At 41.7% G+C, this 72,089-nt stretch overlaps 3 protein-coding genes across 3 annotated transcripts in view; 1 reads left to right on the forward strand and 2 right to left on the reverse strand.

The window, feature by feature from the left end:
• Positions 1 to 2,588, forward strand: part of nr1h5 (nuclear receptor subfamily 1, group H, member 5) — a 13,906-nt gene extending 11,318 nt beyond the window's left edge. The window contains exons 7-11 of the mRNA XM_056423654.1: positions 117 to 213; positions 472 to 588; positions 948 to 1,037; positions 1,165 to 1,278; positions 1,539 to 2,588. Coding sequence (XP_056279629.1) covers positions 117 to 213; positions 472 to 588; positions 948 to 1,037; positions 1,165 to 1,278; positions 1,539 to 1,741 — 621 coding nt within the window. The 3' untranslated portion in view covers positions 1,742 to 2,588. The remainder of the gene's footprint in view (positions 1 to 116; positions 214 to 471; positions 589 to 947; positions 1,038 to 1,164; positions 1,279 to 1,538) is intronic.
• Positions 2,589 to 4,870: 2,282 nt separating this feature from the next.
• Positions 4,871 to 16,628, reverse strand: brpf3b (bromodomain and PHD finger containing, 3b). Its single transcript, XM_056423303.1, has 13 exons — positions 16,299 to 16,628; positions 13,707 to 15,263; positions 13,397 to 13,559; positions 13,105 to 13,236; positions 12,039 to 12,167; positions 11,124 to 11,436; positions 9,666 to 9,956; positions 8,401 to 8,997; positions 7,387 to 7,468; positions 7,213 to 7,301; positions 6,952 to 7,046; positions 6,551 to 6,705; positions 4,871 to 6,040 (listed from the first exon to the last, which is right to left on the reverse strand). Exons 2-13 carry the CDS (start codon positions 15,239 to 15,241, stop codon positions 5,857 to 5,859), a joined length of 3,765 nt encoding a protein of 1,254 aa, XP_056279278.1. The 5' UTR covers positions 15,242 to 15,263; positions 16,299 to 16,628; the 3' UTR covers positions 4,871 to 5,856.
• A 1,319-nt stretch (positions 16,629 to 17,947) lies between these two features.
• mapk13 (mitogen-activated protein kinase 13) lies at positions 17,948 to 30,429 on the reverse strand. Its single transcript, XM_056422991.1, has 12 exons — positions 30,177 to 30,429; positions 28,276 to 28,399; positions 26,640 to 26,698; positions 24,616 to 24,721; positions 24,036 to 24,065; positions 23,187 to 23,234; positions 22,290 to 22,404; positions 21,604 to 21,675; positions 20,476 to 20,555; positions 19,096 to 19,174; positions 18,782 to 18,955; positions 17,948 to 18,315 (listed from the first exon to the last, which is right to left on the reverse strand). The coding sequence occupies exons 1-12, from the start codon at positions 30,287 to 30,289 to the stop codon at positions 18,230 to 18,232; spliced, it is 1,086 nt and encodes a 361-aa protein (XP_056278966.1). The 5' UTR covers positions 30,290 to 30,429; the 3' UTR covers positions 17,948 to 18,229.
• Positions 30,430 to 72,089: the final 41,660 nt, after the last annotated feature.

A 72,089-nucleotide genomic window follows, 5' to 3' on the forward strand; every position in this document is an offset into this window, starting at 1 on the left:
AGGAAATTTGCTCTCAAAACCTTTTTTGATTGTTTGCGGAATAAAGACACAAATCTACCTTCATCTCATTGCCCCTTGATGGTTGCTTGTGTGTGTGTGTGTGTGTGTGTGCTCAGTTGCTTGAGTGGTCGTGTGCAGAAGAAGGGGGGGGCGTGTCCGACGCCGCGTCGTCACAACTGCAACGGCTGCTCCAGTTTGCCAGGATGGTGCCGGGTGAGCTTTGACCTTCAGATGACCTGTAAACAGGAGATCAAAGAGAGGGGACTCAGATGGTTTATCCCCGTTAAGGGGTGCGTGATAACGCCACGTTTAAAATAAAGACTTACTGGCACACTTCCCTTGTGGAGTTTTGTGTTGAAGTCACACGAGGGAGTAAAAACATGTAAATACAAAATAGAACTTCATCAAATTCCATCGAGCTGTCACTCAAATGTCACGCTATGAAAACGAATAACGAGTTCCCCCCCGCAGGGTTCGACCTCCTGGACTTTCCCGACCAGAACTCTCTCTTGTCCATCTCATCGCTGGAGGTCATGTTCCTGCTCTCAGCACAGCAGTTCTCCCACAACCCAACGAGCCCCAGTCCAGGTGAAAACACACACACACACACACACACACACACACACACACACACACACACACACGCACACGCAAAGGCACACGCAAAGGCACACGCACAGGCACATGTACACACACGCACACATTGCATTACATGTCATTAAGCTTACAATTATGTTACATTTATACACTGTTCACACACACACACACATTACATGTCATTTATCTGATGCCTTTAGCCAAAGCGACTTACAATCATGTTACATTCATACACCGTTCACACACACACACGCATGTATGCACACACACACACACACACACACAGAATTCACACTAGCATTCTAGTTCAGTTTGATACTATGAATAATACCTGTTTCATCTCACATCAGCCCTGCAGATGTTCAGCATGTCATCACACAACTGGTTGAGAAATGTAGCGTCAAAGGAAAACATCCACAGTGGGATGATGATCAATTCAGGTGAGTCCAGATGTGCACTCCGAGATGTTGTATGTTCAAGGAATATATATATATATATATATATATATATATATATATATATATAAAGATTGAACCATTCTCTATTTCTATTTGCCGGTGTGAACAGGTGGAAGTGAGGATCTCTTCGGGCCGGTGCTCAACTTCTTCCACAGCATGGCGATGCTGCGAGTGACGGAGGCCGAATACGCGTTGCTCACGGCAACAGCTCTGCTCTGCTCAGGTACCGCCCGGCAGTCTGGATTCCACTGTAAATTAGTACGAACACATCTGGAGCTCCTCGGCAGGATGATGTGGGGTCAAACGACTTCAAGTGGTTTGGTTCTGTAACTTACCTGCTCTGTAGCCGGGGAGGGGGTGGGGTGGGGGGGGGGATGGAGGCCCTGGCCAGTATAACAGGTGCGTGGCTGTCACATGTAGGTCTCTCCCCCCAATCACTAAAGGATCTCTCTGTCGTCCCCCCCCCCTCTCCCCGTTCTGCAGACCGTGCGTCCCTACAGGCTGCCAGCTGCGTTGAGAGAATGCAGGAGCTGATCCTGGACCTGCTGTCCAGGGTGTGTGGGGCCCAGGCCGGAGCTGCGCGAGGGGGCCCTCAGCGCTTCGGTCGCCTGCTGGGCCGCCTGACAGAGCTGCGGACGCTTCGCCACAACTACCTCCTGCTGACGCAGCGGCATCTCGGACACTGACGGAGGAACCGCCACGGTTCTGGTGTTTGGAACCGCCACGGTTCTGGTGTTTGAATTGAAGGACTAGAAGTATTTTCACCTGATAATCAGACTGTGATGGACTCTTTGGGGTCACACACACACACACACACACACACACACACAATTTTAGCTCATGATGGGACTGAAATGTGTTTGTAGTTTGTCTGGACAAGAGATATTTTATTAGCCTTTTTTTTATATAACTGTTGTATAAAGCTAACATTTATAATTAACGGTACTTTTCACTGTGTTGAATATTGTTAGAATAAAAATAAAACACCAACTGTGTGTGAGCTGGAGTTCACCAGTGGAAGAGGTCAGGGCCTTAATGGACATCACTTATATATTTCTCAAGTGATTATTGTAAATTATTACTTGAATGCAAATTTCTATTATTTTTGATTTAAAAAGCAACAACATAAAACTGCACTGAGGTTCCCGACCATTTATTTCTCAAAATGTAGAAATGCTATTGAGACTAAATATGTTGTAAAAATATACAGGTAGTGCAAGCTTAAGGTATATTTTCTCATTTAATAATTATGGAGCTCTCGACAATAAAGTGGATATCCAACAGTGAGCGATGGCGGTCGGTCTTGTGTGAAATACAAACGCAAACTTATCTGTTCAAATGTCGGCTGCACGTTTTTAATACCCCACTCCATTCGTTTGAAATACCATTTAATATTCTATTGTCCAAAAAGAGTTGAAAGAGATAACCAAAAATAAATTCAGATATAAAGAACAATTGGCTCAATGTGATGTATGCTCTGAATGTATACCCCAAAAATATGAAATGTCACTTAAAAAAAAGACTATGACTTTTTTTCGACATAATTTCTATGACTCCCATCAGGTGGACAAATTCAGACGGCAACATTGATCATTTATCGTTTCAATGCACTTTTCATGGGGACGTTATGTCCTCATCCTGTCACTGGTCTAACCTAGTTAACTCTGCTATTTATATATACAGGACTGTCTCAGAAAATTAGAATATTGTGATGAAGTTCTTTATTTTCTGTAATGCAATGAAAAAAACAAAAATGTCATGCATTCTGGATTCATTACAAATCAACTGAAATATTGCAAGCCTTTTATTCTTTTAATATTGCTGATTATGGCTTACAGCTTAAGAAAACTCAAATATCCTATCTCTAAATATTAGAATATCATGAAAAAGTATACTAGTAGGGTATTAAACAAATCACTTGAATTGTCTAATTAACTCGAAACACCTGCAAGGGTTTCCTGAGCCTTGACAAACACTCAGCTGTTATAAATCTTTTTTTTAACTTGGTCTGAGGAAATATTAAAATTTTATGATAGGATTTTAGAGTTTTCTTAAGCTGTAAGCCATAATCAGCAATATTAAAAGAATAAAAGGCTTGCAATATTTCAGTTGATTTGTAATGAATCCAGAATGCATGACATTTTTGTTTTTTTAATTGCATTACAGAAAATAAAGAACTTTATCACAATATTCTAATTTTCTGAGACAGTCCTGTATATATATAAATTATTTATATATTTGGTTTTATATATAATAAATGTATATATATGTACAGTATAGTTGATTATGTATATATATTGTATACAAATATAATATATATATATTCGGTTATATATACTATATAAATATATAAATTAATATGATATATATATTTGGTTAAATATATTATATATATATATATAATATGTATGTGGTTATATATATATTATACATAATATATACATTTGGCTTTATATATAATATATAAATTAATATAATATATATCATATATAAATATATATTATATATATACATTAGGTTATATATATATTATACATTATATATAAATTAATATATGATATATATTATACATAATATATATATATACTGTATATTTGGCTATATACAGGACTGTCTCAGAAAATTAGAATATTGTGATAAAGTTCTTTATTTTCTGTAATGCAATTAAAAAAACAAAAATGTCATGCATTCTGGATTCATTACAAATCAACTGAAATATTGCAAGCCTTTTATTCTTTTAATATTGCTGATTATGGCTTACAGCTTAAGAAAACTCTAAAATCCTATCTCATAAAATTTTAATATTTCCTCAGACCAAGTAAAAAAGATGTATAACAGCTGAGTGTTTGTCAAGGCTCAGGAAACCCTTGCAGGTGTTTGAGTTAATTAGACAATTCAAGTGATTTGTTTAATACCCTACTAGTATACTTTTTCATGATATTCTAATATTTAGAGATAGGATATTTGAGTTTTCTTAAGCTGTAAGCCATAATCAGCAATAAATCAGAATAAAAGGCTTGCAATATTTCAGTTGATTTGTAATGAATCCAGAATGCATGACATTTGTTTTTTTAATTGCATTACAGAAAATAAAGAACTTCATCACAATATTCTAATTTTCTGAGACAGTCCTGTATATCATATTATACATAATGTGATCTGAGATGGACTGGCGACCTGTCCAGGGTGTACCCTGCCTTCGCCCAATGTCAGCTGGGATCGGCTCCAGCGCCCCATATGAGGATAAGCGGTATGGATAATGGGTGGATGTATATATAATATATAAATTAATATAATATATATATTATATACATGATACATAATGTATACATTTTGTTTATATATTATAAATATATATATTATACATTATATATAAATGAATATATGTATATTATACATAATATATCAATTAATATATATAGGTGGTTCATGACCGGTCGAATCAGACTGAGGCAGCAGAAAAAAACGTCCCTTGTGAGGGTGTAGCTCGGCCTGAGATGGGGAGAGGAGTTCCGAGCTGCTCCTTTGGGACGAAAAGGAGCAGCTGAGGTGGTTCGGGCATCGGATCAGGAGGCCTCCTTTAGTGGTATTCTGGGCACGTCCAACTGGTGAGGGGCCTCGGGGTCGACCCGCAACACGCTGGGGAGACGATACATCTCGTCTGGGCCGGGGAATGCTTCAGGTGTGTTCACGGAGCCCAGACGCTACCGGCTGAGACAGAGAACCAACCGTCTCCGTCTGCCGGTGGGCGCCTCCTCGGGCCGGAGCTCAACTTCTCCTGAATGCACCCCCCAGCTTTAAAAAGAAAAACTGTAAAGTATCCCAAAAGATTTTTAATAGAGCATTGATTTTTTCCCAAAATGTGGAAACACTTGTTTTGACAAAAATATTTGGTTAGCAGGTAAAATATGTATGTATTACAAGCTTATAAAAGGTGTATTTTTCCATTTGATAAAATGTGACTCTTGACAATAAATAGGAGATTCTGTGGGTCAACAGTGAGCCATGGCGGTTGGAAAAATTACCACCAAACCAAACGTGAACTTTATCTGCTAAATATGTCATCTGCAAGTTCTTTTTTTTTAAAAGGTCATTTAAATAACACCGGCTTTCACCAATATAACTTTATTTCTATAGTTCTGTATCCCATAAATAAATTATTTCTCTCTGTATCAAAAAGAGAATTCAAATATAAAGAATTGGCTCATTGAATTGTAAGTTCTGAATGCACGCACGCACACACACATGACATCAAAGACAAGTCAAGTACACAGCAGCAAGTCAGGAATTATTTCATCTTCACAAATATACACAGCCTCGCTTAGCCCCTTGAGGGTTGATTGAAATATGCATTTTTTTTTAAACGGCAACATTAAATGACACTGGGTTTTGATAATAAACATATGTACACAAAGTGTGCCGTTATAATATACAAGAGTCTTTGTAAAAGATTAAAATGCAAAAAAGCTATGGTATAAAAGATGGCAGCGATCCATTCGTACGTCGAATCTCTTTTCGGACAGTTTGATTCCGCGGCAGTAGCGTTAACATTTGATCCAGACACACCGGTTCACATCCAGTCAGCGTGGACCTCGACACATCCCTCTGAACGTGGGATTTAATGCTCACCGACCGCACCGTGTAACTTTATCGAGAGCTCAGACACTAGTGGTTTAGGAAGGTACTACAGTCCAGGACTCAGTTATTATTCCACTGGCTGTAGGACCACCTGCAGCTTTAAGACCAAAACAGAGATGCATAGTTGACAGTGGGGGGGGGGGGGGGGGCTCGCCAGCGCCCTCTACAGGTAGTTGGAGGCGACAAAGCCGTGGCTGTGGCTGACTCGGCTCTGGTGGATCATGGCGCGGTCGTACGCCACCTGGACAGACTTGCGGACGCTGGACTTGCGACCCTCCATGATGCGCAGCTTGTCCGCCGTGTCGTCGACACCCAAGGCGGTCACTTTGTCCCGTGGGAGCCACTGCCTGCAGTTCCAGAGACACAGACACTGCTTAGAACCATTTGCATCAATAAATAATTATATATATATATATTCACATACTTCATTCATCCCCAAGGGGAAATGTAAAGAAAAAGGCAAAAAATAATGAGCGTTGTCTTATATTCCGTAGCAGCTTGACCTCATGGTATGTATGTATATATTATATATATATATATAAAAATATATATTATATATATAAAATGTTACAATACATATATATAAAAATATATAAAATATAAATAATATATATCTATTTATATATTAAAATATATATATATATAAAATATAAATAATATTGTGTAATATATATATTAAAATATATAAAATATAAATAATAGTGTATAATATATATCTATATATATAAAATATAAATAATATTGTGTAATATATATATATATATAATATAAATAATATTGTATAATATATACACACACACGCATATACATACATACATATATACAAACACGCATACATATAGGCGTGTGCCCCTCACCATGTCCGCTTGTTGTCAAAGAAGAGCACCAGGTAGAGCCTCTCATTGGCCTCCTCCTGCCTCTGCTCCCCCAGACAGAGCACCTCTTTGGGCGGGACAGGGATGGGGACCCCGTTGTGCAGCATGCCCTCCTCTGGCATCTCCGGGTCGATGATCTGGAACCAACAGTCAAGAAGATCCGTCAGGTCCGTTTCTAGTGCTGCTCCCTCTCACGCGCCTCTGGTCCCAGGAAGCTCCTCATTCAGATCCAGATGTGGTTTTACATCACGCTGAAACTCGCTCACTCGAATCTAGTGAGTTTGGTGAAAACTGCCGACAAGTATCCAAAGGGAGCTACGCCATCTGTTGACGGCTCGTATGAGATGACGCGTCGTGAACGTTTAAAAAGAATACGGGCTTACCAGAGCAGGGAAGGAGGGATATCCCCGACACTTGGCCCACACGAGCGCTAGGGCCTCCAGCGCCGTCCCGTCCACAGACATTAGACGTCCGATGCCTGCAAAACAGAAACAGGTGGTGACACGGTTTCCAATGAGGAAGTCAGTGCTGCGTTTTGAACTGCAAAATGTCCCCGACGCCGAGAGAAAAGAGGATACTGACGGTACACAGCGGAACGAAACTCGGCTGATGAAATAAACACGCGTTTAACAAAACAATCATACCAGCATAATCAGAGTCTCCATTGACGATCTCCAGAAAGGGAACTTTGGAAAGAGCTGGTTTCCCGAGGCTTCGTTTGGGCGGCGAGCTCCTGGAAGACAACAGTGTCACCGTCAACGTGTCGCCACGCGTGAACACATCGCAACCAAAACAACCACGGCTGCACCGCGTCTTACATTTCTTTGTGCAGGACCGGACACGGGCTGTATCCGGAGTCGGACCCGCCGTCTTTGTGCTTGTCGAAGCCGTTGGTCAGGCCTGAAAAGCAAAAAATGAGAACAATCTCAGAAGACGCAAATTTTTAGAAATAATATTGTTTCCCAAGTTTAAGTGTCAGGTACTTTATGTTTGTTTGTTGGCGACCTAAATTGCCCTTTAAATAAATAAAAAAGTTGATATTTACCTTTGCATTGAAAATGCGGAAGGTTATGTTTTGATCGGCGTGTATTTATTTATTTGTATGCGTGTTATTCGCGAAACAAAAAAAGTTTTAAACCGAATCGCATGAAATTTGGTGGGATGATTGGTTATTATCCGGGGACCATTTGATTAGATTTTGGGATCGATCGGGTCAAAGGCCAAGGTCAAGGATAGGTCAAAATCTTCTTTTTACCATAGCACGGTCAATTGTTATCCAATTGGCATGCAACTAATGCCAACATGTTCATAATTCAATGCCCAATCTTGTGATATGCGCTCTACCGAGTGCCCGTTCTAGTTCTTATATGTTTTACACAATGAAAAACAGCCTGGGGTCAAATTGTACAGGACATTGAAAACCTATCATGTGAATTTTACATTTTCCCAGTTGTCCAATACATTTTGAAAAGTCATGAAATATGAAAAGAAAATGATGTCAATCATTTTTTAGAGACGTTAAACCTTGAATGGGGTCAAATTGACCCCAAAGGTAATAGGAGGGTTGAAAACAAGTGCTGATCCGTGATCAGTGAACAGTATTGACTCCTCACAATAAAGAATGAGAAGAAGGGGATGCTAACATGATGGATACAAAAAAATATATGGATAAAGACAAATTGAAGACAGCTCTTCTATGGATTTAAAGCACGATTATATTTCCCCCATGTGGACACATCCCACTGATGGTCTTCTGTGCCACAGGTCGTCAGTTCTCAGGCTCAGTGTAGAGCATCGTGAACTAATGTAAGCAACAACATAAAGCCTCTCACCACTTTCCAGTGTATGATGTGGCATCTTGTCCAGCTCACTGTCTGAGCACATGTATCGACTGGGGGTCCACTGATCATTGAGGGTGGGGGGTCCGGGACTTTTCTGCGGGGTCTTAGACGGAGTGGATAAAGGTGTCGAGGACGGGGTGCTGGCTGCGGAGCTGGGTGCCGTCGGGGCGTCGCCGGAACCGTTGTCCTGCTGCTCCTTTCCGCTCAGCAAAGGTTTGTCCCTCTCTCTGAACAGCTTGGCTCCATTCTTCGCCTTTTTGAACAATACGGAGGTCCGTCGTCCAACTCCCCCGGGGGTGGGCCGCGGGGGGCCGAGCTCCGACAGGCCGTTGGCCACCGCCTGTCCTTCGCTGTGCAAAATGGGGGGCGGCGGCGGCGGCTCCCGTGCTTTAGTGCAATTCATGTTCTCCGCGCTGAGGTCCGGGAGGTCGCCGTCCATCTTCAGGCGCTTGCAGACCCAGCTGGGGGACCGGGGCGCCCCTGTGATTGGCCGCAGCGTGGGAGGTTCCAGGGGGGCGTCGGCGTGTCGCGGAGGAGGGGCCGGCCCGGTCAGCTCCAGTGTCGGGGGCGAAGTGGATTTGAGTTCATCTGGAAGAGAGAGAGAGAAAGTTTTATTTAATTTTCCGTCAGCATGCATTTCAAGTGAATGTCCATTGAGCATGTCGTGTGATGCGGCGGTGTCGTATTCACACTGGAATATGCTGTGTCACTTCAGAATGGTCCCATCTCACTCAGTTTAACCGGCTCAAAGGGAGTTGAGGTATTCTAGAGTTACGGAGGACCTTACAGAGACGAGTGAATCGATAACTTTGCTCTCACAACTGGACGCCAGCAACATGACAGTATCTTTAGGACTCAGCTGGTCACCTCTGCGGTAGCAAGAGCCTGGACTAGCCTGGAGTCAGACGTGGGATGACATGGCATGACTGTACGTGGCCAATGGAGAGTGGTGAGTCCATGAGAGTGATGCAGAGAAGAGGTGCAGACACAGAGTGCACTGGGAGAGAGGAGTTGTGAGGCAGCCATGGCTAACGAGACTCTGTGGGACCCTACTTACTAGACTGGAGACAGTGGGGTGGTTGGGGTTGGTGCGTGGGGGGGGACCCTGGCTCAATTACCTGAGGACAATGTTCCGTTAGCTCATGTTCACAACTGGTCTCATTGAAAATAAAGAGGCTTTCAGAAAAAGAAAAAGAAAAAAGGTTCATGCAGGCAATGTCACACTGTTTTAAACGTCAAGTGCTTTCATCCCCCACCTTTGTCCGAGGTCGACAGGCCGCGGTCGGCCTTGGCACCTTTGTCGTCATCTTCCTCCTCTTCCTCCTCGTCGTCGTCGTCATTCAGGTGTCCGTTGTGGAGGCTGGAGCGGTGGTGCTGGCCCTGCCTGTAGCGGATGCTGTTGATCTCGCGGCGAAGCAGGCGGATGCGTCGGGTCCGGGCGCCGCTGCATCGCATGGAGGAGACAAAGTCCATCTTCTCCAACAGCTCCTTCAGCTGCTCCTCCACCGTCATGTGGAGCCGGTTGTCTGGATCCAGCACACTGTCAACTGGACGCAAGGCGGAGGGGTCAGGCCGAGGCGGACGGGCATGTTCCACGAAAGTACAAAAAAACATTGGAGTTTGATACTGATATGTTTTTAACTGACAGATTAGCTGAAGAGCAACTAATGCGCCGCACAAACGAGAAATTAGATCCCGTCTTTCTTCTAAAAAAAAAGAAAAGAAAAAAAAGAGAGCAGAGCCCAGTCAAATTTATTGATCATGAACCAACTCAGAACCGCCAGAGGTCGAGTCTGTCAGCACTTCAGTTTGCCCTGTACTCTGTCCACAGACACACTATACTGCAGTTTATTGAGCTACCTAGTTACATCATCAGTATGAGGTGGCTTAACTAGCAACACAATAGTGGATAGAAGAGTCAGAGAAACTCAAACACAGATCCAAAACTAATTCTGAAATGATGACCCAGTTGAATATATAATGGCCCTCCCTCTCCTGCCAAATATCATACCTCATTCAAATCCATCACTTCCCAGAAGATAGTGTCAGAATCCACGATACACAAACGAGAGCATTATGCAAAGTAAGGCATGCAACCACCTCATTAACTGGTGGTGGCCACACTATTCTGCCGTGTCGCTGATTTTTAGACATATTCAGAGAAAAAGAAAAGCATCCGCATCCCATATTTAGACAAACTGGAGACATTTCTGGAGACGTGTCATTTGGTTCTAAGAAAAGCTACTCAGTGTGCGTCTGGAAGTTATTCCGAAGTGTTTTATAAGATTTTGAGCGAAGATGGATGGGTTAAATGAGACTTGGATTCAAATTTATGTTAAATCCAAGTCTTTAGAATTTGAAAACGGATGTTTTGGGATATAGACCCCCCCCCCCCGGTTTGCTTCAATTCATCAAGATGTTTCATCTTTTTATTATTTATAATTTCTATTTAGGTACTCCCAAATATAACTCCCTTTTATTCATGTCCATAATAAAGAATAGCACATCTATTTCCATTGCATTTAATCAAATTTGAGAGGCGGTGTATTAACGTATCATCGTTGAGTAGGAATAATAAAAAAGTATTGGTAAAAGGTTTCTTAAAAATAGTACAGAAACATTTACTCATAAGAAGGTTACACACAGACCCGTATCTAGAGTAAAACAGATGCGTGTGGTCACATTTCCTGTCGCGTACCCCCGTTTTGACTTACCGTCCTCCCAGGTGCAGCTGTAAAAGTCTCGTTTCTGCGGCGACTCCGAGAGGTGCATGCCAGTGCTCAGGTCCAGGCCGGTGTTGGTGGCTTGGCGTTGCGAATGGCGCAGCACGGCGCCCCCCAAGTCTCTCAGACGCAGCGCCAACCGGTGGAAGACCGTGTCCTTGTCGTTGTAGAGGAGGCAGTTGGACACCATCAGGTTGAAGTCGGTCTCCAGGTCAGCCACCGAGTGGTAGACGTGACCCTCCAGCTTCGCGCGCATCGTGGAGAAGTCCATGGGCTGGCTGATGAACTCCAGGTAGTCGGGGACCTGAGGGCCAGACAACAGAACTCTAAAAGTTCATGGAGGACCAGACACATATAGGCAATTCAAACGCAAACAAACTGGACGGATAGAAAAAAAGTTATATATAGGGGGGGGGGGGGGGGGACTCTGACAGCTTAGATGGACATGAACCTCTTTCAGTTAAATGATCACTGAAAAAGATTACAAGCTTTAAGAAAATTTGGTTCTTTGACACAAAGTAAAAAGGTACCTAGAAACTTTGGGGGCTGTTAACTCTAACCCGATCATTTTGGGATCAAGTGAATTGGTGAATTCAGTAACTATGAAGCCTGTTTTCTAAATAATTGCAACGATGTCACGTTCAGAATTTTGCTACACCCCTGATTTGCCCCTCAGACTTGCCTCTACGTCGACCTATAGGGTATTTACATTTACTTTCAAGATTCCCAAGATCGACTCAAGGGACACCGAGAATATCATTTAAATACGATCAAAAGTGTGTGTGTGTGGGAAGGGGGGGGGGGGGAGACCCTTCTGGCACCAACAGGCACCACTTAACGACTCTATACAACCCGGTTGCAAACATCTGGTCTCTGAAGTGGGGTTGTAACAGTGAAGTCTCGCACCTCTTTGATGTCGACCGGCTCTTCAAAGATCTGGGCCGTGTCCTTCTCCTGTAGTTGGTCCAGAGTGGAGCGGAGCAGCACCAACACTGGGGTCAACTTCATCTCCAGAACCTCCTGGTGAACTTTGACCTGCAGTCGTCAGAGGATGTTCATGTGACGTCAACACACACATTTCAGAAAGAAACATTTTGCAGACTTCCGAGAGGCCAAAGGGAAGAGGAGCCGCGGGGAAACGACACTGGTGAGCGGAAATGTTACCTAACCGTGTTTTTCAAAAGAAACTTCATCAAATCCAAAGATTTCTATAAAAGATATCCTCGGCCAACCAGACTATTTTGCAAATTCAGAAGATTTTAACATCCACAGGCAGTCCAGCTCATCATCTGTATAATTGATGGCCGTTTCTTTAGAAAGGGGTATCTGTCCCCCCCCCCCCGACCACCATCTGCCACAAAGCTCCGTCCATTCATAGCAGCCACCTGTTGGTGTTGTTTTACCACTCAGTTATAGTAAAGGGATTGTATCACGTATAAAAGAGAAACACATACTCTCTATAGGACAGGCAAAGAAAAGTGTGACTACAATTTGAAAGACCTATCATTTATATTCTTTGGATCCTCAACACTTCAGATTGGAAAGACTGCATTCTGTAGAACCTACAAAATTAACCCAAAATAATTTAGCTAATTGATTAATCAGTGAGTCATTTCTTTTATGAATTTCGTCTTTTTAAAATAAAAATCTTTTATTTCGGCTTCTTAAAGGTGAACATTCTGGGCTCGCTTTACACCTCACGACAGTAAATAGAATACGTTTGAGTTGTGGACTAAACAAGATATTGTGAGCTTTGGGAAATACTGAGCATTTTTATTTTAAAGATCAAAAGACAAATTGATTGTGAAAAAAAATGACTTACAGAATAATCAACAATGATAATAACCGTAGTCGTCTGTACATTGATCTTCATAATATCAAAAGGGTAAAGGAAGAAGTTTAAAGCTTGACAGTGAAATGCAGTAAGTCGCCACTCTTTGTAAGCATGCGAGATGCGTCCCGCGTACATCACCTGCTCTCGTTTGAGTTTCTCCCTCTTGCGGATGAGCTCCACCAAAAGCCGCACTTTCTCCAGACCATGCCGCAGCTTCTGCCAATATCTCAGCGCTTCTCTTGCGGCAGAAACCTTCTCGTCCACCTCGGGCTACAAAGTACAAAACATCTTTCAATGGGTCAGCACTCAATTGAGGCAATCGATAATTTCTTCAAATCGTTTGGGAGACAGCGGCTAAATAACTTCACAAAATGTGTTCTCACCAGAAAACACCACGAGTCAAAGAGCTAAGACTGGAACGGTTTCTTACCCAGACCGGTTCGGTAGTCCTTTGGATATGGACGCTAGAGAGCAGATGCCGGACCAGCGGCACGCCGTTCCTCGACTGACGCTTCAGTAACCAGTAATTATGCAGCCGATGTATGAACGGTTTTTTTCTCTGAAAGAGGATTCCTTTGCAGATGATGTTCAGCCTGTACAACGGAGATAGATGCAGGCTGGTCTCAACGGAACTAACATTGGTCCAGGAATTTCCACCTGACATTGTACACTTATTTATATTGGTAAAAACATACAGACGCGCAGCATTTTATTACATTCAAAATGAAAGACGGTCTAACCTGCTTGTGGGTATCTGAGGCACTGTCACTTGTGGTGAAGCGGTGTGTTGTTCTGTCGACTCGGAGCCCTTCTTCCCTTTCTTTTTATCCGACTTGGCATCGTCTTCAGACTTCCGGCCTTTTTTCGGTGTTCTCGGGCCCTCTGTGTAGGCGCTCCGCCCTCTGCTCGCCCTCCCTCTGCTGCCCACCACTCGCCCTTCACCGTCATCTGAAACGGCCTCTTGTCCCGGTGGCGAATGGGCCTCGCAGAACGCCGTCTTTTTAACAGAGAACGTCGTCCCGTTGACGGTCGTCTCTCGCACGGGATCGATCTTCATGAACAGGCCGGCGCGCTGAGCACACGTGACGTGGAACGCGGTGTAACAGTTGGCCTTGTGGCACTGGATCGATGCGCCGCGGCCCTTCTGCTTGCACAGGTAGCAAGTCAGTTTCCAGCGTGCCGGCGGGATGTTCGTGACCCCTTCCACTGGTTCCAGAAACACTGTGTTGGCGAAGCAGACCTCCGGGATCCAGATGGCACAGACCACATGTGCCCAGAGGCCGTCGCTCGTTTGTTTGAAAGCGCCGCCGCGGTTCGGACATAGGACACAGTCGACTGGCTTCTGAGGGGACTGAAGGCAGCAGCGGCACAGCCACTGGCCCTCGGGGATGTAGGGGACCCCGTAACACTCCTGATGGACGGCCAGGTTGCAGGAGTCGCAGAAGAGGATGACATTGCTGTTGAGGCACTCGTCATCCAGGCACACGCAGCAGAAGGCATCGTCGTCAATAGCGCTCTGAGAGGGCGCCCGGCTGCGGGCTTCCCGGTACGCCTCCTCCTCCATCCGGTCGACCAGCAGCTCAAAGTAGTCTGGCGTGACCGCCGAGTAACCCTCTGTCGTCCGGCCGGCATTGACCATCTCCAGCCAGGCGGTGTCCTCGTCATCCATGTCGTATTCAGCCTCATCTTCCTGCTCCTCGGCTAACCGCTCAATGTAACGGTAATACGCCGTGGGCAGAGGAGGCGCCTCGACCGGCGTGAAGGTCTCCAACACGTGGAACTTAGGTTCAGGTAGGGTCATGTGCTGATGGTGTGATTCGTTAAACTTTTCAGGGGATGGTGGGTGAGAATTGGGGCAGTGGTTCTTGGAAGGCGGTGGCGACTTGACAGAGGGGCATTTAGAGTCTTTCCTGCGGCCCCGGGGTGTGATGGGTTTGCGAACCGTTTTGGTGCTGCTGGTGGGAGGTGATGTCTGCTCACTGTTCTCCTTGTTGCTGTTACACTCAATAATGTCCTGAGCCATCATCTCATCCTCAGTAATGACCGCCAAGGGTTCCAGAATAGAAATGCGATGAAGCCTACCATCCAGTTCCACCTCGACCACCTTCTGGGCCTGGGAGTAAGACAGGGTTTCTCTGCTTGGAGACGCTTTGAGGCTGTAAGGGGATAGGGATCGATGGCGGGCACCTCTACGCCCGCCGGCCGTCCCATTGGACTTCCTGACATCAGCTCCATCCCCTGTGGCCACCTGGCTTTTTCGACGTGGCTTCCTCATAGACCACGTCACACTTGACCTCCTGTTGTGACGACAAGGAAATACAATAATATAAGAAATTATTCTTGTAGAGTGTAAATAATAATAAATATACACAAGCATAATACTTTTTTGGTCATAGAGTGAATTGTTAAAATGTTATGCCATATAATACCACTCTTGCGATCGTATTTTGTTGATATTGTTGGCTTATGTTATCTTGATTGTGTAGTAATCTTCTATTCTTATCTAGCAAGCATTGGACAGCCTAATGTCTTCTCAATCTAATTCCTTTACTGTAACAATGCAATAAAACTAAGGTCTTAAGATGCTTTATTTAGTCAGTCAGTGCATCCCTGTCTGTGCACTGCATTTAAATGCAGTGTTATTTGGCAGGTCACCATCACCTGTGGTGTTAACATTCCTACACACAGCTCAGCTCGCCAAACTATAATTTACTCAACCTAATGAGGTAAATGCGTTCACCAATGTACTGACAGCTGACGTAACCAACTGTGAGAATGACGGTGACTCCACACGGTCAATAAACACACGGTCAGAAAAACGACATTATCTCTCGATTATATGGCAACTACTATCAGTGCGAGCCGACAGCCAATCAGCTTCCAGTACGGCGTGACTGATCCACTCCAGAACCAATCAGCTTCGAGGAAACCAGCTCAGTGCCCTTATTTCAGGAGTAAAATGTCAGCCATATTTACAGTTTTAAACACAACTAAAAGCTTTTCTTCGGATTCAATATAATGTATAGTTCTGTAAGTGAATGTTAAAGAGGTGCTTCACGTTCTACTCTTGTCAAACGGGATGAGAAAGGCCCAGCGTCGTGACAGTACTTTTATTCTGACATAAAAGTATAGTTAGCTAACTTAGTTAACGTTACAGATATCACGAGCTAACCTGCTAACTTAAAAAGATAGGCAGAACTAACTTCAGCTGCCTTCTTATATTTAAACGTTGACAAGGTGCAGAACATGTTGCCATATTAATAATTCATAAAAAGTAATGAGTCGCTCTATAATTAAAAAAAACAGTACGAAGCAAACTTAAGTCATCTTACCTATTATGACAACTGACTTGACACAGGTAGCTCGACAGCCGACAGTCTGGAGCCGCTTCTCCAGCAATGGTTGCCTGCAGCAATGGTTGCCTACAGTAATGGTTGCCGAGTCAGCCGCGTTACTTGCTGTACTCTCGAAGCTAACAGCTAACTACCAGCCAGCTACAGTTTTCTGGCACAGCCGGTATATTTCTCTATTTTATACCGCTTCCGTTTTTTTTTTACAAGGCGTTTGGAAGGCAAACAGTCAACCCCGAAGGTTTACTGAGAACACGAGGAATATTGTTGCATTAATAAGCCGAGAAACAGCTTATTGTCGATTAAATGTTGTAGAAGGAGGAATACTAGCATCCTCCGGCTAGCTGGCACTTTGGAGTCCTGAGAATGTGCTAAATCGATACTAGCCCGAGAAAAAAAACATAGAACTTCCGGATACGCGTTTCAAAATAAATTGTTTTCAACGCGTCACATTTAATACGACTCAGAAATAAATTGTATTTTTCCCTCCTCTATCAACATGTCCTGTTGTAACACTTTTTATTGATGTGTTTGATCTATTCCATACACTTACAGGGAATATCGCCTTCAGTGTTTGTTGATTTCAGCGGTCTGGTTTGTCTTTAAATGAGAACATCCTGAATAGACTTACAAGTCGTATATTTCCTCCTGGGGCATTCTTAAATAACTTAATTGAAAGAATGGTTCGCTTGGTTTTCAGTTTTGATAAATCATAAAGCCATGCAAAATTAGTTGTCATTCTTCTTATGTTTACGTACTTATGTATTGTTTTATTTTGACGACGAATTTACTCACTTCCGCTATTACAGTAGCCTGTGGACTAACGTTACCTTGACAGCAGCAGTTTGATACGTTTAACACGCCCCATTGACGTCATCACGTCGTGATTTTCGCGCGCAAGCTACTCAACAGGGCCAATGACAACAACCTGCATTGATCTTAGTACAGCTTTATGCGTTCTAAATGTGTCATTTTTAATCCAATTCAGCCAATTTTAACTTTAAACTACACGTGGAGTGGAAACTGTACACCTATTAGTCACCCCATGTGCACTAAACATGTGTGCTCACATTTTGCTCATGAAATGTTTTTATTCTTTCAATTTACACACATGCACACCCTCACCTACTCAAGTGCAAATAGATGGCACAATGAATTAAAAACAGAAAAAACTTATAGCAGCCTCTAAATGTAGCAGCTCAGTCAAGTACATTTTCAAAGGCTGCTAAGATCCACAAGAGTTGGGGCGTAAAAAGTTATGATCTATACAGCATATCAATCAGACTTTAAAGTTGTGAAGTATGGAACCACAAAGTGATACAAGCAGAGACATGAATAAATCAACTAGTTACTTTTAGCGTCACGGTCACAGATTGCAGCGGACACTTGATACAGATGAGACATTCACACAGTAAGTGCTATTCTGTTGTGGTTTTCATGGCATTCACTGGCAAATCTTAAGACTTTTTCCCTTGATGATAATTTCATTTAAATTTGATGATATAAAGATTACATTTTTACCTCAAGATTGCATTTCCTGACAAGAGATTCTATTTGACTATGTGTTAAGTCAGATTTTTTCTTGGGCAGCAACATTTGCTATTTGCTGCAGAAACAGAACTTTGCACAAATCTCGTCTGATTGTTTAATTGAAAAACCACATTACAGTAAATGTTACAGTAAACTCTGTGATTCTTGTCCACAACGCATTTGCAAGACACTATACGGATAGGGAAAGTGTAACATGAAGAGCAATCCATACTTAGGGAACAATTGCACAAAAGAATTTTTTTGACGGAAACATTCCTCACAGTCCAAGATAAAAGAAACAGAGCGAATCCATGGTTGGAATATACAAGGGCACCATTGGCAATATGCTGCGGAGGTCGGGGTATCGGTAGTCATCCATCGGGTCACGGACACATAGTCAGGTCGTTTTTCCTCTTAGAGTCCCGTCGTGGGAACGGCACAAATCTTCTCACCTCTCTAAAACATAACCCTTTGGGCAGAAGGGGCAACACACATTTGTTTTCTGCTTATGTTGCTTTTCCACAACTCCAATAATAATTCCAAAAAAAGCCATTAAAGGTGCATTACATCGTAACATTAATTATTAATTACCGCATTTACAGAAGCCCTGCAACACGATGTCTGTGTAGTTATAAGTCATTCAACATGGCCAACATGGTAAACACTTGGCCACTTCAACCATTTGAAAAGAATGATAAGTTCCAATGTTTGCTGTGTCCACTATGAGAAAACCTGATTACTTCTGTTTCAAGATTTATTATACAACCACACAGGAATTGTTTTTAGAAAGTCTAACTTTTCGAAAAAGGTTGTAAAAGGTGACCATAGATGATACTATGACATATAGTTTCTGTCAGATCTATACACTATAGAGATACATGACTCAAATCCAAAAACATTCATTATATTACGACTTTTTGTGTTTTTTTGCTTACGTTTCCACTCATCCAGGCTCAATGTGGCGTTGTCATAGCGGTCATCGTATGGTTCAGGCTCAGGTGAGTCGTCCAGGTCTCTTAGTCTGTCGAAATACGGGTGCTCCAGAGCCAGTTCTGCTGTGGGTCTCTCGTCTCCGTCTAGAACCAGCATCTTCTCCAGCAGGTCGATACCTGCAAACGGTCAGCGGTACAAAAAAAGAATGAACCGGAGTAAAAGACTGTGCTTGTACTAAATGTGTCTCAAGTGTGATAACAAGGTCAAATCTCTGTGGACTGGTCGAGCTCAAGAAAAAGGCTGTTGCTTCACTCACCCTTTGCACTGGCTCTGGGGAACATTGTTGAGAAGTCTTTTCTGGGATAGCGAGGAAGGGCCGTAATGTAATTTTTGGCCTGTGTTTAAAGATAAAATACAAATTAAATTAGGCATCAAAATAAAAAATTTGACCAGATATAATGCAAATCAAAGTTATTTCATTGTCCTCTCTGTTCATGACCTAGAGATTACATTAATTACCACTGATACAAAAAACTGTGGGTAGCACGCTATAACCTAAACACACACACAAGTTGAAATACATTATGGACCAATTTGGTTCTGTGCTTTGTGCGTTGCTAAAAGGAAATACATTAAACTGACAGTAACACTGAGCTAAAGTCTTTCTAGGTAAGAGATACATTTTTTCAGATTGGTGCAAATGGCACTGCATTCCATATGTGTGTTTTATTTTAATGTGATACTAATAGACACCAACTTGCCACCGTTTTTTAATGGAACAAAAACATTACTGAATAGGTAAATAACTTTGATCAAATTAATATTTCTTTAAATAACTGTATTTTCCATCCCTCCTTCCTTCTCGGTGCTTTTCATCTAGTGCCACCCTCAGGACAAAGTTCACATTTGTACTGAATCTTGGATGGACATAAATAATATTGCAACCTCTGAGTGTCCACTGGCGGTACTTGTTCATATTATTTTCACGAGTTTCAGTGAAGGATTTAGTGCACCGTGATCCAAATAATTTTGGGGAGGTAAGGCATTTTCACTTCCACCAAACAATTAATACTTGGCATTAATCTATTTTGTCAGCTTTAAAAGGTCATGAACACGAGCAGCATATCAGTTGTATATATACAGGACTGTCTCAGAAAATTAGAATATTTTGATAAAGTTCTTTATTTTCTGTAATGCAATTAAAAAAACAAAAATGTCATGCATTCTGGATTCATTACAAATCAACTGAAATATTGCATGCCTTTTATTCTTTTAATATTGCTGATTATGGCTTACAGCTTAAGAAAACTCAAATATCCTATCTCTAAATATTAGAATATCATGAAAAAGTATACTAGTAGGGTATTAAACAAATCACTTGAATTGTCTAATTAACTCGAAACACCTGCAAGGGTTTCCTGAGCCTTGACAAACACTCAGCTGTTATAAATCTTTTTTTTACTTGGTCTGAGGAAATATTAAAATTTTATGAGATAGGATTTTAGAGTTTTCTTAAGCTGTAAGCCATAATCAGCAATATAAAAAAAATAAAAGGCTTGCAATATTTCAGTTGATTTGTAATGAATCCAGAATGCATGACATTTTTGTTTTTTTAATTGCATTACAGAAAATAAAGAACTTTATCAAAATATTCTAATTTTCTGAGACAGTCCTGTATATATATGTATAGACCTACCTCTTGGCTGTCCAGCTTCTGTATGAACTCTGGTCCAGGTACTCCAGTCACTTTCATGATCTGAGTCAGCTGGTCCATGTCTGGTTACGGTAACAATCAAGGATTTTGTTTTGTTTTTTAAACTTGGTTTGTTCTGGTGGTTCAATAAGAAAGTGGAAAGTAGGGTTTCCATGCAGGGCCATAAAACAGATTAATAAAGGGAACTCAAAAAGCCACAAGTGACAGCTTTATTTGCGACTAGATGCTATAAATCAGGGGTTCCCAAACTTTTTAGGCCACGCACCACCTTCTACATCCCGACCGGGTTCACGCACCCCCAATCCCCCACACTTTTTTTTTTTTTGCTCCGAGAAGAGTTGTTGACGGGGGGGGGGTGAAGCAGCGAAATTTGTAGACATAAAAACACTCTCAGACAGAAGCTTGTTGTTACGTGCGCCTGCTGCCAGTCTGACTCCGCTGTTTTGGGTGAATGACGTCACGTGCAACCTGGAGGTGTTAACCACTTGTGTGCCAAATCTTTTTTTTTTTTTTTTTGGAAATTAACATTCGGGGCTAATTAAAAAACATACGGGGCTTTAGCCCCGGGTTTTTTAGCCGAGGGACGCCACTGAGTCTCACGCTCAATGCGTGACACTTGAGAGCCCTGAGAATGTTTAATATTAATTATTACACCATTAGACCGCCATTACATTTTTCCTCTCGCGCACCCCCTAGAGACAGCTCGCGCACCCCCAGGGGTGCGCGCACCACACTTTGGGAATCCCTGCTATAAATAATCAAAGTGCCTGAAGTGCAAAAAAGGGACATAAAAAGTGAATCTAAAGTATGTAATATAGTGCAGCAGCAGCAGCTGCATTGACTGCTGCCTGAGGAAACGTGTTTTTGCTGCATGTAATAAATATTGTGATTACCTTTTGTGTTCCATTCCGCACCTGATTTATCGTGCCTCTCACAGAACTGTCCCTTTCGAATAAAATGGCTTTTATTATTACATTGATTTAATGAAGTTCCATTAAAACTTTGATGCAATGTCATTTAGGAAATGGTTTGTACATTTCCGTTTTTCTACACACTGAAACATATTCATTATCTTTACGCAGGCTTCGAATGGCCCGGTGGAAAGGATACAATCTCTCCCTTTGAAAAGGGTTTTTCCGTTGATCATTTCTGCCATGATGCAGCCCACAGACCAGATGTCCACTGGAAGAAACAAAGAAGAAGAAAACACGAGTGAGAAACCCAGAAAGCAAAACATGTCACAGAGTGATTTAACTTCAGCTCGGTACAGTGCAAATGGGGAAGGTGGCATTTATATGCCAGAGCAAAGTTCCTCTTTACTAGTGTGCTGTTTATGTTGGGGAATACTTGTCGAGTGACACAATCCCACGGAGGGTATGAACCTGCTAGAGTTGCTCTCTGTGCTACATCCAATTCTGGAGCTGCCATTTTTACAGAGTGAAAAACCCCACTGCCTCCTAAAGAAGCATACATACATCTTGAGAAAGTCAGTTGAATTGCAGTGACAGCACATCTTTGTCATGCTAGCAGATTAAGTGGGAGAAGAAAAAAAACCCAGTATAGCCGAAATGAAACCAGTGAAACTTTAAGTGCGTGTCACGCACGAACGGAGGGATTAAAAAACTAAAAAACCTGCTGAGTCATAAAGTCTCGTACAAGCATCTGCTGAAGAAAGAAACCCTCGTAACTGGAGATGTTTTCACATGGGAGACAGTGACGGCACCGACCGGCCAACTTAGTACTGAGACGACAGCGAGGTCAGGGGTCAGAATGTGTAACGGCGACGATTGTCTTGCCAGTCTGGGTGTAGTGCCTCCAGTTCAGAATGACCTCAGGTGCCCGGTACCAACGGGTCACCACATAGCCGGTCATCTCAGCGTCGGTACCGCGAGCCAGCCCGAAGTCCAGGATCTGCACCGGCAGCAAAGACAGGAATCACAACCAGGAACTTGAACCCTGGACACGACAGATGTAAAGCTAACTGATTTTTTTTTAATCCTCTCAATTTTACATGTTCAATTCAGTTTATTTGATATAGCCCATCATCAGAAATTAAGTGCTTTACAATCTGTACACATACGGATGTACACATGTGCATTCAAATTTGAGTAAAAAAAAAAGAAGAAGCATCTTTTTTGTCACATTTGCTCAAAATGAAAGTAGTACATGAGATAAATAATCTGTAAAAAAAAAAAAAAAAGCAGGTTCCTCATCCTCCTTTTAGTTTTCCGAAATGGCATTTGCAAGATTCTACTGTGCCCTGAAAAACATATTCTAGTGTGCCTTTTACCTGTAATATGAGGTAACTTGTGACCAGACCAAAAACTAAGCAAACTGGGATTATTTATCCCCATGTGCTTTTGCCAGGATATTGTTGTGTTCATAAAAGATAACAACTGCAGCTTTAATGAACATATAGACTCATATCGGTCATACTGGTTCCAATATTTTAAGATATTCTCATCCATCAAAAGCAATATCTTAAAACATATTTCCTGACATTCCGATCAGAATCATCTGCCTAGTAACAAAAACGTTTTGGTAAATTTCTATCCTGTTCCCTATGTGTTTCTTTTTGTTATTTAATACTATCTACTATCTGATCTCTTCTCTTTGTACCTGCTGATTCCTATTACTTTGTTGCTCCCAATCATATCAGGTTAGTCATGTTTGTAATGCTTTGAAATACGAACCTTCAGTTCACAGTCCTGGTTTACAGCCAAGTTTCCGGGCTTTAGATCCTGTAAAAGAAAAGGAGCCGAGTGTTAGTTACTTATTACACATCGTGATTAACAGCAAATGAACTTTTCTGTGCTGTGCAGTATCAACACTGCTTGTAGTTCCTGAGGTTTATCGTGACTCAGGGATTCGAATGGCGAGACTCGACTGTGTGCCGCTCATTCGACTCACTGACGCATTTCTGCAGGGTCAGCCATAAAATACTGTGACACAATGTGTGATAAGTGTGGCACTCTTATTGAGTGTTGATAACACCTTAACTGTGCGGCGAGTACGAGAGGAATGGCAGGCCAACGCCGACGGAATTGTGCGATTGATCATATTTTTGTCATTTTTGCAGCTCATCCACAACACACAGATGTTAACAAATCTGTGAGGATCAAAACTGAAATGAGTGTGTTTGTAAATCTACTATTAGGAGACATGAATGTGCTGTATTGATCTAACATTACTTTCCCCAGACAACACCCACCCACTTGGCAGTAGTGAAGGGTGTGGCCTAACATCTCTAGACTTGCAGTCAAACATCAGCGAGTGAACTCATCCTACCTGTTGGGGCAGGGTTTGATCTGACTCAATAACAATGATGACTCCAATCAACATTCCCATGGATTTAGTACCGCAAACATGTGCATGTGTGCCATCTGAGCCCCAAATTATCTCCCAAACAGACCACTGCACATGTTACAATTTCTTAATAATAGCCCTCATCGCAGACCAAAACATTCTCTCAGGATAAACCATTTATTTATATATACAGAATATGCCTTATCCTAAATATCTACATTGACATTTGTGCTTACCCTGTGGATGATTCCGGCCTTGTGAATGTACTGCAGGAGGAGGGAGACAGAGCGGGAAGCAGGCGCTTTTATTGCAGTAACATCCAAAATGCATGGTATCTGGCATTTAATTATACATATATATATTTATATATGGTATATTGTGTGTTTTTATAATACCTGTTTACATTGTAGTTATATTACTAGACATATTTGCACTTTTTGTTCACCTGACAACTGTCTATTATAGCTTAAATGTATTATTACACTTTATATATAGTATATAGTATATAGTTTATCTTAGTGCATACCATTGTTTTTTCCATTTTTAAATAGTTTTCAGTACCTCTCTATTCTTTAACTGTTAGATACAAAAGGTCTCCCTGCTCCCTTCATTATGCGTGTGTGTGCAAGTGCAGACAATTCTCCAAACAAATTGGAGCATATGTTTAAAACAGGATGAATCCGGCATGAATCTGTGCGCCGCGATTACTTTGGAACGCATTCAGGTTCAAGTTTTTGATGAGTCACCAAAAACGTTGACCCAATCTTCTCACGATGCTCGCCGATAACAGCGTACGTTTCTGAAAGGTCGACTCACCCTGAGTCCACAGAGCATCTGGTAGACGAGAAACCGGACTTTGTCTTCCGTGAGATGACCTCGCACCTTCGACAGGTCAGTGAACATGTAAGGCATGACCAAGTAACTGGGAAAAAGAGATTAGGTCGAGTGAGCAAGGGGAATGAATGGAAAGACATGGGCAGTATAGTTACCTCTTATGAAAATGCCAAACATTAAACAAGCTTCAATCAGTCAAGATCACGAAGAATACCCAAGAAAAGGCTTTTCCTTTGCTGCGTGCTGTTTCTTTCTCCACGCCCTGTTAATGCTGTAATCCTGGAGTTTTTACATGTTGATTAAGGAGCTTTGGTGCTTTGTGTATGTTTAGATAACACTTACGTTTATACAACCTTCACTATATTCAATTCAGGCTGGTTCCATAAAAGAGGAGCTTCAAAACTGAAGGCTCTGGCACCCATCCTAGTTTTTAAGACGCTAGGAACCACAAGTAGAGTGGGGCAATATGGTACTACAAACTCCTTAAGATATGATGGAGCATCACCAATCAAGGCTTTGTAGGTTAGGAGATGAATTATAAATGTGATTCTTGATGTTACGGGGAGCCAGTGCAGAGCAGCTATTACAGGAGTAATGTGATGTATTTTCTTAGTTTTAGTGAGAACACGAGCTGCAGCATTCTGGATTAACGGGAGGGACCTAAGAGACTTATTAGAGCAGCCTGATAATAAGGAGTTGCAGTAATCTAGTCTAGCAGTAACAAATGTGTGAAACAGTTTTTCTGCAACATTTTGAGACAAGATGTGCCAGATTTTTAAATGCTACATAGATGGAACAATGCAGTCCTTGAGATTTGCTTTACGTGGGAGTTAAAGGACAAGTCCTGATCAAAGATAACGCTGAGATTCTTTACAGTGGTGTTGGATGCTAGGGCAATGCCGTCTACAGAAACCACATCACCAGATAATTGATCTCTGAGGTGCTCAGGGCCGAGTAAAATAACGTCAGTTTTGTTTGAGTTTAACATCAAGAAGTTGCAGGTCATCCATGTTTTTATGTCTTTAAGACATGCTTGAATTTTACTGAGTTGGTTGGTCTCCTCTGGTTTGATCGATAGATATAATCGAGTACCATCTGCATAACAATGAAAGTTTATGGAGTGTTTCCTGATAATATTGCCCAAAGGAAGCATGTAATAGGTAAATAAAATTGGTCCAAGCACAGAACCTTGTGGAACTCCGTGATTAACGTTGGTGGTTATCGAGGCGTCATCGTTTACAAATACAAACTGAGATCGATCTGATAAATAGGATTTAAACCAACTCAGTGCGGTGCCTGAAATGCCAATCGACTGCTCCAGTCTCTGTAACAGGATGTCATGGTCAATGGTGTCGAATGCAGCACTAAGGTCTAACAAGACCAGGACAGAGAGGAGTCCTTTATCTGCTGCCATTAAGAGGTCATTTGTAATTTTCACCAGTGCTCTCTCGGTGCTGTGGTGTTTTCTAAATCCTGACTAAAACTTCTCAAATAAACTATTATGATGTAGGAAGTCACATAACTGATTTGCGACCACTTCCTCAAGGATCTTAGAGAGGAAGGGGAGGTTAGAGAACGGTCTGTAGTTAGCCAACACCTCTGGATCCAGAGAGGGCTTCTTCAGGAGAGGTTTGATGACAGCTACTTTGAAGGAATGCAGTACATGGCCTGTTATCAAAGACAAATTAATAATATCTAATAAAGAGCTGCCAATTAAAGGTACAACGTCTTTTAGCAGCCTCGTCGGGATGGGGTCCAAGAGACAGGTAGACGGTATAGAAGTAGAATACCGAAGCTATACTCTCTAATTGCAGTATCTTCCTAATTTGCGCCTGCAAAAGTCGAAGTTCAACGTATTCATTTTATCAGCACACTAAATGTAGTCATTTATAATCAAATCAATCTAAAGATATTCTGTCTTTTGCTTCATACGTCTCCACAGTTTTTTGTCCAAAGCCCCTAAAAGGCTGAAAAGAGGCTTTGCTAATGAGAGAAAAGATACTCACAAGTCCTGGATCTCGTCGAGGGTCATGGCAGGTGAAAACACATTGAGTAGTCCTATCACCTGGTTGGGATGAAACATGAGATGTGAGGAGCTGAAGTATTTACAGGATGTCATTGCATCAAAAATGCAACAATTATAACGCTATTTAAAGTGTCAAGACGAGCTCGGGAGACGAGCCGGGGAGACGAGCCGGGGAGACGAGATGGGGAGAAGAGATGGGGAGACGAGACGGTGAGACGAGACGGGAAGACGAGACGGGGAGACGAGCCGGGGAGACGAGATGGTGAGACGAGACGGGAAGACGAGATGGGGAGACGAGACGGTGAGACGAGATGGGAAGACGAGACGGGGAGACGAGATGGGGAGACGAGATGGGGAGGCAGGCGGGAGGCGAGATGGGAAGACGAGGCAGGGAGACGAGATGGGGAGGCGAGATGGGAAGACGAGATGGGGAGACGAGGCGGTGAGGCAGGCAGGAAGACGAGATGGGAGACGAGCCGGGAGACGAGGCGGTGAGGACGAGACGGAAGACAGCAGGGAGGCAGATGGGGAGACGAGATGGGGAGACGAGACGGTGAGACGAGATGGGAAGACGAGATGGGGAGACGAGATGGGAAGACGAGATGGGGAGACGAGACGGGAAGACGAGATGGGGAGACGAGATGGGAAGACGAGATGGGGAGACGAGATGGGAAGACGAGATGGGGAGACGAGACGGTGAGACGAGATGGGAAGACGAGATGGGGAGACGAGATGGGGAGACGAGATGGGGAGACGAGACGGTGAGACGAGATGGGAAGACGAGACGGGGAGACGAGATGGGAAGACGAGATGGGGAGACGAGACGGTGAGACGAGACGGGAAGACGAGATGGGAAGACGAGATGGGGAGACGAGCCGGGGAGACGAGATGGGAAGACGAGATGGGGAGACGAGATGGGGAGACGAGATGGGGAGACGAGCCGGGGAGACGAGAAGGGGAGACGAGATGGGGAGAAGATCTTCTGGAGACAAGCGGCGCCGAACAGGAGGTAATTGAAAAGACTCATCTCTCTTATTCTGCTCTGAGAAGGCTGGCGGCCCGAGGGAGGGAGTCTTTAGTTAGAATATGACCCCGTCCCTTTCCCCTCTACACCTCTTTATTAAAAGACCCTTTCTTTTGTTTCGTACCACCTGCCTCTCGAGTCTCCCGTTTTAATGGAAAACGTTGCCTCCTCGACCCCTTGGTTGCCACACACCCTTGTGCTCTTGAAAACGCATGCCATCAATATTATGTAGTCATATTATTTTATAAATATTCATCTTGTATTCTCTAATTTTGTGCAATGTTAATAGTATTTAGGTGAAGGCTTCAAATAAGCAGTGGGTTATCAGTTGTTGTCTCTACGGTTGCATAATTCAATTCCATCAATCCATTATCTGTAGCCACTTATCCTGTTCAGGGTCACAGGGTCACTTCAGCCAACCCCAGCTGACTTTGGGGTGAATACAGGGTCCACACTGGACTGGTGCAAATAAACTTAACCCTACATTTTCTCCTCGATTAGAAATTCTTAGTCATCAAAGGGCTGAAATCGTAAGGATTGACTCTTGAAAGGCCCAAAAAAAAAAAGAGAGAGTCAGGTTTATTCTTCTCACGTTTTCATGCTTCATGTGTTTGAGCAGGCGGAGCTCTCTGTAGGCCCTCTTGGCGAAGATCTCTGACTGGAAGGGCCTGTGGAGCTTCTTGATGGCCACTTTTTCTTCACCATGCATCGCGGAGCTGCATTGAATAATTGAGAAGAAGAAAAAAAAATCATGAGCTTTGCACTCAAGAGTCTGCCTTCCCGTATCACTGTGATTTCCCTCTTTTGAAGTCAGAGGAGCGGCATGGAAATGACAGGACGGTCTATTTTGAGATTTCACTCCCGCGAAGGAGGCAAACGATTTCCTGCAACAGCAGAATTGTCTCGGACGGAGGTCCGGAGTGGTTGTTGTTTTTTATTGAGCATGAACACGTAAATGTTTGGCTACCGGCGATACGCACAGTATGTCTGCAGTGATCCCACATTGTGGGAGGACAGGCTTGTTCGGCTATTTGGAGGCACATCCACCAACACGCATGACAACGCTGCCGCCCCAACGTCGGATATGAACGCCAGTTTAACGCGCAGCGGCTCATCCTTTGCCAGACGAGCCTCCGCAGTAGATACAGTGCATCTCACACGTACAGTAGTTGTGAAACTGCTACGTTTCTGTTTATTAATTTGTTCTTTTCCTCCGTGTTTTCAAGTGCCTTAAAATTGCAGATAATGGTGGTGACTTGATCCGAGTTCTTCAGACGGTGCTTCTTTTTAAAGGTCAGACATTTTCAGCTTTAAAAGACCATCACTCCCACGCTAATGCTTGAAACCCTGGTAACAGCAACTGGCGCATGATATGCAGCTCTAACAACAGAAGCACCAGAAGTCCACTATGGTGGATCTTTAACCTTTTTTGAGTTTTTATATAACCTATAAACCTACATATAACACATGTATTGCTTAATGGGATCAATAACAGCGCAGAGACCGATTGTGGCCTCACAGCAATAATGCAGTGCTTTCTGTATGAGCTCAAATGTCGCAGTACAAATAATTAATAGAAGTAAACACTTGATGGTGATTTTAAATCCTGGCTACGACCCAGAGTGTAGGCTATGGATCCAAGTGTCTTTGTAGCACGATAGATCACTCATAAATCACAATGCACATACAATCACAAATACAATGTAAAACAATTATATCACCAAACTGCAGCATCAGTTGACCCACACACTAAACACTGCCTGTAACATACAGTAGCCTACCTGTACATCAATAATGTTGAGTGATGAAAACAACATGTGTGTGTCCCCAAGGCCTTTGACACCTGTATTTATGTGCATCCCTGACATGTTATTTATTACTGTGCTATGCTTTTTACTACGTGTAAACAAACGATATGCAATATGTGTATATATATATATACACATATTGCATATGTGTGTGTGTTTGTGCGTGAGTCTGAGCATATATATGTGGTGTACAAATGCGCGTGCGTAGGTGTCATCCAACATGCATGTCATCTGCTTCTGTGGCCTCCCTCCCTCAACGTGACCCTGTACCTTTTACCTTTTGCGTGTCACTGCACGAAGAAATTAAAGTGGAAAGTAGCCATCTTTAATATTGACGTTTCCAAAACATACATATCCTCTGTTATTGAACCGATACATATACGTTTGAAAATGTCGCGTCACGCGCTCCGGGCTGAGGGTGCGCGACAAAAGTATCGGGCTTTATAACTTAGTAACGAATCGACAGTGTGTGTGTGTGTGTGCGCGTGTGTGTTTGTGTGTGTGTGGGCTAACGCTCACTCACGACAGGGTGGAAACCCCGGGGCCCACAGCGCACTCGTGCGCAGTCCGTTTCAACTACGACACGCACACGCACGCACACACGCACACACGCACACACACGCGCACACACACACACACACACACGCGCGCACACTTCCCACCGCGTAAGGTAGACGACACTCACCACACCGTGCCGTACGCCCCGGTCCCTATCTGTTTAAGCCGTGTGTATTTCTCCGGGACCTCCCACACCGTGCTGTTGATCTCCTCGCGGTAGAAATGTGCTCGAGCCTCCATAATGAAGGGAATGAGGCGAAAGCTTGGGGCAGAAAGAAAAAAAGTTATCCTCCTTCCTCTTGTAAAGCTGTCACTTGTTCGGGAGGTAAAGCAACAACACTGCTCAAAGCGCGAGACAAGACCATTTACAACCTGCAGCTCAGTTCCGTGATGGGTTTTCAAAATAATGCCCGTTGGGAGTTTGCTGTGTGGGAGTAAAAAAAGCATTAAAGTAATATGCATCCTGTAAAAACTGATTATACTCATCTCTTATGACGAAGTATGATTATATTTTCATTCTGCTTTTGCCTTCATTCATAATTAATACATTATATAAAAAAATGACGTCTAAAGAAAACGTTACCGAGACTAATTCATTCTGGAAACACGGCATTTAGTGTGTCATATTGTTTTGACTTTCTTGTTTTTAAAGATATTTATTGGATTATTTTCTCCATCGAAATTTAACTTTTATTTTGAATGACAAATCATTGAATTTCCGGTCTAAATTTCCTATTTGTTCAGTCAGTGCGCTCCCGTCACTACAGTCGACAAGCAGTCCGGAGGACGACTCAACATGTCGCCTCATGTTTTCTTCCCTTTGCACTAAATAATAAAAACAGCAACCAACAAACCTTTTCACTGTGTGGAAACAACCAGATGCTTGCTTGCTGAAACATGACTCGATTCGCTCTCACCCACACGCATAGTAGGTGTTACTTGTTATGAATAATTACAGTACATTGCCAGAAGCTTATGAATCATGGCAGCTTGCAGCAGGATAGTCATACTCAAAGACATGGATTCATAAAAACATGTAAACTGAGCCTTGAAATTTTTGCTTTTCATAAAAATGTACTTTCTCGTCAATTAATACATTATCTATAAGTAATATAACATTTATTTTGACAATCAAACACTTGAAATGATGAAGGCACTTGCAAATGACACGGTAGTACAACATGTAAACCATACATTGGTTTTTCATTTTTACCTCTTTACTTAAGATTGAATTAAAAATCTTTTTTTTCCTTTACAAAATGTACCAAAACACCTGAACTTGGGTAGATAATGACAAGAATAATTGTTAAATACATTTAAATCATACCCTCTAAAATAAAAAGGCAATCTGGTTTGAATTGTCATCAAACACTATTACTAAGCTTGTTTACAAGGTATAGGTATATAACACATTGTACAAAAATAAAAAGTAAAACTCACAGAAATATACAGCTTTCACTGGAGTGATAATAAAAAATCTTTTTTTAAAGGAGGTTTTTGTATCCAAAAGAAGTTCCCCCTCGGGAGCCTGTAAAGCCAGAAAATCAACACTGAAGTCGACGCAGGGATCAAGATACACAACTGGGAGCTGCTCTGTTGGCACTCAAAACACAAGTGACCGTGTGAATCCAATGTTTTCATCTTAATGGGTATCCTGGCTCTCATCAGAACTACACTTCTCACGAACTCCCACTGAATTTCAGTTTGTTTGTTTTTGTTGATGCGTGTTCTCCATAAACTCAATGCTATTTTAACTAAACCTCATGTGTGTACATGTGTACAGAGGGTAGTCTTATACTTCTAAATCTTTGATTAGTTATACATGTGTCATACTGGGTGTTACGTCCCCTGACTTAGAAAGCCCTCATCCAGGAAGAGGGTGGAGTTATTTCTTTCAGGTCTGGCATGCCTGGAGCAACACCACCTGAGAGGCATTACATAATCAGTGGGCGGGACATATGTACACCCCAAGATCAAGTGTTTCTCTCTGTTAAAAAAGAAGAAGAAGAAGAAGAAGAAGAAGTGTTTCTCTCTCTCTTCACCTCTGAGCTGTGACCATTCTGTGGCACGGTGCCTAAGTGTAGGCCACCATTTGTGTATTTTTGGGTCAAGCTGTGTAGCGGTTCTCTGCCATTTTTGTTGTGTCTGTTTTTTCTTGTTTTGTGGTGAGACAGTGAGCTCAGTGTTGTTTTTCATTTCACTACGGTAGTTCAGTGTGTCCTTTTATTTTCTAGTTAGCTTTGGGGTTTTGTTTTATTGTGTTGGCCTTAGAGACCCTGACACCTTTTTGCTTCTGTTTTAGTTTATCTTTGTTAAGCCTTAACTCTGCTAATAAATATTCCTCATTTGCTTAAGTATTTCACCTTATTGTTCGCCTCCTTTGTTCCCCCCGTAGCTGCATCCCTTATTTGTATGTTACGGCCTGTGCACCTCTAGGCAACCGAGAGACGCCGTATCACTGGGATTACTAGAATACCCCAGAAAACACATATTTGGAATATGAACTAGTTCACGTGCGTTTTGATGCACGCAGGTTTATATAAATAGATTAAAAGATAACCTTTGAGATGAATTTGTATTTCCTGCATGTCTTATGTTGGATGACAATTCAACAGGAGAGTGTAATGCTGCGTTCCCAACACAAACATAAAGGTGCAAAGATGGTGCATATAACATCTTGTACACATATTACACAGTGGTATTCATCTTTAATGCCTGCTTGGAAGTCAACGCATGCAGCTCTCATATTTTTTGGAGCAGCCTTTTAAATTAAAAAGGGATTGGGTGTGAAATGTGTAATATTCTTCCCGTAGAGGCACAAAATAACCATAATATATATATCTGCGGGGGTTGAAAGGGATTATGGATCAATACCAATGACTCAGCCATTACTCGGCCAGCTGCTGAACTCGTGGCTTTTAAAGCCCACTTTCCTTCCTGTGCTCTATATTTGGAGAGGAAATGGTGTTTCAAGACCCGCCTTTGGTCAAGTGATTAGCAAAGTAAACGAAAAGGAGGTTAAAAATGTAACATCCAAACATTCCCTCATTCTGTCGCCCGAAGGTTGACTGCATACGCACTAAGCTTTTTACTAGCACTTACACACTCAAGCGTAAGGGACTTTTTTTCATTATAGGGGGCAGATGTAATGTTTCCTTCTGTACACATGACATCTATTGCATCTGTCCATCCTGGAGAGGGATCCTCCTCTGTTGCTCTCCGGAAGGTTTCTTCACTTTTTTTTCCTGTGAAAGGGTTTTTTCTATTTTTTGGGAGTTTTTCCTGATCCGATGTGAGGTCAAAGGTCAGGGATGTCGTAGATTGTAAAGACATCTGAGACAAATTTGTGATAATGGGCTATACAAAATAAAATAAACTGAGATGGAGCCACTGAAAATCTTGGGGTGGCAAGCCCAAACCAAAAGTTGAATAACAGAATTTCAGGAATTTGATCATGCTGTTTTAGTATATAGTTGATAACGATGATAATATGAGATTAAGGACTTGATTCAATTTTCTAGTATATAGGCTAGTAAATTGATAACGATGTCCTTATGAGAGTTATAGGAATCACATGCTGTGCTTTGGTTTCATATTTGACAGTTAGTTATACAAATGATTTTCATAGTAACACATCAAGGTGGCTCAGGCCCCCCTTGCATCACGTAGTTGGACACATTTTTTATTGTGTTTAATTATGTACAACATTTGACAGCAGTTCCTTCAGCATGAAAAAAGCATCTGACTCTTTTCCATTTATTTTCTGTTCCACTTTAACCTCGACCTATGGCTGCCCACAGGTGGAGTTGTATTAAATGAAAAATACAAACATGATTTCTTTTAAAAGAGGAATTTAAGATTTAAAATCGAGTTTTCGTGGGCTTCTGCTTTTCATTTCTTTTTGCAGGAGATGTTTCTCCTACTTCATTGAGCACTGATGGTCCCCGTCAGTGGAGGGTGTAGTTATTGGGGAAGATGAAGTTGTGGTCATGCTAAATCTCTGTCTTCTGGGGATGAGGAAAGAGCCTGAAGTAGGAAAAGGACCACGAAGAAAGTCAGAATGATGAAGAGATGGATGAGCGGTCTGACTGGTTTGTTTGGTCGGCTTTAGATTATTCTGAGACAAAGAGGAGCTGTAAGAGACACTCTCTACCTCCATCTGCCTGATGGATCATGGAGGTCTGGATCGTGGTCCATGCCGACTACCAACTATTCATACACTCTGTCATATTCATTGAATGCGTTGTAACTCTGTCATGATTCATTCTGACACATGACATCCATCTGTCCATTCTGGAGAGGGATCCTCCTCTGTTGCTCTCCTGAAGGTTTCTTCCCTTTTCCCCTGTGAAAGATTTTCTTTTTTTGGGGAGAGTTTGTCCTTATCCGATGTGAGGTCAAAGGTCAGGGATGTCGTATGTGTACAGATTGTAAAGCCCTCTGAGGCAAATTTCTAATTTGTGATATTGGGTTTTACAAAATAGACAATTGAATATATATATATAGAGAGAGAGATAACCACCCGAATACTTAATTTTAAAGAATTCCTTTCTTCCTTCCTCCCTTGCCACCGTGACTGCCTTCATTCCTTCCTAAGAATTCTTAACTAAGAATGTTAACTAAGAATTCTTAACTTCTTAGTTAACATTCTTAGTTAAGAATTCCTAACTAAGAATGTTGACTAAGAATTTTAACTAAGACTTCTTAACTAAGAATGTTAACTAAGAATTTTAACTAACAATTCTTAACTGAGAATACGAGCAGATCTGAGTTCTGAACCCAAGACCTTTTGTGTGTTGCTTTAACCACTGGGCCACAGTACAGTACAGCTACAGTCATTTAAAAATCAATAGGCCTCAGAGGCTTTTCAGTTCATAAAACACATTAATGCGGTGTGTAACCTCCTTGCATGCGGTTTATGAAGAGCTCCCTCCCGTTAAGTAACATTTAAAAGAATAATCCACTAATGGCTGCAGCCAATGATCTTCAAAGGACAATTTAGCACCTGGCATCGGCTACATTGAATAGTCTCACTGTAAAAGGAACCACATTAGTACAAAGTTTCCTTTATCTTGTCACCTTGACCACAAACTAGAGAGCTTAAAGTATGTATACTGTCCCGCCGGTCTTCTCTGGAGCATGTATCCATTTGGTTTATTGAACCCACTCTACCGCTGACAATTGATGCATTATGGGTGTGTCTGCATACCTCATTGTTCTATGCAATTACTTAACACGCTACCTGCAGGCTAATATTTCTAAAATTGAGAAATGCAATTTGACAGACATTTGCGGTCCATCTACTGTTGCCAATATTGATCATAAATCCATTTGCTCTTTGCCAGTTATTTGCGTTTTGTCAATCTCCTTTGGTCATTTCCGAAAATAGTTTTTTAAAAATCAAGCGCTCGAAGAGGGCCTCCGTCAATCCGTCTGGGTAAATGTCAGCAAAATGCCATTTTCTGAAATATCTTTGGAGTCTTTTAGAGATGAAAAACAAAGGTTTTTGATTCCCGTCCAGTGAGGGAAGTACATCAGCTCCTAGCACGAAAGTTAGAGAGCAGATGTGTCAGTTTGCTGAAAAAACAAACAATTACCCATCATTTAGTGATAAAAGAGTTGTTTAAATGGAGACAATTGACTTTCTCATGCCATGTCGGAGCAAAATGGACTCAGTTCAACAATGAGGACACACCGACGGTCCTCCAGACAGTGATTGAAAAAAACAGTTTACACCATGTCACATTTACGTTACGTTTAAACGATGAAATGATCCCATTTTCAGAAAACACAGCATCACATATTCTTTAAACCTGCTCAGTATGCCACATGTGCATATTTGCTGGAATGGATCTAAATAGTCCACAAGATGGAGCTAAAGTCTAGCAGAGTGCCACAGGACGAGCTGAATGGCGCATTCATCAGATCAGTGACCAAATGCAACTTGAGCTATAGGTGTGTGTGTGTGCTGTTTAAATCAACTGCTTAGAAAAAAAAGTAGGCTACAATTTAAGTCAGATTTGGGATTTTCATTGAGTAAAATCTTATAGTGGGAATCCATAAATCCATTTTTTTCTTTTTGTATTTGTATTTGTATTTTGATCTAGGAGCTTCTCTCTCTGCTAATGCCAAGCACATTTGTTTATTCATGACAAATCCCAGATGTTAAATGCATCGCTGCCTAAGTGCAGGGTTATTCTGAGAACAGATCTTCTAGACACTGACGATAAAGAAGAGCAAATGCAACAACAACAAAAGCTTTCATCGACTGAATCCTTCCTTTGCTTCCGTAATTGTCAACTGAAACAAAAAAAAGACTGAATGGGAAAGTAGCGGATGACACATTTATTCATGTGAACTTGTCACACAGCATTATTTCAAAAGTAAAAGCCTCTGAGCGGTACATTGCATCAGCTTCCTTCACACTGCATAGATTGGCAGACAATAAAATAACATGGCACGTCCTCTATTCTTGCTTGTGATGCAGATACGCTGGCGTGACTGCCGGCTGTATATCTGTGACTCAAGGCAAAGTCAGACTCACGCGTACCTATACTGTACATCACTGCAAACGGAGATGGGCAGGACAGTCGCGCAGACACACGCTCTGAGCTTGTGTGTCTCTTCTTTTCCGCCGCATCGTTTGGGCTTTCAACCCATCTGCCAAAAAATCCTCTCGAGCAAAATCTGACTTGACATTTTACAAACACTGAATCAGCAGAGAAAGAAGTCGTTGGCGTGCACGTAGACGAGCACCGCCAGAGAGGAAAGAGAGAAGGAAAGGATCACGGAGGTCTGGATCGTGGAATATGCCGACTACCAACCATGCCATGGCCCTGTTGATGCTCCGCCCACTCCTCCTCTCTACCTCCATCTGCCTGATGGATCACGGAGGTCTGGATCGTGGTCCATGCCTACTACCAACTATTCATACACTCTGTCATATTCATTGAATGGGTTTTAACTATAATGTGTCCTACTGGTCACATGACATCGATTGCACCTGTCCATCCTGGAGAGGGATCCTCCTCTGTTGCTCTCCTGAAGGTTTCTTCCCTTTTTCCCCCCGTGAAGGTTTGTTTGGGAGTTTTTCCTGATCCGATGTGAGGTTCTGGCACTTTGAGGCAAATTTTTAATTTGTGAGAATGGGCTATACAAAATAAACTGTATTGAATTGAAAAAGAGTGGTGGAAAAGAGTGGTGTTGGGGGGGGGGGGGCAGCTTGTTTCACAAAAAGGAAATAGGTTGAGGAAGACATCCCCCCCCCCCCCCTCCCAGTGCCACTGGAGCACGCGATGGCTTCGACCTAATGAGTCTTTACATGGTAATTAAAGGTTCCCGGCAGAATGGTGCTCTCTGTCGTTCTGTACCGAAGAACAATTAATTATTAGTATCAATCAATGATGTTATCTGTGGGTGTTCCTTGGTTAAGAAGGGAGACGGGCATGACAGTGGCATTTAGCAGTGATTAATGAAGTGACCTTCCCTACAGCTTTGGCTGAGATCTAGAAGGAAACAAATCTATTCCATTTCAAAGTGACCTCCGCGGGGTGATGGCTGGTTGGAACACACTCGTACACCCTGCATCCAAATTGCAAGAAGAAGAAGACGAAAAAGACTGAGACGGTGACTCGGCATTTGCGAAACCCGCCGAGGAAGTCACTTCCGAGGTTCGTCGCCGTTTTCCAGTCAGTCCTTCACATGTGACTGAAGATCTTGCAGCGAAGTTTCGTGAACTGATATTATTCGTCAAAGCTGGAGCGCCACCATGCAAATGTGACGGTGGAACAAGTGGTGATGATAATGATATTAATTGGTGCCCAAAGACGTCTCCAAAGAAATTTCCATATTTTGTCCCATGGGCGTCAGTTGGTAGAGCGTGGCATGAACATTTTTATATTGGTACCATTCCCACTAGAACAGGACAAGCCAAGCATGGAGGCTATATTCATTCCTCTCACTGGAGAACGAGAGAGAAGAACGGCGTTTTCCACATGGGAAGGTTCACAGAGCAGGCGTGGAACTTATTTGCAAAAGACAATGTCCACGGCAGTTCAATTACTTTACACCCTACTTATAGATAAGGACACTGTAAATAAAGACACGCGGGATAATTTCGAACATGCGCCGTGTTCGGTATCTTTGTTTCATGGAAAATAAATAGCAATTTCATTTGATTACATTTAGTCTCATATCTATACACATGTAGATGATGTAATTGTTGTACATGGTGAGAGCTTTTTCTGGCACAAAACAGGGACACAGGGGTGACAGAGTTTTACATTTTAAGACCATTTCTTGGATTACGACACTCTTGAATTCTACAGCAGGAGCCATTTGGAGAAAATGTATGGATATTCAATGCTTTTATGTCATGCTATTTTATGCTTTTTGAACTGTACAAAGATTCAAGGATCATCTTTGTGGTTTAGAAGAAGATGAGATATAGGAGAATACGGGACAAGTAGCTGGGTTTAATGGCCCTCATAAACATCAGAAGAACCACAGCTGGCTACGACATGGAGATAATGACTAATGTCACTCATAAATGAACAAATAATGTAAAACCAACACAAATGCCAATCCCATTGGGTGTAAATAATAAGAATAATGATTTCTGAATTCCATTTAGCTGCTTCAGTTCCAGGGTCCTGGGATTGTACATGCTGGTTCTGGTGTCACTGGGTAATAACTTACTGGCACACTTGAAAAGAACAAAGCCATCATTAATGCTATTATAACACCTTCTGTTCCTACTTTGACTAATCAACATGTCTGCTGTGAAAACACCTCCATAAAACTCGATGAAATATTGAGCATATAAGGTTGGCTTAACATAATCCTTCACGTGAACGTCCCCTCTCTGGAGCCAGTGTGTGGTTTGTCCGTTGTGGGCTCCTGTAGAAACCGGGCGGGGCCACACAGAGGACCTGCTGTCGATGGCAGGGGTAGGCAATGATTGTTCCCAGAGGGCCACATGAGGAACAGAAAATATTGTGGAGGGCCGGGCCAATAGCTTGAAGTCATTTATGTTTAACATTAATTGTATTTCTTTGTAAAAAGCGGTGTATTGCATTGTTTTGACAAGCTGTGACTGGTTCTTAACCTTAATGGAGGTACTGAACCCTGAAAGCATCAGTGCATTAGCCGAACCCTTTCGGAATTGGAAAATAAAATGTGATTTCTTCGAAACATAGGTATATATTTTATTAGTGGACAAAATGAAATTCCCTGCAGCACAGATATCAAATGTGGCGTGATCGGCTGCAGCCAATGAGGGCCAAGCGGAGCGTAACGTCACGAGTAATACGAGTGGGCAGAATTTATTTTGTGTAACAGTTTTACGAAGCAACTACTGTAAATATTTGGAATACAATGCTGCGTTCATACCTTCCCAACGCTTCACTCTTTACTCGCACGACTATTTGTTGTTTCTTTGCTTCATTCGCGCCTTAGAGGGGGTGTGGCTTATCTACGTGGCTTGACTCCATGGAAAAAGTTATAATTTCTGCCATTCACCACGGAAGAAATAACCACTATTTCTACGTTATACTTGTTGTCGACATCCCATATACATCGGAACATCTAACACCCTCATGATTAGGTTCATAACATTAATATCATATATATATATATATAAATAAATAAATAAATAAATATATAAATATATATTAATATATATACATATATATATAAATAAATATATATATTTATACACATCACCCGTAGGCTCACACAGCTTGGTGACTTTCACCGACTACGTCTAAATATCTGCTTCCAGCGCAACTAGTAGCAGCAGCAGTTAGAATCACCAACGGCACGACGTCAGTGATGACGGGCAGAGCATCTCAACGCTGATTGGCTTTCGCAACTCAGCGTCGGGTACGCTTTACGCTTCGTTCAATTTACGTCTGCGCATCGACATTGCAACTCATTTGGTGTGAACGCAGCAGAACACGGCAAAGAAAAATGGTGTGTTGCCAAAATGTCGGCAGACAATCTTTTGACGACCGACAAAAACGGCGCGACATTGCTAAGTGTGAACCTGTGTGAGTCTTCACTCCGGCCGAACCCCTGAGAGTGACTCGCCGAGCCCCTGGGGTTCGATCGAAACCAGGTTAACAACTACTGGGTTAGAGTAAATGTTAGGATTATTAAATTATGAAAAAGTGAGATTGCCTTGCAAGAAATGTCATTTATTCAATCAATTATTTTAAGAAAACAATGGTACACAAGTCACAAATGGTAAAAAAAAAAAAAAAAAATCATAGAATCTAAGGTAATGAAGAAACAATACTTTTTTTGTTGAACAAAAACACAAGTTATAAATATTGCGTTTGATAGATCCCCCAAAATGCTGGCCCTTTAAAACACAACATCTGCACGCAGATGCCTATTTCCAATCTTGCAGACACAAAGAAAATATTTGGCTAAATGCTGCATAATTGTCTGGTTTGAGCCAACAATGAAGCACATTGTGGTTTCATCACAGCTTTTTTTCTGACTTGGAATGGAAATCAGTTTTAAATCTCCGTGAGTTCATCACTATAAGTGATCCGTTTCATATCGCACGCTGACATCTGATCCATTCTTAACGTGTAAAGCATTGATTCGTGCAGCTTTAAGTCTTCCACTTGAGATGATTTAAGTTTAGACTTGGCCATGTGGAGACAGCTGTCATGGGGGGGGGGGGGTCCATCGTCATACAAACATCTACGATGATCAGGACTCGGATCATGAGCATTACGCAATCCCCAAAATGTGTCCACACCATCCAGACGGCCACCTGGCTCCTCTCCTTCCTGTCTGACCCGGCGCCGGGTCGGCTCAGAAGAGGAAAACACCTTCGTTATAATAACTCTCCCCGAGCACTGCAGATGTTGCACTCGTATTCGTCACAGATTAACATTTGGTGACAGATGGGTAACACACACACACGGGCACACAAACAATGCCAGCCATATAGCTACCACGCCAGTGCTCATCTAAACAGAGATTATCATCCTGTATGTGGCTGGTGCGCTGCCCAGTTGATGACAGCTCCTCATACAGCGAGTCCCCCGAGGTGCAACTCTACCGAGCCTCAGAGGCATGCGTGTCATCGTGCCGTGTTTCATCTCACCCACTCATCAATGCTGCTCGCTGGCCAGCACACGACAGACCCCGGCTTCACCACTGTGTGTCTGCCGGCCGCTTCGGTAGCAAAGCAGGCCAATTCTGATGGTATACAGGGTATGTGATTGCTGCATTGGAGCGTACGGTGATAACCGGCCTATAGGAGGCTGTTAATGGGGTGACCCTCAGCATAATGACCCAACTCCGGCATTATAAAGTATTCAGGACATTGACTTTTCATTCAGGAGTGAGAGACTGAGGGGAAAAGAGATAATAATGAGCGTTAGCGAGGGCAGTGTATTCCTTTGAGACAATGATGGCACCAATAGTGTCAGAGATTAGAGGGGGGCATGTGAGTAAGAGGATATAATAAGACAGTGGTTCATGTCTGCAATAGTGTCTCTGTCTCTATATATTCAAAGTGGCTTAAGTGGCAATCTTATTGCCGCAACAGTGGAACAACATGGCGTTGTTCGACTATCAGGGAGGAAAGAGCAGCGACTGGTGATCAATAAAATGTTACAATCTACCCTAAATCGCCCCGGTAGTCAATGAAGTGAAGCTGGAATGGAGATAAGATTGTCTTCTTCACTAAACTCCTATCAGGAAAAGCAGCTGTGGAATTTTGGATAAACTGTAATCTGGTTATAATCTGCTTTTCTTAATGAAGTGAAGCACGGATTGCAGTTTTAGCGGCGAGTCGGAGACAGAAAATCCCTCGTGTTATAAAGATAGAGAAAACACAGAATCAGGATAAGACTTGAAGCAGTGTCGGCGTCACGCAGGGATAAATGTGCACATGCAATAACAGCCAGTGTCAGAAGGAGAACTCAATTATCTTAAAGTATAATTACAGTATTTCACAATTTTCACATTTATTCAGATGACAATTTGAAATCCAAACCACTTTATTTGGAAGTAAAAATTTGAAGTCAAATAGATGAATTGTAATAATATCTTCACGGCCATTTTTTGTTTTTATCAGGAAGACGATACTCTTGCATGCTTAAGGGTTGGCGTTCAGTTCTCAGACATCTGTCATTCAACTCTCGATCATAATTTACTTTACGGCAAAAACACAATCCCACACACACATTTCAAGTGTAATTAATTATTCTAAAAAAGACAAACCGATTTTTAAATTTTTTTTAACATCTTTTCTTCCTTTCTTTTTTTCTGTTTTACTTTCCTGTTTTCTTCTTTACAATTGTAAACAGAATAACACATACACAAACACATTTAAATACTTGTTCTTTGATCCCTGTGTCATATTGTGCATTATCATCAATAAAGTATATATTAAAAAAATTCCCCAAAAAGACAAAAGACACAATAATGAAAGGTAAAGGTGAATTTGACTGATTGCATTATTATTTATTCTTCAAATGATCGATAGGTATTGCAATAATACCCTTATCGTGAACATTTAATATTGTGATAGCCCTACAATTATTAAAGAATAAGTAGATGCTATAGAGTAATATACATACATATATAGATGTATATACATGTCTACTGGCTTCACAATTGTCTAAAAGTTTTTTAAAAATGTGTTTCATGGTTGTTGTCCTGGTACATGAGAGACTGTGTAAAATATAGTTTTAATCTAATACAAAATATAAATAAATAAAAAAACACGCCAAATGAGTAGTTATCAGATTGTAACAGCTGTACAGCTGTAAACATATTTAATCTACTTGTAAACAAAATGCTCAACATTTTTTAAAGGTGCAGCTGGGAAACACTGTGTGTGTGTATATTATTCCTCATGTGCTCTTGTGATGGTCCCATGGTGCACTGCAGTGTGTGCAGTGTTGTACAACACCACCGTGTGTGCAGGAGTCAGTGGTTTTACAAGAGTTACTAAACACTCCGTCTTTTCAACAGCCACTGGCGTCAAGAATATCCCATGAATGATGCAACATCCTGTCGAAATAAAACAAAACAATATATAATTCATGGGAGATTTAGTTAGAGATGTTTGCAGATACGTCTTACTGACAGTAACTTGCAGGGTTGTACCACATATCTCATCACACATGAACAGCACACAAGATTCAAACTCTTTCAATAACGATAAAGATATTGGTCGTTTATTGAAATCAGGCCAATCAGCGTCCTACACTTAAGATATGATACAACAAGAATACGCAACATTTATTGAAGAATTCGGATAAATACTCTCAACGGGATGCTTTGAACATGATGTCAATTTAATACAACATTGTAATCATGACCTTTTTCATTTTAGGAAACACTTTATGATGGTCATGTCTATAAAGTTAAAGTCAAAGTCATCTTTATTGTCAATTTTCCATTTGTTGAAACATACAGAAGATCGAAAGTATATTTCTCTCTTGTCCATCATAAAGTGAGTAATAATAATCGTAATAAATAATGCATTATATGTACTTAAAATGTGTTTTAAACAGCTATCTGTAACACTATATAACTGTAAGCACCCACATGGATCCATAATATTGTATAATAACAAATCATTACAAATTATAAAGCATTTTATTTATGACTTTTAAGGTAAAGTTTCAAAATATTTTATAATTGCTGGTCGCTCATTGACATTTAATACAAATGTATTATCATCATGATGTACATTTATGAGTGCAACTATAATCATACAGTGGAGATTATGGAGATTATAATTTATTATAAGTATGTTTATGATGCATTATAGACATGGGCATCATAGAAAGTGTTAAATCATGCAATGTCATGGTAAAAAAAAAAAAAAAAAACTTGTACATGGGTGACCGTGTATGATTGAGGCCCTTATGCACATTGTAAAACAGATGAAACGTGGGTTATGGATATTTAGAGCATGAGTAACCGCATGCGTCCCCACAATTACAGCTACCAGCATCATACCATGATTTCTTTTTTTTAAGAGTCTACTCATTCAATGATTAATGTATGGATCATTATAGACACATAAATGACACAGTTATAATAAAAAAAAGAATAAGCAACGGCCGTCTGTGATCCAGGTTCACCATTAAAGGTTAATGTGGCCTGTTAAAGCCCCATAATGGAGTTTTTCCCTTTTAGCGCCCCCTTCAGTTTTGGAGGTATTTAACGTTTACTTCAGTGTCGTAAATACCCAGTTACGATAGATGCAGCCTCGCATACACTTGTATTGATGACCAGACAAAGTCAGAAACCAAGAAATGATGTCAACCGATAAGGTAAGAATATTCAAAGATTTTACATAAATATGACTGCATTCATTGTGATATCGGAGATGAATGCTAACATAACCAAAAGAATGACAACATTTAGTTTAGATGAAATACCGATCGCGTTTTCAGCCTCTATACGTTGTTTTCTAAATGTTTGAATGTGGAGTACGTGTGATCGAATACAAAATTGTTGACAACACCAAAAAGCTACATAAAAAAGCTACCCTTATACTGTAGCTGCGAGCGTGGAGTGGGACTATATGACATTGCGTAATCACTGCCAGAAAGCAGGTCGAAGTACATCCGCCCCGGATCGGGCGGCCCCAGAATCCTACATAGCGGAGTTATTTCCCCACAGACCTCGATGGCAATGGCGGAGCCGCAAATCGCCATATTAAAAGTCATTGTAGCGGCACCATTATTTTCAAGCTGTTATTTTAAGGTACAATTGTTGCATAATGTTACTTTAACAGTCCTTTGACAGATATTCTGAGGAGTGAGAAGACGAGGCACGTATACGTGAAACAAAGAAAAACAGCCACACCGTGTCACCGAGGGACTCGCGGCGCACTTTAAATATCACAGATTGATGATTCACATAACTGCACAAGACAATGCGATGCTGTAAAATGTTCTTGAGTTTTCCTTCGCATTCGTCTGCATTTGCATGACGATAGAGCCCATTAGCTCTCATTAGGCTTGTTGATTGAGTTTACAAACATTAAAGCGTACAGGCTTTTCCTTTTCCCCAAAATGAAACTTGATTAAGAGAAACCAACGACTTGTAACATCTTTCTACCCCAAACGCTTCATTTGTCATCTCAGTAAGTGGTGTTGCAAATACAGTGAAAACATTGCCTCTGTGTGTGTGTGTGTGTGTGTGTGTGTGTGACAAACATTAACTCACCACTTTCATCCGAACCGATGGCATTCCATGGTAGACATTGTGTGGTTCCTGTAATTACTGTCTAAACTGTAAGTGGTGAGTGGGACGCCCGTGTGTTCGGGAGGGCATACGTCACAGAGTGTTAGTGTCCAGGCCAAAAACGTGTTACTTACGCCCGTCATGGCCGCCCTGGCTGCCTGTCAGAGCGGAGACGTGAGGTGACAGGGATGCGTCTTGTCTGTCCAGTTCATTGGCCCAGAAGACCTGTCACCTGTCAACACACACACATACAGCAGGACGCACGATTGCAACAATTGGTGGTTGGGGGACAAATGGTAAAGCGTTGGCGTGACGCCTCCAGTCTCCTGACCCAGAGGTGTCATCATGCGGCTCACCTGTGCATTAAGCTTCACTCGGTTTTCTCCATTTTTGTTTCGCCCCATTGCCTCTTTCCAGCTGCGTTTGTTTTACCCGACCAGTCAGAGCTAATGCTGACGTCTCATTTCATATGCACGATACAAGGAACCCAAATTTCCCCATAAATAGAAATGGTTCTTCTAGAAATTCCTGCGATAATTTTTCGTGCATCTCAATTTAAATTTAAATCTTTATTTTTTTTGTGGATGTTTCCAATGTAAACGTGTACTCCTTTACTGTGTACATCAGGGGCGTCAAACTCATTTTCACCGTGGGCCACATCAGCATCGTGGCTGCCCTCTTAAAGGGCCGGAAACACTTTATAAACTCCTCGAACATATAGGTAAATAAATCGCTTTGCATTTGATTATTGTTCATTTGAGTGTAGAAATATTGTACGTGATAAAATATCTCTAATATTACAACATAAATCAATTTAATTTGAAACCTTCAAAATAAAAGCACAGCATTTTTTCTTCAATTTCTTTAAGAAAAGGGGATCACGTCTTTCAAGCCGTCAGGGGCCACAAAAAATGATGCGGCGGGCCGGATTTGTTGTGTTTGACACCTGTGGTATACATTGTAAGATACATTATGTCTACAACCCCCATGTCTGTTATTGTCAAAACCCTATTGAGCTACACTACAACTATCCCAACAACCTCGTATCCTCGTAGCCTTCTCCTCCGTCCTTGTGGATGGCCTGCTCGAAACCTCAGACTTAAACCCTGCAGCACATCAGCACAGCTAAACCTGCTCTCTCTCTAACAGCCCCCTCTTCTTCTCCCCCCCCCCCTCCATCCCCTCCCCCTCCTGTCCAGCGGGTCTTGTCTAAGTGTGTATTTGTGTCTCTGAGGCAAGGTGTGTTAGTGCCAGATGACCTGAAGCCACCCATGACCAGTGGTCCACGGCTAAACCGATAAGGCAGGGGCCACTCCTCTACTTGCCGTACCTCCTTTACTCTCCTCTTATCACCTTTTTATGACGTTATTTTTCCTTTTCCTTTCCTGTCTATTGGATATTTTAAACCATAAGTGGTATTAGAACTGCGCAGCATTTGCTTTTCATAATCCACAAAACGGTTGTTTTCTTATTGATTACCATTTCCAGCTTCAAATATATAATATCTATTTAGCCCAGCGTGGAGTTAAAGATATTGAGTCACATGAGTTGTTGGTCAGTGAACCAAGTTATTTTTCTAAACCCAAATAATTGTGAAAATAAAGATTTTTGTTTTGAAAGACAATGCACGTAATGAGCACCAAACGGTATTTTAACGTCTCTAGGACCTATTTCTGCTGTCTTTTCAAGCGGCTAAAATGCTGTTTCAACATCCCCTTGTCACAAAACACTAATTTATTTGAAAGTGTTGATTACATTTGTAAGTTGTAGATTGATAGAGAGATCATACTGGTTACTTTGGACGTATTAGTCATATTTTACTGTACGGGTAAAATGTGGGCGACACAAAGACGTAATTTCAACGTAATTTAATGTTTTATATTAAATGTCATAAATATGGAACTATATAGACTGTATGCTGCCAACAAGAAGCTCCCTGGACATCGTAATGAGAGCAGTGTACAGTCTGTCTGTTCATTGATTTAGAATATGTGTGTGCTTAATGCTGGAACACGCAAGTACAGGTACTTTGAATCTTTGACTACTTCTACAACTTTGAAGGTAGCCCCTTCATGCTAACTTACAAATGGTCGTATTTGGAGGATAATTATCGTGTATCTGGCAACACAGATCGGTCGACCAATGACTGTCCTCTCTACAGTCAGAGCTCGCCGCAATAAGGTGGAACGTAAGGGGGAAATACTAGTTTGTGAAAGAACCAGAGAAACACAAATATCCGACGAAGGTCTCAAAAAGAGGACATGTCCGGGGAAAAGAGGACGTCTGGTCACCATAGCTAACTGTAAGTTAGCATGAAGAACTTTAAGTCCTTGAACTATTGGATTCCAACAAGACAAGCTGACATTAGCACCATAAGTATCATTTTATGGTGCTTGCGATGTGGGCTAGGCCGCTAACTTGAGCGTTAGCATGTTAGCTTGTAGCATACTGCACCATGGACCAACCGTAAACATGTGTCTAAGTTAATGTTGGCGACTGTCTTTATGTGCCGTCGCTGTTGCTCAGCATTATGCAATGTTTTAAGGACATTTCTCATTTAAAATACACTAGAGAAAGCGAGTGGGACTACATACAGTTTTGAATTCAACAAAGAAAGAAACAAAGTGAGATTTACGTACACGGAGGAGAGGCAAAGTATTTGCAGAATAGTACTTGAGTCAAAGAATTCATTTCACATGGCATTCTCCAAAAAGAAGAATGTGGTCAGCAAGACCAGAGCCTTTAACAAGGAATGGAGCAACTCTTAAATGTGAACTCTTCCCACTGGCAGTTAAACACAGTATGTCTCATATATCCAGAGACGGTGACAATTATTAAAAGCGGCAATATGATGCACCACAACGAGACGGAGCACAGCTTTTTTAATCTAATGTACCCAATCAAATATGAAATTAAGGCTCAGAAAAATTAACAATCTGAGTGACGAATATGATCAGAATCCTGATCTGGCAAGACGTTATGTTCTTAACGGAGAGTGGAACAGAGGTGGTTTCCATAACAACAGTTTTAATCCCTGCACACACATGTCTCTTATTAAAAGATATATAATATCGTGGCTTTTTAGATTGACATCGCAAATTACATGAATTTAAAGCTGAAGGGCAATTTAGTTCAATTCATTCCTCTAAAACTAAGTACTGTATTTTAAGATACACATTTATCAAAAGCTTTCTGTTGTGTAATATATTCCCAAATGCAGCCGTTATTTTACTTGAAAGGAGAGAATATTTATATATTATCAGATGTATTTAGAATTCATCAAGTTCAATTTGAAAACTGATGTTGAATATTGTTGAGATATTCTTGTATTGAACGTTCTTTATTTGATTTAACAGTCCGTTATGGACTATATACAGATGTGAATACAACTGCTAGGCTACTTCAATATATATGGGACTAAATTATAGCACAAGTTAAACATTACTGGGATAAATCTTTTCTAAATGGACCTTGTTGAATTTGAATTGCATACCCCTGATGATCACTATCGCATATCCCAGTGAAACATGGTCTAGATGCGAACGTTCAATCAACGTTTTAAAATAGTCCATACAAACCTTTCACTTTCAAACCAATTTGTAACATCTTTTCACTGGTGACCATCTTTTGAACGGCTTTTTAAAGTGCTTTTCACAGCAGCTTGGGGTATTTGACGCATTGCTGTAAGAATATGTTGCACACACACACAGACTATTCCCTTTATTACCGACCTGAAAGTACAATTCGCAATAATGCAATTGATCTAGTTTTGGAAAGACTTGTCAACAGCTTGCCATTTCTCTGCATCCTAATGGCACAGCTTGAAAATTGTTTGGGGACAAATGGACCCGTGTCCCCATTAACTTTGACTGTATCGCTCTGCAGCCCTGCGTTGGCTTCCAGAAGCCCCAGAGAGCTTTGATTAACCGCATCTGGTCCCGCTCTTTATTGGGATTCATCACTGCAAAATCCTTTGTAATTAGAGAGACCGTCCTTCATGTCCAATCAAAAACATGACTGATGGTCATATCTAATATTATGAGTGCATGCGTGTGTGTGTGTCTGTGTGTGTGTGTGTGTGTGGGTTGGTCGTATGCAAAAGACAAATCTGATTAATGATGCTAGTCTCGGCCTCCCTTGGCTGTCCAAATGTAAACAGAGGACTCAACTGTTTGCTTGCAGCGTAATTAGTCAGCGGTGACAGGTCTTTTCTCCCTCTCTGTCTTCCTGCTCGGCTTGTCAACAGGACAGATACGCACCGTGCTGTCAACAAGCCTGATAGCCAGCACTGGTGGAAAGGTCAAGATTTACATAAAATATCGCAATCTGCTGACACACTCTACACATCAGACAGAATTCCCATTATTGTGTTTTCTCCCCCCTCTTTTCTGTTCAGTCTGCGCTCTCTGCCTCCATTTCTTCTTTATTGAAATGCAAACTGTCGCTGCGATTGACTCGCCCACAGAGGCAAGACTGCATGCACGATTGAGTACACACACACACACACACACACGCACACAAATTCCTAAACATTCCTCCTTGTTGAGCAGGTAGACAGCAGAATAACGGTCATCCGTCACAGTCAAGGTAACGTAGTTCTAGTACACGCTGCCCTACATAAAATCGTATACAATATATATATATATGTACCGTATTGTTTCGTTGTGAAAATAGAGCTGTCTTTAAGTTATCCTTGTCAACAGCCTGAAAGAAAGTGCTCCTTGAAAGACAGCAATGGATTGATCAATTCAGGGTATTCATTTACTAAAGCCTGAGAATATCAGGTGCTCTATTTCCTGAAAGAGAGAAAACAGTGTATGCATGTATTAAAGACTAGCATCGACAGGATGTTTCCTTGTAAAAGCAAACTGATGCATAAAAACATGCACTAAAACATGAAAAAGATGCTGGAAGAGAGGGAAAATATTCATAAATGTTAATGATTCTGGTGAGATAGGGAAAGGCGTGGATTCACAGCTGAATGTTCCCCGTGTGTCACTGAAATGTCCCCTACTCCACGTGTGCACACAGCAAGTTGATTGTCACATAAAGGAACACTTGCCCTTGACATTTTGCGATATGCTGAGTATCCCCTTTAATAGGGGCACCTCAGCATTTAGAGTAACGCCCCGCTGAAGACGGGGAATCACTTCCAAGCTCAAGTGTGATGCACGGTGGTGGGGTTGAAAGGTCCGGTCGCAGTTTTTTCTGAATGCTAGAATGAGCAGCGGGCATGTCATTTTTAACACATCCTTACTGCTACGTCCTCTGTATCCTTCAATTAGTGGCTACTGTCTTTGTGACTTCACGTCTCATAGGGTCCATTGAACCTGGCTGTGTCTGAGGCCTCCTGCCATGGCCCTGCTGATACGCGATCGGATCAGGAAAAACTCCCAAGAAAAAAACCTTTCATGGGGAAAAGAGCGAAGAAACCTTCAGCAGAGCAACAGAGGAGGATCTCTCTCCAGGATGGACAGAAGACATAGATGTCATGTGACCAGAAGGAGTTATTACAGAGTTACAACACATTCAATGAGTATGAAAGAGTGTATGAATAGTTGGTGGTAGGCATGGACCACAATCCAGACCTCCATGGTCCATCAGGCAGATGGAGGTAGAGAGGAGGAGTGGGCGGGGCATCAGCAGGGCCATGGCATCAGACCCAGCCAGGTCCAACGGACCCCACAGAGTAGACCCTTTATTAGTTCATCTTAACTAGTTTAGCTTGATTAGTTATTAAGAACATATAACTGTATTTTTTAAATCTTGGTTGTTTATTGGTCTACCGGCACAATCCTTCTCTCACACCTCGGTCACGATGGGTGGAATGTAAAGAGAATGTTATCTCGTGAATTATTCGGTGTCGTAAAGGATGTGGCACACGAACACACAATAAACAGCACGGCGCGGGGGGATGATATTTCTGTCATTGAGACACAGGTCTCCAGAATGACCTGTGATTGGCCAATGTCTCCCCGTCACGGGTCTAGATGTCTCTAAAGCCTGAAAACTGACGAGCTGAAGTCTAGTTTTCTCTCAGGCCACTTGAATTACAATATGCTGAACGATTATTATAAATCAACCTGCACACAAATCAACCGCCAACCAGAGCTTAAAGTACAATGCTGAGGTACTTGTATCTCCATTTTATGCAACTTTAAACTTCTATTCCACTACATTAAGTCAAAGCACCTGTGTGGGTGGACACGATTTAACATACACATTATATACGAGCATAAGCTTCATCTCCAATGGCAATAAACAACATTAAAATGCCGCTCGCACATAAAAGCATCAGAAGTAACACATTAGCATTCACACCGACAGAATGCTCTCTGCACAATGAATACTTTTACTTTTGATATTTCAGTAATACTTTTAATCCAGGACTTTGACTCTGAACACAGTTAGGTAAAGCTTTTAAATAACTAATCATGATTTATGAGTATCAGTATCCTCTTCTTAAAACGCATGTTCATGTTGTTCCTGTCTCCCAACAGATGTTTTTTTTGGTAATTGTTTTAATCATTTTATCTTGCATTATAATTCATAACTTTTTTTACTGTAAAGCATGTGGTCATTTTGTTTTCAGAAAAGTTATTACAGATGCAGAACTGTTTGAATGCATTGCATATGTTATTATAGGTTTGATGTATAACATCTTAATCTTCAGGGGGAAAGGCTGGCGTCCATCACAATATTTGCCATAAAATATAAAGAAGTAAAAATATAAAGTCGCATAATGTGGTAGTACTCAATTCAATCAAGACAAGTTCATAAGTAATTTAATTGAATTTATATAATGATTTTTAACTGATAATGAAACAGTCTCAATCTAATACTGATGACTATATGACCAACGTAAGTAAGCTTCAGCAAGAAATCAACACACAATGAAAATTACTCATAGTAGCTTTATTGTAATTATTTATTAGTAAATGTACTTAGTTACATTCCACCACTGCATTTGGACAGCCATGGCTGTTTTCAGTCCACGCAGTTTCTTACTACCAGTAAACCTTTAACTTAAATGTTTGAACTTGAACTCATCAAAGGACAGATTGGAGACTTTAACTGTCTTCGAGGCCTTCATCCTTAAACCCGCCCACCCCATTTCCCCAGCCCACCCCCTCTTATCCAGACACCCTGCTGGCTCTGAAGCAGGAGAGAGAGAAAGAGAGAGAGAGAGAGAGAGAGAGAGAGAGAGAGAGAGAGAGAGCATTAGTCAACATTCTCACTGGGATGTCTCCCCACTGATGCGCCACCCACTCCCATGAATGCCAAACAGTTCCTTTTTTTTAATCTCTGCATTTACATGATTTTCAATAGTAGTTTAGGCATTATTTCTCCACCCTTCCCTCTTCTCCACTTCCCTGCTCTCCTCCCTCTCCTCCCTCCCCTCGGTGTTGCCTTCCCTCTTCTGCTCTATCAAAGTGCTGTATCATTATGCTTGGGATAATCCCGAACCCCCTCGCCCCTCCCTCCTCCTATCAAGTCTTGAGCCTCACCCTTCAACATTCTTCTGTTTTAAAGGGTGTTTAGGGGGGGTGGAGGACAGGGGGTGGGGGGTATTGGGATGCTTGTTTTCTACTTCTTGTGCTACTGCAGAATGATGATGAAACCATATGGAGGCTATACCGGTGGAGGGGAGGGAAATAGGGAAATAGGGAGATGGAGGGGGGGGGGGGGGCTACACGGCGGCGTAAATGACTTCTTAGCAGTGCAGCGAGATGTGAAGGACAGACTGACGCGAGACGGTGTGGTGAGCAAACTAATGAGCTACACATTTCACGCCGGGAAGGGAAAGGAAAAGAAGGGAGGGAGGGGAGGGCAGAGAGGAGAAGGAGGAGGAGGAGAGAACAGGAGGGGCGAGATAGATGATGACAGACGTAGAGAGATGAGAGAAGGAGTCGGGGAGGCAGATGATGATGAGAGAGGAGAAGAGGAGCAGTGATGCAGGGAAAATGAGAAGCCTTACATTTTCAAAGTTGGGAGAAGGAAGGAGGTATAGACGGAAGAGTGAGAGAGATACAAAGGGATCCTTTTCTTTGCCCTCTTCTCCCATTCATTTTTGCTATGACAAAGGACAATAAAGGTAGCCTCAGTGAGATATCGCATTGGGTATACACGCAATCTCTCAGGCTTCTCACACATGCTCATCTTTTTGACTTTTCAACATTTATATTCATTTGACTGCAAAGGAGATACTCATTTGATGCAACAACACAACAAGCTCCAATGTGATGTACAGAATTAGTGTGCAGCTGATAATATGGCTCCCAGATGCACTAAAAATATTAATCTGCAAGCAGTGCAGTCCACATCTGATAGGATGAAGTTTGTTTGATTTCGTAATTATTCAATACAACACTTATTGCCTATAGGAAGCATATAACCTTAATTTTTTGGGGGGTGTGAGTATCTGGATCTGCAAGACATCATTTGCCAAAATATTGGAGACAGCCTCCGAAACAGAATTATCCTCGGCTGAATTAGTTGATTTCTCCGTTATGAACAAGTTAGACAAAACCTTTCAAACATATTGTTTTGTAAAGTCCAAAGACACAGTGTATAGATACAGACTCCAATCATTAATACCACAACAGACTTATAAATAAATACCAATCCTCACAGCACCGGCAACTTCACCGGTTTTCAAAAAACCGCGGCGAAATTTGCAGCTTGAAAAATCGTCGTGTTTTGTTGTTGTTCACGGCATCACACCCAGGACACAACTCCCCTCGTCTTTCTTGGATTCCTGCAGCACGAGCCTTTCGGTACCTGGCGTGATGGGCGCCACAGGGTGTCCATGGTTCTCGCTTGCTAAATGCAGGCTTCCATCCAGCTCGTCTTGAGTCACTTCCAGTGTTTGTTCTCTTCTGGCCCGCCCACCACTCCACAGTCCCTCAATGCATCAACATGTTAACGCTCAAGACACGGATAAAACGTGGCTTAGGAATACAGGGCTTCGAGAGTTAAGGCTTTGCTTGGTGTGAGCTCACAGTGGGTCATAACTTTGCCCTGAAATGTGTATTTTTTTTCTGAGACGGAGACAGGTCTGAATCCCATGTAACCATCTAATAACAAGCTCGAGGAAACGTAGCTACTTGAATTCAACCAGCACAAAGAACAGCATGTCCGTCTGGGCAGCGGCTTTTCCGCCCTCTGCTCCGGGGCGAAGTCGTCTCACAGTGGCAAGGAGGCGGGGCCTTTAGACCCAGGTCACCCACGCTTGTTGTTTTGTGTAATCCGTGAAAGCATGGTGGAGTTATGAACAACGTTAACCGGAGCAAGTTAAAGAGGCAAAAAGAGTAAACACGATAACACACTGTGGGACGAGGCCAGGAGAGCGGTCTTATGAGAAGGCGTTAACATCCTTTTTTTAACGAGCTAGATTGTCTCGACCTCAGAGAATGCAATATAAGATCATATTTAATACAGTGGACGGCATATTGAGTCATTTCCGATCCAGAAATGCAGATTGTTGTAAATTTGGCAAGAAATGTCAATATTAACACCAGCATTGATTCATTCCACATTCATATCATTTAGTTTATATCTAATAATACACGTTTAAGTGTGCTATACCTCTTTAAGTGAATTGTATTAAAACAATCTATTGGATGGATTGCCTTGAAAAGTGTGTGCTCCACAGGATGAATGGTAATAACTTCAGCCGTCCTCTGATTCTTCAGCTAGCGTCGTCATAATGTTCAACTTAAAATGTGTCAGGATTTTTTTTTTGTGACCAAATATTTGTGAAACCAAAGAAATTTCCATCAGCCTCTGCTGTAATTTGTGTCAAGTGCTACTACATTACAACATCATCTGCGAAACGTCAACATGTTTGTGTTGTAATTGTGATCACATATAGAATGCTGATGTCAGCATTTTACTCAAAGCTCACAGTAAAGGCCTCACAGACTCGTGGATGTCCACCAGAGACGCCTTGTTGTAGTTTTGGTCTTCACTTCTGTAAAAGTCACCCGTCTGGTTAATTCAGTGGTTCTCAAACTTTTCCTGTTGCGTCCCACTTTGGAGGAAGAAAAATGTTCATGCGCCAACAAAATGCTCTATGCTGACTTTTTATTGAAATGGATTGTTGTGACTCCTCCATCTGTGCTTTTTCAAATAATAGAATAAAGAAAATGGCAATCAGCGCTTGTTTTGAAGGGCAACAGCAGAAAAGCCGATCTCACGGACATTGGCTTTTGGTAAAACGCCAAGAATCAGTGAGTTTTGATCGTTGCGCAAGCGTAACCTGTTAACGGCGTAACATAAACATGTACACAAAGGTATACATGTCTTTATTAATAACTTAGTTTTATGTCTGTGTATTTTGAACTTGTGTAATATGTGAAGTTCTCAATAAAGGTATTTCTGTGTTTCCTCCTGCGGGCCACCTGTAGTCCCACTGCGCCCCACTAGAGACTTGGTTAATTGCACTTGGTTAATTTCACTGAACTGAGAAACTATTCTGACAAAAGTTGTTATAAATGAAAATCTTTCATCAAAGTTAAGCTTATTGAACTCAAGCGTAAAATCTGAGAGCATTAATAAAACATTGCGTCCGGTGACAAAGCACCCAGGGGTGTTTTATTCAGCAGTTTGTGACTTAAAGATATTCTCTCGTTGGCTTTTTAAATTTATACCTTTCTTAAGTTTCAATTTAATAAAGAAATGTAATTTAGATTTGAAACACACCGGTCTCTTGAGGCAAAACACATCACCGTCCCTCGTGCTCCGGTGCTCCAGAGTGAAGAAATCAGAAGCTAAGTGAATCAGACACTTATTATATCATAATGCATTCCCATGCATGCTGCTCAGAGACTGTATCAAATATGGACATGGTCTTCGTGAAGTAACCCATGTGTTTCTGAAGAATCGCTCTGACCCTCGCCATCTTGTCGGCGATGAACTCTATAAATGGGCAGAGAGATGGACGGTCGGTGGAGCGGAGGCGGACGCAGCAGAGGAGGCATTTAGCAGCTGGCGACCTGGAACGGCACCCACCTGTCAGTCAAAGCAGAGGCGCCCTGAATTACGCCTAACTTTAAGCTTTAATATCATTTAAATCATGCAAATTGTATCCAAATTCACCTTCACACAGTTGCCATGTACTGGGGAAAGTGGCTACGGAGACCTGAGCTGCTATTTTTTATGATTTCTGCTGTAATTACGTTTTATGGAGATTGACTCGCTTTTGGAGCCAGGCGGCAAACTCCGGTGCAGCTCACCGAAGCCGATGTGGAATCGTCTTAAAAACTTGCATTCTCTCCACTGACCATCAGGGGGCAACTCCTCTGGTTGCCTTATGGCCATCTCTACGTCACTCCTCCTCATTCCCATATGGTAACTTGCATTCGCCGGTTGCAAAAAGTCAATATGGCGACGGCCTATGAGCTAGCCTCACTCGAGGAGTTTGAGGAATTGCATTTTTTTTGCATTTTTATTTGTTTCTCAGCAACTGAAGTTGCCGCTTGATGCTCTTAACCCTTGTGTTGCCTTAGGGTCAATTTGACCCGAATCAATATTACACCCTCGTGTCGCCTAAGGATTAATTTGACCCCATTCAATGTTTAATGTCGGTGTTCTTTCAGTAGTCAACAAACAAACATAAAGTGCCTCACACTTAAACTTGGAAAACAATATTAATTCTAATAATTTTCTGGAGGTTGTAATTGCTGGCGTCAAATTGAACCCAAAGGGTAAAATATGTTAGTAAATATAAAGGTAACAGGAGGGTTAAACATTGAATCGGGTCAAAATGACCCTAAGGCGACAGGAGGGTTAAGTAGTGACAGTGACCAACAGCAGTGAGCGAACAGCTAATGTTTAAGATTATATATATATATATATGTGTATATAAAAATATGTTTATATATATACACATATATATATGTATATTTATATATATATGTTTATATATATACAGTATATATATATGTATACATATGTATATATATATATATATAGCATTAGAATGCATCCAAACTATTCCATAAAAATTGGAAGGTTTTGTTTTTCAAGAAACTTTAATAAATACATTTATACATTTGTTTTCACAGCAATATGAAATAGGTATTAGAGTGTGAATTATGTTCTGTTTATTTTTCTAACACGAGCTCTAGAACAGCTTATACTATATAACAAAAACTAATAAGCCAAAGATTTTAATTAATGTATTTCATAAAAAATATATGATTTGTGTTTTTTCTTGCAAATCACCATGATAGATAGCAATGACAACATAAAAGGTAACATACATAGCGATTTATTTTTTTACAGTTTACACTGACTTCGGGAAATAATATGTTGAGCCTCTGCTTGCGAGTCCCTAGAAAGAAAATCAGAATTGGCGAGGTCAAAAGGAAAAAAATGCAATCAGTGCATCACTAATTCACATTTGATTTTCTCAAGGTTCTGCAGGAGCCGTGTTACCAAAGGTGTTTATGCTGCGTAATTGGTCATCTTAACCAGAGGTTAAAAAAGGCTAACGTGTGAATAATCAGCCTTTCCTCTCGCTCTCCGTCTATTTATCTCTCTCCCCTCTGCGCTATGCTGATACATTATGCTATTTAAGTCTCCCTCTTTTCCTCCTGGAGTTGAGATAAGAGTTCATTTCCACTGCCGTTTCTGCGTCTCTCGTTATTGCTAAAGTCCTTCTTTTCATGCCAAGGAGTCTGGCAGTGAAGCAAATTGCTTGTCCTGCTAATACTTTATTAGAGGCTACTGGTGCGCACGTACTCCTTCAAACTCAGTCGGTCTCACTCATTCTCTCGATCAATCACTCGCACTCCCCCTCAGCTCGGCTATATCTGGTGACCGCTTGTGCTAAAAACGGACCACATGCACACACACACACACACAAAACCCACACTGAGTGAAAACATGCTGCAGAAAATCTAAATCTGCAATTAAAATACTTTGTTTTCAAATTGCATTTTACAAATCACTAAAACGAGGCGTCGGGACATTTCCCCAGAATTAAAACGCGCCGCACTCTCGTTTTCTTTCCTTCTTTCTTTGTGTGAACATGGCAATCAGATCCACTGCATGATGGTTGATATTAACGCAAAAACAAAACACTGCATTTGGTATTAATCATTACTTTTTCTATACCCCCTCATCGCTCAGGCCCGTTCAGGTACGTCCTTCCCGAGCAGCTCCCAGAGGCTTCGGAGGCAGTCGCTGCTTAATTCTGGCAGCTGCATTCAGGGGGCCGTGACCTTCGCGTCTTGTTGAGCTGGAGAGAGATGGGTCACTTTGCAAGCTGTGTTTGCAAGCCGCACACACACTGCAGATATCCACTCAGTAAAGCATTTAAAACAAGTGAAACATGCCAACGGGGAACTATTATTCTGACTGTTCAGTGCAGAGAAGAAACAATGACGCATAATACATAGGCGGTGTTGACAGAAGGTGACTTTCAAGGTCCTCTTTGAATAGGACGAAAGGAGGAGGGGGTGAAATAATAAGATTTTCCTTTTTGCATTTATCACTAAATAAAACAGCGATGTCATAAGTGTTGGGATATCTCACATTACTGAGTAAGTGTTGGTAACGAGTAGTTTATGGTTTACCGTTTGAAATTCAGGAGGAGGAATATGCTCTTAGTATATTTGTTGTTTGGTGTCTTATTATGCTGCTTTCACACTCAACGCTTTACTCACATGAGTTTACTTGCTTGACTTTGTGGCTTTTTCGCTCCACTCGCTTCATTCGCGCCTTAAAGGGGGCGGGGCTTATCTCTGTGACTTTACTCCGTGGAAACAGTTATCATTTCCGCCATCCACCACGGAAGAACTAACCACTAAATCTGCTTTATACTTGTTAAGGACATCCCACAAACGTCGGAACATCTAACGCCCTCGTGTCTGGCTTCATAACATTAATATCATATATTTATATTTTCATAACATCACCCGTAGGCTCACACTGCTCGGTAACATTCACTAGCTACGTCTGAATGACTTCCGCTTCCAGCGCTACTAGAGCAGCCAGTTAGATTTACCAACGGCGGAGCATCTCACTGCTGATTGGCTTTCGTAAGTCGTCGTTGGGCAAATTTTTCGCCAAAGTTTAAATATTTCAACTTTAGAGCAAAAGAAGTTCATTTTTGCGCCACTCAATTCGTGTCAAACGGCGAACAATCGCGTCTAACGCAACCGTTCGCACATTGACTTTGAATGGGATCTACTTGAAAAATTTGCAACGCTTTTGGTGTGAACGCACCTTGAGGCATTGAAAAGCTCAGGGAAGTGGCAGTGCACTGCTCTTTAATATTCGTTAATTTGTTGAAATATCTTTCCCAGCACCAATAGGAAGAGTCCACACAGTTCCTTCTATCGACCAACTTTTGTGCTCCCACCCGAACGTCTTCAATCAAACGCTGGCATCACGTAACCTCATGTAGACACAGGAACTGAGCAATGGGAAGCTTGTCTGAGTCTGGAGGAAGAGGAAGACCTGCCATGATTGCTGGGGGCTCTAACCAGCGTCTGACAGGAGGAGGTGAAGCAGCTCTGCAGCTCTGCCGCTGCGGCCTCCAACAGGCAGCATTGATCTGACGCAGAACATTGTCAGTCTGTTACTTGCCCTCTTTCTTCATACATCTGTCCTCTATCCCTCTCGGTCGATTTCCTTTCTCTCGCTTTCATCCAGTGGCCCTCCTCTTTTCTTCCGTTTCACTCTGCTAATCACTCCTTCCTTCCATCTCCCCTCGCTCCCATTCTGTCTTTCTTCCTCATCAACATGTTCCACTACAAGGGATCTGAGCCAAGCCTTTAAGACAGATGGATGATGATGAATGGTGAGGCAAACCACATTTCTTTCTCTCTCTCTTTTTTTTCTTTCTCTCTTGCTTCCTTTCACATGCTCTTGAATTTGTTTTCTTTGATGCACTTTTGAAGCTAATGAGAATGAGCCTTCGGGAAGGCAGACAATGTGCTTTCAAATGATTAGGGCCAAAAGCTACTTCCTTGGCCATCGAACTTCAATAGAACAGAGCCAGAGGGTTGACATTGAAAAAGAAAAAAGAAGAGTGACAAACGTTCTTCTCAAAAGTCGGTTAAGAACCCTCTTGTGGAAAACCAATGAGGGTTGCCAACTTGTTAGAGATGCCACCACTCAAGTCTTCTTTATTTGCCTATGGTAAGGATGTGATCCTGCATGCATCTCTACTGGATTCAAGGGTGGAGGAGGATACAGATCTGTGAGCAGAGTGACATTTAGCTTTTGCCTTTGAAGAAACACTGATGACGCCTTTTGGGAAATCCCTCTAAGACCCAAGAAGGACTCCCCTTTGTCTCAATAATACCAGCCTCTCCTTGGTACAGCATCGTTCCCTCTTACCAGTCTCCATCTCTCTCTGCATGACTTCACTTGCTCTCTTGTAGCACCACAGGACAGTTCTGTCCTTCACCTTTTGATCCGGGCCGGATCAAACACCAGCTGCTCTTTGATGATAGCAGATATGGTGGTCGTGCCACGGATCCCAGGGCGTCCGATTCCCTTCGGTTTATTTCTCTGGAAAACTCTAACAACCAGGAGCAGCAGGCCTGCAGTTATGCCTTTGACAGCTCCTGGTGGGAAGCAACAGAAATAATGACCATCTAGCTGTGGTGATGCAAGGCGTGGGTGTATGTTTTTGCCGGCTGTTACGCTTCCAGGGGTGTTTGAGGAGCTGCTCCTCTGGGGGACACTGATGAAGGTGGTGGTGTCAAGCAGTTTATAATTCATAATAAGAGACAGGTTTGGGCCAGCCCATGAAAGCTCCCAGTGTGAAGATCTGCGAAGACTACAATCGGCAACAATGAGCTTCATGCCCATGTAATCGATTGATATTGTGATTAGTATTTTGGTCTCGGAGTACAGCTGAGAGGATGAAAAGGGGGAAAGTCTGAGTATTATCCCTTTCTCCATGGATTTCCTTTTAGCCACTAGTTGCTTGGCTCTATGGCAGTGGTCACCAACCTTTTTGAGCCCAAGATCCCTGACCTCCGCCTTCATGACCGGCAAGATATACCTATAATACCTAGAAAACGACTGTCCAGACTGGACTTATGACTTGAGGCTTTTTATTTGGCCTAATTCTAATTGAATGAAATCAAAACATTTTGGTCCAGCTTTCAAATTGATGAGACCAGGAACACAGAATTTAAGTGCAATATAAAAAGTAAGATATTTGTTCACCGCACACAATATTAACAAGAAAAAACACATTTGCAATGAGCAGTTGGATGAACTACCAATATAAATGTTGTATTTATTTACATTACAACACGACACTGATAACATGATCAGTCAGTGCAACTCATGTAAGTTCAGCTCTCATCATAATGCCATCAAGTCATGTGACTCCAGTCAGTGTGATGGCTGTGACTGAACTCTGTCTGTGAGCTTGTAGTTAGTTCATAAGCACAGACAGACAGTCTGAGGCCGTCTGTGAGCTGCTGTCAGTAATCCAGCTCCTGGTCTTTGATTTGGTGATTTTCTCAACTTCACTGACGAGTTTTTCGGGGCAAATTTGGTATTCATGAAAGTTTTCTCATCTGGGATTGGTTCTGAAGTCAGCCCGTTGGTGAATACGTTCACATCAGCTCTACAGACATTCTCAGATTTAAATAATTATAATTAGGGATGGGAATCGAGAACCGGTTCTGTTTTAGAACCGGTTCCCAGTGAACCGATTGTTTGGGATCGTCAGCCAAATTCTTGAACGGTTCTGCTAACGGTCCTCTGTGGCGTTGCGCATGCGCAAACTTTTTTCGTTTCTACAGACTGCAGCAAACATGGCAACTAGGCAGAGGCGTTCTAAAGTTTGGCTCTACACACAAAATGACAACTACGCCACTTGTAACGTGTGTAAAAAGTCTATTTCGTCGAAGGGAGGAAATACAACAAATATGAATAAGCATTTGAACACAGCATGGAATTAAATTATAGGAATGTCATGTGTTCGATGCAGCAGCTCAGCTAACGTCGGCACTTCATCTCTTTCTGTCCAAGGTAAACTCCTCAAAAGTGATCACAACCACTCACTGAGGCAATGTGCCTTTATTGTGTGTCGTCGATCAAGTTATCTTCTGTCCCTTCGTTTGAAGCATACATTTTAGCTCCGGCATTGGCTCGTGAGAGTGTGCTCACCTGTGTGCGCGCATCACGGCTGAGCGATGCGCGCACCACTCGCTCTGAGTGCTGCGCGTGCAGACAGCATTTAACGGAGCAGAGCAGCGCGTGCGCTCTGATCGCTCTTCTTAATGAAGTATCGATACTAAAAATATGCTAAATCACATCGTTTTTAACGTACGGGTACTTCGTTAGTATCGCTACACCGTGCAGCGTGACAGCAGCAGATGTAGCGGACTAACATTCAAGCTAACCCAACTTCCCAAACGCTGTGGACATCTGAACGCTGATTGGCCGAGACTCGACACGTCCCATCAAAGATGTTTTATTGCGAAGAGCACCACTTCACATTTTCTCTGCGTCTCACTGCAAATCTCAACGGCAGCGGGCCAGGTGAAAAAAATAATAAATCGGAACGGGTCTCTGGTATTGTTCAGGGGGCCGGTCCAAATGTGGAGGTGGGCCAGATCCGGCCCGCGGGCCGTAGTTTGAGTGTTCTCCACGGCTGGAGACACAATAAGTCCTGAGAGATCGCGTATCCTCCCGGAGAAAGCAGACATGCTTATTTTTCTGCACAAGAATTGTTGATGATCCATACAATTGATGGTTGCACACTTGGTATTTGCCACTGCTAGTTTCATTTTTGGCAGCTCAGTTCATATACCCTTTAAAAAAAAGGAAGGAGCACTGTAATTTCTAGGAACATGTTTAAATTAAACAGAATACATTTTATTAAAGTTATGTAAGTTTTATTTTAAGTTCAAGAGGAATATGTATAAATGTTTTTGGTTATTTAAAAAAATGTAAATGTGTATGTATACATACTGTATACTTTTTTTCACCCCTTGCCCAATAAGAATCGATAAAAGAATGGAATCGATAAGCAGGAATCGATAAGGCATCGGAATCGTTAAAATCGTATCAATTCTCATCCCTAATTATAATAATAATATATATGAGAATCACCATTTGTGACTCCTGCATCTGTGCTTTTTCAAATAATAGAATAAATACAATTGCAATCACTTTCAAGTAAACCAGATGAGTCCATCAGACAAGAAAAAAAGCTCAATGTTGAGCTTTTGTTTTGAAAGACAACAGCAGAAAAGCCGAACTCACGCAGGTAGTACCTGGCAAGTCGCCAAGAATCTCGGCAGTTGCGCATGCGCAGGCGTAATTTGTTAATGCCGTAACGTAAACATTTACACTAAGGTACAGGCATTACAACATTTATTTATTGATGACGTAGTTGTATGTCCTTGTACTTTGTAAAGTTATGAATAAAGGTCTTTCTGCATTTCCCCTGCGCCCCACCTGTACTATACGCTCCCCTCTTTGGGGGAGCACAGCTGAGAACACGGCTGTCAGAGAACCCGCTTTCAGACGTTCATTAAAATCAGGCGGAGATCTTTTCTGACGTCGATCTTCCAGTCAGGAAGAAAACGTTTCAGAAGACACTTCAGAAAATGTTTGAGAACGAGGAACAATGTGTTTCTGATTTTATTTTCATTTTATTTTGGAGATCGACAGGGAACGTCTCCGAGATCGACCGGTCGATCGAGATCGACTGGTCGGCGACCACTGCTCTATGGCTATATTGGTTAGACGGTCGGCCGACAGCTTGGGTCCAGAATGAAATATCTTAACAACTACTGCATGGATGGACATGAAATGAGGTACATCAATCACGGTACCCAGAGGATGAATCCGGATGACTTTGGTGAATTCCTAATGTGTCATCAAGCATCGACAGCAGGTCAACACTTTCACTTATCCAGTGAAAATATCTCTACCATTTCAATCATTGATGGTTCCCAGATGCTATGTCCTAATAACTTTTTTATACCTTTCCCTCGATTGGCCAGCAGGTTGAGATACAGTAGAAGGTCTTGACTGAAGTAACTATTGGATATATTGCCATAAACATTAGGGATGTCACAATACCATCAAGGGTCTTTGTGTATTGAGAAAAGCGCTATATATGATTGAATTATTATGATTAAATATATCATTTATTTGTTATGTTTCTCCCCAAAACAAAATTGTACAAGGCAATTGAACACATCATGATGTTAGAATTTATTTTGTTGAATATTTGTAATGAATACAGCGTGAACCCCTGGTGTATAACAAAATCCTTTCCCATTAAGGTAAGCTGTTAGCTCCATGCAGGACTGTGCTAACTAGCTCTCATCATGCCAATTTCAACACAGATTTGTTTTTCAGAATGTAGAATTGTCAGGGAGAACACTGAGTGTCCTCTGGACACATCGATAATGAGTTTACTACATCCGAGACACATTTTCTATAATCTCCGAGATGACATTAGTCTTAAGCCTTGACGGAAACTGCTATAATTTAAGTAGCATTCCATTTGTAGATGTCTGGCATCGCCTAGCTACAAAAGTACCGGTTTATCCCTCATAAACATATTTATGTAATAATCAATGCAGAACTAGTTCGGAGAGAAGATTAAACATGGACAATAATTTGAAAATATCCAAAACAAAGACAATTTGGTTGGTTTCACTTCTTCCTCTGTACACAGTAAGTTGTGTAAATCCCATTGAACTACATAGCAATAATTGTAATGTCCCAAATACAACAGTAGCAGTTCTTGACAAAAACAGGAAATGTTATTATTTCTTGTGACGACCCTCTCTGCCTCTGGTTCGTATTCTACCTAAGTTAAATAAAACCCTTTCTGGTAACTACTACTTGTGTGTATCCCCCTCTTGTTGTCACGGCCGTGCGGCCCGATTTGTGATAGGCAAAATAGGTCTATTTTTAGATGCCTATGGACTAAAACCGTACATAGACTGTAACTTATCCATACCTTGTCAGGTTCGCAAATGTATCTGAGGGCAGAGGCAGAGACTCAGGAGCAGAGGAATACGTGAGTCGAGGTGAAGTGAAAAAACTCTTTTACTTTGCAAACAGTCAAACGAGGACGAGGAACACACGGGAAGTACAAAACCATCTGGCACCGAACAAGGAGTAACGAGACTCAGGTGTAGGGCATGAACAATCAGGGAGGCAGAGGTGTGGCTGAGGGCAGGTGAAGAGAATGAACAATCAGGGATAGGGCAGACAATTACAAGGACAGGAAGTGCAGGGAAACAGAGGATACAAGAGACATGACTTCAAAATAAAACAGGAAGCACACAAATATTGCTTCTTGTTATTTTATGGAATAACTAGAAGTGATAATTGATATTCCCATATCACCTGGAACACTGTGGAAAACTATTAATCATCCAAATGACGATACATCAAAGTCATGATGCCCACATTCACACATGGAAAAGACGCAGATACCAGAAGGTCAAGTGGAAGATGGGGGCAGCGTCAATTTCAAAGGACCTTTTGTCAAGTTCTTTTTTAAATTCATCAATAAAAATGGGCCCCAAGCCTTTTCAGAAATAAAATTGTCATGCTAATTCATTTTGATTGCCGCATTGGAATGGCTAAACAAAATGAATAGCGGGGGCCAGATGCGCCCACCGAAGCGTAACTCTGGATATTTCATAGTGAATTACCCCTGATCGACTTGCGCCATGGATCTTGGTGAAAATTCCAATCAAATACCCACATGTGTGGAATTCCAATCGGCACTTTGCTAACTCATTGATTTGCATGCCAAAGAGGAACACATTAAAAATCCCAATGAAAAGCAGCACTGTTGACTGGGATCCTTTACTTCTCCTTTTTTTTTTCAAATAAAAAAAGGAAGATTATTTAAATGTTCATCCCAAGTGTGCATCTGAAAGAGTGATACGCTAAAAAGAAATTCAGCAATTTGTGAACCAAATGATGAATATCATCCCTTATATTTTGCAGAGACTTGCAATCACTAGGGCTGACATTTGTGCACTAATATAAAATTGTAACTCCGACACTCTGTTGCTATTCTGGATGGTAGCGGGGACCAAGACACACAACAACCGACATAACCTCAGAGCAAAGTGCTTCAAAGACATGACGGGTCTTGTCGAGTAAAGAGCACAGTATGGAGAAACAGTGAGGAACTAGAATGGGCACTCGGTAGAGCGCATACCTTCACATATCACAAGATTGGGCATTGAATTATGAACATTTTGGCATTAGTTGCATGCCAATTGGACAAAAATGTATCGTGCTATGGTAAAAAAAGAGTTTGACCTTTCCATGACCTTGACCTTGACCTTTGACCCGATTGATCCCAAAATCTAATCAAATGGTCCCCGGATAATAACCAATCATCCCACCAAATTTCAGGCGATTCAAGAACATTTTGACCTGTTCATGACCTTTGACCTTGACCTTTGACCCGATCGATCCCAAAATCTAGTCAACTGGTCCCCGGATAATAAACAATCATCCCACCAAATTTCATGCGATTCGGTTCAATACTTTTGAGTTCTGCGAAGATTTTGACCTGTTCATGACCTTTGACCCGATCGATCCCAAAATCTAATCAACTGGTCCCCGGATAATAAACAATGATCCCACCAAATTTCATGCGATTCGGTTCAATACTTTTTGAGTTCTGCGAAGATTTTGACCTGTTCATGACCTTTGACCTTTGACCCGATCGATCCCAAAATCTAATCAACTGGTCCCCGGATAATAAACAATCATCCCACCAAATTTCATGCGATTCGGTTCAATACTTTTGAGTTCTGCGAAAGATTTTGACCTGTTCATGACCTTTGACCTTTGACCCGATCGATCCCAAAATCTAATCAACTGGTCCCCGGATAATAAACAATCATCCCACCAAATTTCATGCGATTCGGTTCAATCCTTTTTGAGATTTGCGAATAACACGCATACAAATAAATAAATAAATAAATACACGGCGATCAAAACATAACCTTCCGGCATTTTCAATGCGAAGGTAATGACACGTCCTCTGTGTTACATGGGAGACAGGACTCTAGTGGTTGAGGGGGATGATTCTTTCCAATGAGCCATCTGGACATGGACCCCCCCCCCCCCCCCCCCGGGGACAAAGAGCAAACCATGCTTGGCTGTCTGTCTGTCTCCCATCCATCTATCTGCTCTTGTAACCTTTATCACAAGCCAACATGAACAAATTAATGTGTCATTGTATTTCTTTATATTTTACTTTTCATTGTCAGTAACTGTAATGCGTGTGAGGGACTCAAGTTTACATCAAACATCATTATTTTAGCACTTTTTGTTAAATTATTTACCTAGATAGAGTGCTGCAGGAATGAGTCCTAAAACCGGGAAATGAGTCAGCATTTCTGTTTCCCTCATCCCTTGATTTTTTTCCTGTGTGTTTCTGGTTAGATGTCTGGAACAAGGGATGTGGTTGGAACAAGCTTGAGAGAATTACATTGTTGTTCTGTTATATAAAAATGACACAAAATCCAATTGGAAAATTTTATTGGCTTTTTGTCGAGGGAAGCAGTGCGACGCTAACTTATTGGCTTACAAAAATATGTCGTCCCATTCCGACTGGCTTTTGTTTTTCCCTGCATTGCGCTCATGACCAGTCATTTACGCTAATGGAGTAGCCACGCTGCTGTGAGTGTTCCCTTTCTCAAGAGTTTTTGTTCACTTGCCAACACCGACATGATCAACTTTGAAGTGAAAACACTTGTCTATTTGCACATTTCTAGCAAATACAGAACAACAATAAAATTGCGGTCCACTAAATGCTCAGTTATGTTCACCAACTCATCACTAACTGTCTGTTGCTGATAAGGTAGTGTGCAGTCTGTCTTCAGAGTTTTGGGATGAAAACAGCCACCTGCTGAATCTTGATTTAGTTGCCAGTTTCCAACATTGACTTCTGTCTGCTGTCTATCTCTGCATCTATCTGCCTTCTGTCATCTCTTGGGTTTTATCCAGGTGGCAACCTCCGTTTCAGAAAAGGGAAGCCAGTGCGTAAATGCCTTCAACTTGCATTCTCTCTCATAGCAACCAGGGGGGCGACTCCTCTGGTTATAAAAGAAGTCTTGTTTTATAAAGATCTATGAGAGAAATTACCCAGCTTTTCTCTTTTTCATTACCTCATTGTGAACGTGAGTTTATGGTTTCAATAACTAGTTTCAAGTCTTCTTCAATACAGCATGATGGTCATTCAGAGAATTATGGACCCCTTTAGAGTAAAATAGATGATAAAGCAGGGTATGAACTAGAACGGGCCTACCTCGTGATTGACAGGTCGCTAACGCTACCAGAGCTGTACCCGCCGCGTCCACCACAGCCTCACTTCCATCCCTTCCGTTCACTGATTTCAAATAAACAAGATGGCGACGGCAAAAATCCAAGATGGCGGTGGACAAAATGCCAAAGGAGAGGAATCAAAGTGGCAGTCCACGACAACTACGTCCACTTCTTATATACAGTCTAAGGTTCGGTCTACCAGTCCCATCAGTGTGCTCAATATCTTTATAAATATATATATATGATTGCATTCTTCAGTATCTCATTATAAAGGCATCCATATAGTCAGGATGGATGTAAACAATGGGGTGGCATGGTCAGAAAACATCCAACCGTGTGAGTAAAATACGAGGACATTAATGATACAATGGACACTTTATCTGCCTTCAGTGCTCTTATTCATCACGTTACACGTCGTTTCTCTATTACGCTCCCCTTGCCTCCCCCTCTCAGCCACCATTTGGTCTGTCTCTCTCTGTGTCGTTCACTTGGAGGGATTGGAGGCCCTCAGGTTATTGATTGGGATCGGCTTAATGCTGTCAGACTGATGGGAGACATGTGATTCACAGAGAGAGAACTTGGCTCTCGTGCACTCAGCCTCCAACACACACACACACACACACACATGTAAGACAGCAAGAGCATGCACACGCACTAAGTTTGTGGGCAGCAGGCACATACATACAACTTAACACACATTAGATCACGCACTGATGCACAAAAGCCGATGCATGTGTAACCAGTTAAGCGGGTAGCACAAACATGCGTACAAATGCACGCGCACACACAACCGCACACCCTTGGGACTTCCTGTTGACACCCTCAATCTGTCATCAGCTAGAACCCAGAGGACCTCGTCTTCGTGTCAGGAGGGCCGGGACAGTACACTGAGCTCAGCAGAATTTGAGCTGATCAAGACTGGCAATGACAGACTGCCTGCAATGATAGAAATTATTATATGTTTTTACATATTTCACATTTGAGGATATCTAATTTATTTGGTTGGAAGCATGAATGTTGAATTTGTACTGGGAAAGTATGGATCGTGGTTAATCACCCGTCATGGGACTGAGGCGCATGTCTGCATGGATAGACAGCTTTGTGTGATTCAGCCTTAATTACTGACAATATTTACATGAACAATAAATATGTTTTAATTGGGTTATTAGTGCATTCTATCTGGCTCATTGAAATTGCAAGAAAATATTTGATTTAAATAGTTAAAAAAAAAGGAGGTAACATATGGGCTTTTGTTACAGCAGGACAATAATAGTATATTCTCAAAAGCACGATGCCTGTCTTGAACGAATATCTTTCAATATTCAACCAAGATGAGAATGACATGAGCATATACAATCATTTAAAATCATAAATAAGTGTATCATTCGATCACCCAATTATATGCCGAAATAGCTATAATTAACTTCAGGCTGGAATGATGGGTGATTGGTTTTCTCAGATATCGACCGTGGAGGTTCACCTGTTTGGGTGACACTTTACGACTTAACAAAGAAACTGTCAAACAAAGCAGCAACTCCACTTAGATTGACTTTTACTGACTTAAAAAAAAAAATTACAAATAAAAAACCCAAACAAGAGAAATAGAAAGCTTTAAAACAACATTTAACCAAAGAACACCTATTAAAATTGGCAAATCTATTAATGGCTTGACAAACATATGCCAAACTGAAATGGATTATGCCAGAATATTACCACACACACCTCACAGGTTTCTATGGACAGTTTTTTAGTAACGTTACCCTTCTTACCACCATTTTCTTATGAAAGCTCAACTACTTAACGGAACTGTTAGCCGATGCTAGCAAAACACTTCATTAGCAGCCCAGAGCTAAGCAGTTAGCATCTTTAACGTCACTCCCGCTAGCTGCAATGAAATTTCCGCACTTTTTTCCAGATTAAACCAGATTAAAAAGAGAGCTGTCATTTTTTTCTCCATTGACACATTTTGGCTTTATTTTTCCTCACATCTTTATCCGTCTCCTCTCCGTTTATTTTCCACTCCCCTTCGCATCTTTCCTGTGTTTGTATTCTTTCTCTGTTGGTTTTTATCAGTTTGCCTTGTTGTTTAAACTGTTTACACTATTTACACCCTGCCTTGTTTATGCCGAAGTTATCTTCATTTTTCAGTCAACGTGTTTTTCTTCTTTGTTAAACAAAATGTATTTCAGATGATCTGCCTTACTGAATCATTTTCATCCAACTTCATTAGGAACTAACTTGTTTTAATCCTTTACTTCTACACCGGGGCTGCGTAGACATTTCTTCAAAGTGATAAAGTTATCAAGCCCATCTGCTTAAATTGAGCACGTGAATTGTTTAAAGAATTGGTCAATAGATGTCTTAATATGTCTACAAACGTCTTGGCAATTTTCCAGAAGATATCGGCGCTGTAGCTTAAAGCAAACGTCATTCAAACAGGACTAAATAGTGCATATATTGAGGACCATTTACTATTTAAAACATGATGTTTAGGAATATTCAGTCGTATATGATGTATTGTAGTGTAGGATCTCATTTACCCAGTATTTTGAGTTTACTAACTCAACAATAAGGGCCCAGCTGGCTAGCCCGTTCCTTCACTACAAAAAACACGCAGGACACAAAGCAAAACACAAAAAACACAACCCGGAATACAGTTCATTCAGTGTCTTTCAAGTTTTATATAGTTCTTCGGGTCAAAAGAAACAAACATTGTCCTTTAACGGAAAACCCGTCTCAAAAGGAGTCTGCAGATAACTGAAATATTTCTCTTATCACGTTAATTAAATAACATATCATTTCTAAAACCACAATGAAATAAGTGTGTGGGGCAGTGGGATGTGTGCAATGGCAGGAGGGTGGAAATGTCCTGTAGAGTCCAGTTCAGAAGATGGGGAAGGTGTGTGTGTGTGTGTGTGTGTGCATGAGAGAGTGTTTGTGTGTGTGTGGGATTGTTGGTAGAAACAGAGAGGTCGGGCCTGGAGAGGAGGGTGTACAGGACTTATCTGTAGGGCATTTTTGTAGGGAAGGAGATTCTCGGGCATCCGAGCAGGATCTGGTCTGGAGGCTCCTGACCGCTACTTGGATCATCTGCTTCTTTTCCGGTTTCACCCACTCTCACTCCTCGCTTTGGTCACCATGTTGGTTTTTCCCCAAATGTTTGTTGGTTCTCCCTCTTTTCCTGCTCACAGGTGCTCTAATTTATCAACTTTTAGTTTCCACCCACTTTTCCTGTGGGGGGAGGGATAAGGCTGTCCTTCGCTACAGTATGTAAAAAATAAACTGCAGTTCATATTAATATGCAACTCTAGTGCTCATTGATGTGATGTTGTTGTGTGTACGAAGCTCCATGCCAGAGATGAATAAACTGTATCTGTCTTTGTCAAAGTAAACAACCATTATTACTTGTAATAGGATCAGTCCATTGTTTAGTCTTTTCAGCCTTATCCCCTATGGTTGTTTCCCCCTCCTTCAATGAATAACACAATTACATTCT

The sequence above is a fragment of the Pseudoliparis swirei genome, chromosome 9 (genome assembly GCF_029220125.1).
Source record: "Pseudoliparis swirei isolate HS2019 ecotype Mariana Trench chromosome 9, NWPU_hadal_v1, whole genome shotgun sequence".
Lineage (NCBI taxonomy): Eukaryota > Metazoa > Chordata > Actinopteri > Perciformes > Liparidae > Pseudoliparis > Pseudoliparis swirei.

Excerpts from the sequence above, each read along its gene's own strand:
- brpf3b (XM_056423303.1), bottom strand. The coding sequence starts at position 15,241 with ATGAGGAAGCCACGTCGAAAAAGCCAGGTGGCCACAGGGGATGGAGCT. Across the intron at positions 7,469-8,400 it reads ACATCATACACTGGAAAGTG|GCCTGACCAACGGCTTCGAC; the intron begins GTGAGAGGCTTT and ends TTTGCTTTTCAG. Across the intron at positions 6,041-6,550 it reads TTTGACAACAAGCGGACATG|GCAGTGGCTCCCACGGGACA; the intron begins GTGAGGGGCACA and ends CTGGAACTGCAG.
- mapk13 (XM_056422991.1), bottom strand. The coding sequence starts at position 30,289 with ATGGAGGCTCGAGCACATTTCTACCGCGAGGAGATCAACAGCACGGTG. Across the intron at positions 24,722-26,639 it reads CTCGACGAGATCCAGGACTT|TTACTTGGTCATGCCTTACA; the intron begins GTGAGTATCTTT and ends TCTTTTTCCCAG. Across the intron at positions 24,066-24,615 it reads AGATGCTCTGTGGACTCAGG|TACATTCACAAGGCCGGAAT; the intron begins GTGAGTCGACCT and ends CTCCTCCTGCAG.